Source organism: Rhineura floridana, chromosome 3 (assembly GCF_030035675.1).
Source record: "Rhineura floridana isolate rRhiFlo1 chromosome 3, rRhiFlo1.hap2, whole genome shotgun sequence".
In the NCBI taxonomy this organism is placed as follows: Eukaryota; Metazoa; Chordata; class Lepidosauria; order Squamata; family Rhineuridae; genus Rhineura; species Rhineura floridana.
The window spans coordinates 199,607,880-199,674,708 of record NC_084482.1 but is presented as its reverse complement, the minus strand read 5'-3'; the positions used below and the strand labels follow the sequence as shown (position 1 = coordinate 199,674,708).

The 66,829-nt window shown below is 43.6% G+C and overlaps 1 protein-coding gene and 1 pseudogene across 4 annotated transcripts; one reads left to right on the top strand and one right to left on the bottom strand.

The window, feature by feature from the left end:
* Window positions 1-7,630: 7,630 nt before the first annotated feature.
* On the bottom strand, window positions 7,631-41,691 carry LOC133381057 (E3 ubiquitin-protein ligase TRIM15-like). Of its 4 annotated transcripts, none has more exons than XM_061619506.1 (10): window positions 41,632-41,691; window positions 40,072-40,125; window positions 35,882-35,914; window positions 35,105-35,176; window positions 25,135-25,230; window positions 21,569-21,799; window positions 17,201-17,229; window positions 15,909-16,027; window positions 11,790-11,822; window positions 7,631-9,454 (listed from the first exon to the last, which is right to left on the bottom strand). In XM_061619506.1, the coding sequence occupies exons 3-10, from the start codon at window positions 35,882-35,884 to the stop codon at window positions 8,937-8,939; spliced, it is 1,101 nt and encodes a 366-aa protein (XP_061475490.1). In that variant the 5' UTR covers window positions 35,885-35,914; window positions 40,072-40,125; window positions 41,632-41,691; the 3' UTR covers window positions 7,631-8,936. The 4 variants fall into 4 exon arrangements, with proteins under 4 accessions (XP_061475490.1, XP_061475489.1, XP_061475486.1 ...); XM_061619505.1 differs by having other exon boundaries at window positions 40,082-40,125; XM_061619502.1 differs by lacking the exons at window positions 35,882-35,914; window positions 40,072-40,125; window positions 41,632-41,691 and having other exon boundaries at window positions 35,105-35,844.
* Window positions 41,692-51,819: 10,128 nt separating this feature from the next.
* LOC133381055 (E3 ubiquitin-protein ligase TRIM7-like) overlaps window positions 51,820-66,829 on the top strand; it is a 16,858-nt pseudogene continuing 1,848 nt past the window's right edge.

The following is a 66,829-nucleotide window of genomic DNA, read 5'->3' as shown; positions in this document are numbered from 1 at the left end:
CTTTTCACACACCACATTCACACACATACACACACCATTCACCTCAATTACTTTCAAAACCTCCACACATAAAACATAAACCAGCAAACATCCATGAAGAACACCCATAGACACATTCACTCTTCATTCCCTCTGAATTCACATTCATGCCCTGGCTTCAATCCACAAACTGACAGGTTTTCTGTCACACATCACATTCATTCTGCATCCTGACTCAAGGCAACCTCTGAATGTGCATAAGTACACCATCGCCTCAATTCATCATCTACTCCATTAATTTACATTCATGCCCCACTTAAGTCCAACAGACATCCATGAAGAACACCAGTGGTCACTTTCGCTCGTCATTCACTCTCCATTCGTTTGCATTCATAGCCCAGTCCAACAGACATCAATGAAGAGTGCCAATGGACACATTCACTCATAATTCCCTTTCAATTCATCCACATTTGTGGCCAAGCTTTAGTCCAACAGATATCCATGAAGAACTCCACTGAACACATTCACTCGCCATTAACTCTATTCATTCATGTTCACGGCCAAGCTACAGTCCGACAGACATCCATGAAGAATGCCAGTGGACACATTCACTTGTCATTCACTCTCTGTTCATTCACATTCATGGCCTGGCTTCAGTCCAACAGGCATCCATGAAGAACGCCATTGCACACATTCACTCTTCATTCCCTCTTAATTCATTCACATTTGTGGTCTGGCTTCAGTCCAACAGGCATCCATGAAGAACGCCATTGCACACATTCACTCTTCACACTCTCTTTATTCATTCACATTCATGGCTTGGCTTTAGTCCAACAGGCATCCATGAAGAACGCCATTGCACCATTCACTCTTCATTCTCTCTTTTCATTCATTCACATTTGTGGTCTGGCTTTAGTCAACAAGCATCCATGAAGAATGCCATTGCACACATTCACTCTTCATTCACTTTCCATTCATTCACATTCCTGCCCTTGCTTAAATCCACAAATATCCAACAGCTTCTGTCGACCGGCTTCTGAAGGAGAACTTCAACCAGTATACATCCGCAAACATCAGCCTGTTTCAGCCTTACGACACACACTGGCTTCCAAATGCGAACTCTACCGGCTTCCACCAACCAACATCTGCCAGCTTCCACTAGGTCCATTGCCAGGCATCAGCCCGCTTCCGGCCATGGGTGTCAGCCGCCTTCAAGCAATAAAACACACCACCCACTCAGCAAGCAAACTTGCCTTCTCATCTGCTCCACACTGTGTCCCGATGCTAAATGGTTGCTTTACTCCAACCGCTAAGTCACCTCTTCCACATGGAAGATGACCCGCCAACACTGAATGGCACAGCCATTGCCCACTGCATTCTGTTGGAGAAGAGAAAGTCTTTCCCCCTTGGTCCACTGGCTTTCCCCACTTTTATAGCCAGTCATCTGCCATGTCCTTTTGTGACATCATAGTCAGTCCACAGCCAATGGCAAGAAATGGGGAGATGCTGCCATAACATTCCCAGACCTCACAATTCTGGCTGCACCTCAGTAGTGATTTCTTTGTTTGCTTTGTTATTATTAATAACAAGAATAAACCATCATTGACCACCAGGGTGCAGCACACCAACTGGGCTGTTTTATAAAGCTAACTGACACTTGCTACTGTAGCAATACGGGGGATTTTCCCACATACTTAAAAATATTTATTTTCTTTTTTTCCCTTTTCTGTGTTTGTTTATTTATTTAGAAGTTTTGAAAAATATATATATTCATCAACAATCTAAACAATACTACTTTACCCCATCCCCCCTCCTTAAATCTTCCCTCTTCCCACCTACTTAAAAATAGTTCTATGCCATTTTTCAGGTGAAAATCACAAGGCAGTGAATGTAAACATATTAAAGCAACAGGCATCAATTAACCCTATAGACTAGAAAAGGCGAGTAAGAGGCGACATGACAGAAGTGTATAATTATGCATGGCATGGAGAAAGTGGGTAGAGAAAAGTTTTTCTCCCCCTCTCATAACACCAGAACTGATGGACATCCAATGAAGCCAAATGTTGGAAGATTCAGGGCAGATAAAAGAAAGTACTTCTATGGAATTCGCTCTCACAGGAGGCAATGATGGCCACCATCTTGGATGGCTTCAAAAGAGGATTAAACAAATGCATGGAGGATAAGGCTATCAATGGCTACTAGCCATGATGGCTAAGTTCTGCCTCCAGGGTTGGAGGCAGTATGCTTCTGAATAACAATTGCTGCTGGAAACCACAGGAGGAGAGAGTGCTGTTGTGCTCAGATCCTGCTTGCAGGGGCTTCCCATAGATATCTGGTTGGCCACTGTGAGAACGGCATGACGGACTAGATGGCTCACTGGCCTGATGCAGCTGGCTCTTCTTATGTTCTATATAATAATCAGGGGTGTAGTCATGCAGAGTCTCGCAGGGTCTTAAACCCTTTATGTTTTGGGGAGCAGAGTCCCAGCAGGGTCCCTACATCTCAAGCATCCTACAAGCCAATCAGCATGAAAGGGGAGTGTGTTAGTCGCTAAGAACAGTCTTCTAATATGCTTCCTTGTCCTTTCCTACAAATTGGAGCCAATCAGAGTAAAAGGAGGTGAGTCAAACACCGAGAAGACTCTTCTCAGTAGCTAACACTCCTATTTCATGCTTATTGGTTCCTAGGCATTACCAAGGGTCTCATACTCAACCTCACAGTGACAAAAACAGGGAGGGGTCATGGCTGTGATTAACATGAAGGGACCCTGCACTTCTGAATTTGCCACTACACTACTGAGAATAATACAGCCAAGGAAAGTACAAGGTGGGGAAACTTTTTGAAAACAAGATCTGTCCACCCTTTGGGATAAGATGGTGCTCAGGTAGCCCTGTGGTGGTGCTGGGCAGGAGGAAGGGACCACCTCAACACGCACACTTACGGAATTCCCTTGTTGGTGCTGTGCGCCTGCCCCCCTCATTATTAATCTCTCAGCAGAATTTTAAAACGTTCCTGTTCACCCAGGTATTTTAAAATTGAAATATATTGTTTCTGGGAACTTTTTACTTTATGTATTTGCCTTCAGTTTTTTGTTGTTTTAATAACATACATCATTCTATCACAAAGAAATAAAATTATTAATCATATATTTTCTTGGTTTACCAAAAGCATGATCCTTGGCTGGGGCTTTCACAGACCAGAAGGGTGGGCAGGGTATTTACCAAGGTGGAGAAACAGTATCAAATGGTGGCAGTGGTGAAGAGATAGTGTAACATCATCAAGTATCCAGAGCAACCCAGGGCTGTATGCTTTATAGACACAAAGATACAGGGGGGTTGTGGCCTGCAAGTGCACCCAGACACAAAGTAACAATAAGCCAGAAGGAGACTAAGGCAAAGTCTCAAGGCAATATTGTGAAATAGGAAGTGGCTGGTGGTGCTGCCTAGCAGTGGGATCTTGCGAGATCTGTGCTAGAGCTGGTGAGAAAACAAATAAAAACCAGGATCCTGACTGGTGGTGACCAGAGCTGGGGCACACAAGGTGGGACCTGACAGGTGGTGGCAGCAGGGAGGGTCCTGACAGGGCTACGAATGTGAATGAATGGAGAGGGAATGAAGAGTGAGTGCATCCACTGCGTTCTTCGTGGATGTCTTTCGGAGGGGCTACGAATGTGAATGAATGGAGATGGAATGAGGAGTGAATGTGTCCACTGTGTTCCTCATGGATATCCTTTGGACTGAAGAGGGACTACAAATGTGAATGAATGGAGATGGAATGAGGAGTGAATGCGTCCACTGCATTCTTCATGGATGTCTTTTGGACTGAAGAGGAGCTACGAATGTGAATGAATGGAGAGGGAATGACAAGTGGATGTGTCTAGTGGCATTCTTTATGGATGTTTGTTGGACTGGAGCTGGGCCACAAATATGAATGAATGGAGTGGATGATGAACCGAGGCGTATCTTGTACTTATGCACATTCAGAGGCTGGCCTGAGTCAGGATGCAAAATAAATGTGATGTGGGATGGAGAACCTGTCACTGTTGAATGTGTATGGAGAGTGAATGATGACTGAATGTGTCTGCTGGCATTCTTCATGGATGTCAACTGGCATATGTTTATGGGCATGAATGGGATATTTTGGTTGAGGCAAATGATAATGTGTATGTGCACGAATGTGATGTGTGAAAGGAAATGGTGGATGTTCATGGATAAATGAAGTTGGCAGGCTGAATCCAGTGGAGGTGCCCCGGTGATGCTGTTGGATGGCAGCCATCCCACTCACTGTCCCTGTGTTTTTTCTCCTGCTAGGGATGTCTGAAGCCGATGAGGTTTTCTCAAGACCACCCCTTCAACGCAATGAAGAGAACGGCAGGCCTTAAGGAAGCCAATTTATATTGCTAAATAAATGTCTTTCTAAATACATCTCACTTTAGTGTCCATTCAATCTTTTTTTCAAAGAGAGGTACTTGAGTATTATGGTGTCCCTCCCCATCAGTATACATGATGGGTGGGCTTTTTTTTTATAAAAAAACCTGTTGAGGTGCCCCCACAATTGTTAGTCCTGAGGGAGGTTGTACTGATGCCTCCCAGCTGTTGCCATTGGATACAGGCTGCCTGTGATGTCACAAAAGGATATGGTGGCTGAGGGAAAAGACACAGTAGTTATTGGGTAGTGGGTGGTAAAACCAGCTAAGCCCTGAAACCAGTAAGACCAATAACACAAGAAGATGATCAGAAGTGAATTACATGCCTCCACTTTGTTAGAATACTGTCATGTTCAACGTATATCCAGGGGTTTCAGAATTTTAAAAACACCTAATATGTTTCAAGACAATGAAGAATTCATGAGCAAATGGTGTGCCATTCTTAACAAATGCTCACAGGACCGTATGGTTTTAGTAGTAGACACCTCCCCTAAAATCATCTCTCAGCTTGTTGAGAAAATCCAAGTCATAATTATGCTTAGAATATAATTATACTTAAAATTAGAGCTTGGAAAAGTTACTTTTTTGAACTACAACTCCCATCAGCCCAATCCAGTGGCCATGCTGGCTGGGGCTGATGGGAGTTGTAGTTCAAAAAAGTAACTTTTCCAAGCTCTGCAATATGTATTGATATGTAATGCTGAACCAAAGTATAGCTATGTTAGAGGTCTCAAGGCCTTACAAAATCTTGGAATGATATATGCTGACAAACTGGCAAAGAAAAACAGAAGGTTAGCTTAGATACATGTATCTTGTTAGGAGAACAATGTTAGCCTGAAAATATGTATCTTATCTTCTTGAGGTAGTTGTCATACTTATTTTGTTATTGACATAGTTATCATAGTATTTTGTTATCTTATTGACTGGATGGTAGATGTTATTGACGTAGATATTAGATGTTATTGACAAAGATATTATTGATATAGATGAGAATGACATACAGCCAAAAAGTAATAGCCTTTTCTAAGTTTCATTTTGTTGCATCTTCAAAAATGCATAGTGTGCAAAAACATAGTAAAATAATATATAAAAGCAGACCTGTGCCAGTGATGGACAACTTACTTTGATGCATAAGCATAGTAACGTGTCTCTATTCTAGAGAATAAAACTTAGTTGAACCCTCAACTGACTAACTTCTCGTTCTTGGTTGGTTATCAGAGACAGCCTACCAGGGAAAACGAACAGCATTTTTGCAACAAGCTGATACAATCTTTTAATGAACAAATAGAGAAATATAAGAAAAAGAATGACCAAGGAATCGAACAGAAATTGTCTTCTCTACATCAAGAACTCAAAGGCTTCTACAATGAATTAAAGGCATTTAAGTATAAAAACATTTTAAGGGATGAGGGTGACTATAAAACAAATAGAGTGTATCCTTGGCTGTATAAAAAACCTAAGAGTGACATTTTCTATGCAAGAAAGCTCCATTGAATCACATACAGACTGGGATTCCACCACTGCCGAGAGTAGCAATGCAGACAGTTCCAATTTTAACTCTTCAATTTTTTTAGAAGACAGAAGCAAACACAAGAGAACTACTTACAACAGGAACCAGAAGAGATCCAAGAGGAACAGGTCTCCTCCGTATCCACGCAGGAGAGTTTAGTTGTTAATCTCTCCAAAAGGACTTTTAAGTTGTTTAGAAAGACGTGTACTTGATAAACGACTTTCTTTTGTTCCTAGTCCCCAGCATGACCCTGTCCAAATTGGACTAGATTTGTTTCGGTTTTTAGGAATATAAAATTATGCCAATATTTTGGAGCAACTGTCTCCAAGTTCACAGATTCAAAAAGCAGCTTTAGAACTCTCTCTATTTTTATGCCCCCTGGGACAGCAGATGCTTCCATACAAACTATCGAGAGATTAGTGTCTCAGGATTTAGAAAGGATAGAAACAACATCTCAATGTTTATGGCAAAATCTGAATAGTAAAGAACAGCATGTTCTAAGGGAATTGTGTGATTGCTTCATTGTAATCAAACAAGCTGATAATGGTGGGTCTATAGTTATTCAGGATGTCCATGAATATAAAAAGATTTTATCCCAATTATCAGAGCAGCATATACAGCATGTCCTAGTAATCCCACTGTAAATATTGCACAGGAAATAAAAACCATCCTTGAGGAAGGCCTTAAGTTGGGTTATATCTCCAATGAGGACTATAGGTTTTTGTTTAACAAAAATCCTAGGGTTCCAGTTTTTTATACCCTGCCTAAGATTCATAAAGGAAGAATACCTCCCCCCGGTTGTCCTATTGTTTCTGGCTGTAATTCCATTCTAGAGCCTCTTTCCTTGTTTGTTGGTTATTTTTTGAAACCTTTTATACCTGCTATTCCATCTTTTATACAGACTCTACAGATTTCATGAATAAAGTACAGTCCACTTCCATTGAACCCCAGGATATCTTGGTAATTATGGATGTGAGATCACTTTACACTAATATACCTCAGGAACAGGCTATAGACATCATTCATCATACATTAGACAAGAGAACAGAAAGACATCCCCCCTCACGCACATTTCCTCTGTACATTAGCAGAAATAGCCATGTGTAAGAACTACTTTAAATTTGATAATTCATGTTATTGGCAAATTAAAGGGGTAGCCATGGGATGCTCCCTGGCCCCTGAAATAGCCAATCTGTACATGGAACCTTTCGAAAAACTTATTACTGCAGCTTCCAGTCCTTTTGTGGAACAGGTTGTATGTTGGTGGAGGTTTATAGACAATGTGTTCCTACTTTGGAGGGTATCAGGTAAACATCTATGTAATTTCATTGAATGGGTGAACTGCAGGAGTGTTAATATCCAATTTGATTTCCATCATAGTCTAGAAGAAATTAATTTTCTAGATTTACTAATTAAGAAACAAGGCAATCATTTGTGCACTTCTATATATAGAAAACCCACAGATAGAAACACTTAGCTAAGATTTGATAGCTTCCACCCTAGACCACTTAGACAGAATTTACTGTATAGCCAATTTTTAAGAATTAAACGCAATTGTTCCTCTGAAAGGGATTTTATATAGCAATCCAACGTTCTGAAAAAAACATTTATTTAAGGGGTTAGCCGAAGAATTTTGTAGAGGAGAACTTCAGGAACGCTTCCCTAACATAACACACGGACCTTTTGCAACAAATGATTAAAACAGCTTCTAATAGTTTGAATTGCAATTTGACTTTTAATCATGTCGCTAATAGACTACAAAGTAGCATTAAAAGGCATTGGCATATTATATGTCATATTCCTGGATGTCATGAGAAACATGTTTTCTTTGAAGAGAACCAGGAACATGAGGGATATTTTGATTAGAACTGAACTTAGGAACAATCATCACACCAGGCACAAATGTACTTATGGGTCATCATTCGTGTGGGCCTATTGCAGATTCACATGTAAGATGACAGAGTTTGTTAACCCTGTCAATCACAAAAATACATTTTGAATGAATTTTCTACATGCAACACTGCCAATGTAATTTTTGTGATTCAGTGCAGTTGCCAAAAACTTTATACAGGCCAAACATCAAGGAATGTCGAAAGCCGTATAGGGGAACGCCTCAGCAATATTAAAAACAAGACAGCTGGGGGCCCCTTGGTGGAGATCATCACTCTTTTGCCGATTTTAAGTTCTGGGTTTTAGAAAAAATAAGCGTGGGGAAAAGTGATGTTTTATTAAGGAGAGAAATAGCATGGATTTTGGTACTAAAAACGCTGACCCCTGGTGGTCTTAATGAGGGGTTGGAATTTCTTCCGCTCCTATGAAAATGGACTGCCTTCAAGTCGATTCTGACCTATGGGTGACCCTGTGATTTTCATGGTCAGCGGTATTCAGAGGGGGTTTACCATTGCCTTCCTCTGAGGCTCAGAGGCAGTGACTGGCCCAAAGTCACCCAGTGAGCTTCATGGCTGTGGGGATTTGAACCCTGGTTAACCACTACACCACACTGGATGATCCCTCTCACATTCTTTTTCCCTCACTTGCACATTATTCCCCTGTTTAATTAGTCATCCCAGAATTAAAGAGACTTAGCAATGTATATAAATGAGTTTTCTCATGTGAATTCTTATTTTTGGTCATCTATCATTTCAAGCAATCTTGCTAGAAAAGAATATTGCAGACCAGTCCATATAAGTGCAACGATATTTTTCTGTACAGATTAGTTTATGTATAATATGATTATTATTCTTTTAATGTACTTTATTATGTGTAATAATGTAGTGTGTCCTTGTAATTTTATTTACAGCCCCTGACAAAGGCCAGACAATAGTGCCCAAAACACGTTGACCTTTTTTGAAAATAAACACCACATTTTGCAGCATCTTGGTCCCCCCCCCCTATTTTTACTCTTGGCCTTTGCAAAGCTGTCAAAAGTGTTCTCTTGAAAAATAAATGTTTGATTTTTAAATCAATCAACCCAGGCTGGAGGGGAATACCATCTAGGCCTGTGAGATAGATTTGGTCTCCTTAAGCAATTCTGAGGTGGGTTTTTCCTTCCCACAGGTGAAAGAAGGGGAGGAGGGTCTCTCCGGAGAATGAGGCTCCCGTGAATGTGTAGATTGGGGTTCCTGTATCAGCATCTAAAAAAGATACCTGCCCACTACCATAGTTCAGAGTCACTTGCAACCTTTTAGGGTCCTCACTCAAGAACAGGGGAGGGTAATCAGGGGGACTGTATGCGATGTACCCAAGTTGAGATTTTCCTATAGCCCAGACCCCTTCCTCAGGACTGAAAGCAAAGTAGCCCTTTCTCCTCAAAGACTTTCTGGCGACTCCCATAGCCCACGTTCCCTCATTTCCCACGACGACTTCCCAGAAATGCTTTCCTGCTGTAAATCCTTCATGTCCCAACACAGAAAATTGTTCATCAAATCTCTTAGGATTGCTGGGCAAGTCATGAGGTTGGCCTTCCCATCTCACGCTTTTACGATCCTTGGACAGGAGGAGCAGGGGATGGGCTGTGTCTGGATCCAGAGTGACATTGGCTGTCGAGGCAAGATGAGGAAAAAAGAAGAGGGAGAATCAGCTGAGAGACAGATGGGCATCCTGATCCAAGAAACAGCCCAGGAACTATGTTCCCTCTCAAATCTCACATTGCATTCAGAACTGGGACACTCGTCTCCTCTTCTTCCTGCCTTTCCCTACAATAAATACCCTCTTTGCAACTGTAAATCAGTTTTTTGCTGTTTCTCCTTGAAATATCTATATCATCCTCTGCCTATCAATCAAGGCATCTCACAAGAAGAAAAATCACACAGAAAACATTTGCTCAACTCTTCTGTGTGAGTGAAGGGGGCGGGGCAGGGGAAAGTGATTTATGCTTCCCTCTTCTATAGCAAGGCATAGTCCTACCACCCATCAGCTGATGGGCAGTGGGAGCATGCCTTGCTCCAGCAGAAGAACAGTCAGGAGCTCACTTTGAGCTCCCGATCGTTCCTTTGAAGCTCCACTCTTACCTGTCCTACACCTGAGTCTAACATCAGGTGTAGAGCAGATGGGCATGGCTAAAATAGCCTGGTGGGCCAAACTGGAGAGGCCTGGCAGGCCAAGTCTGGCCCACAGGCTGGAGGTTCCCAGTGCCTGATCTTTTTAAAAATAGAAGGGAGTAGAAAAAGAGGAAGGCCAAACAACAGATGGATTGATTCCGTACAGGAAGCCACAGACCTGAACTTACAAGAGCTGAACAGGGTGGTTCACAACAGATGTTCTTGGAAGTCACTGATTCATAGGGGCGCCATAAGTCATAATCGACTTGAAAGGCACGTAACAAGAAAAGAGGAAAACAAAAACCACTCAGTGGTGGAGGCTGGTACTGCACTCACTGTAAGAAACCCAAGATGATACATTACTGTGAAGGAATCATATTTGCATGTTGGGTGGAGTTTCAATATATTCTTAATTGAGCATAAAAATATAACAGCCCTGCTGGATCAGGCCAAAGACCCATCTCGTCCAGCATCCTGTTCCCATAGTGGCCGACCAGATGCCTGTGGGAAACTCCCAAGCAGGACCTGAGTGCAACAGCCACTCTTTTTATGACTTGCAATTCCCAGCAACTGGTATTTAGAGATATTAGAGGTAGAGCATAGCTCGTAGCCACGGATAGCCTTAATCCTCTTTTAAAGCTATCCAAGTTGGTGGCCATCACTAACATCTTGTGGATGCCAATTCCACAATTGGCTACTTAGGAAAGTCAATACTAGACTAGATGGACTTTTGGTCTGATTCAGCATGGCTTTTTCTGAAGAGCTTTGTTTTTGTGAAGTCACATGGAACACCAAATAATACCATTGTAGGATTGGAGGGTATGTTTTGATACTTGTATTTGGGTACTCTCCAAACCTGTTGTTTTATATCTGTAGGAAAGGATTCCATAGCAGAAGGAACTACTCAAGTGGTCTTTGTTAAGTCAATGGCCCTAAAGACTTTTTACATGACCAAAAGTTGGCCAACTAAAGGTGTGTTGCCATAGAAACAACTAGCTAGTGTGAAGGAGGGGGCAGGCCTTCATGCCCTTACCTGGCTGCGGTCTACTGTCATTCTAGGGGTAGCAGAACAATAGGCCAGGGGCTAGTCTGGTCTAGAGTTGGGAAGATAACAGAGTCTTGATTCATTCTCTGTGCTGAAACCTATGATTTTGTGGGTCCCCCCAGAATTATAGTAAGGGAAGAAAGATCCACTGGACTGTTAATGCTGTCGGCCTGTTCATTTTATGCTCAGCCTGTATACTGTATATGCGTAAATAAAACCATCTATCCCAAAGATACCACAGTGTCTTGTGACCTTCATTCCAAGGAAACACCTTATGGTATGCAGTGGCAACCCTGCAATCTCTCACTGCTTAGAGACTAGAACATGGTTAACAATGTATGGAATTCTTCCCTCAGTACTGTAGTCCTATAGTTTGTCAGGTTCTTTGGAGGGGCAAGCTGTCTCTCTCCACCTCCTGCCCGTCTGCATCTTCAAAAAAAGAATAAGAAGCCTGGAATAGGCTTTTGTGTGACAAGTGCAGATGGCTGAACAAGGACACAATCTTGGGAACTGCTTTTTCAGGGTTCCCGACTGAATGGAGTGTAGTTACTTCTATACAAAGGTGTATTTTGCAGGTGTGCATTTGAACAGTTAGAAATTGAGGTGATGGAGCCTACCCACCTGTTGTGCATTCCTTGTACATGTGAAGAACTCCAAGTCACTACAGGGCTATTCACTAGAGTTTTTGATGCTATTGATGGTTCCAACGTTTGCAGGACCACACTTTAACCCAAATGAAATACCAGTCCCCATCCCTCCCATGAATTTGGTCCTCTATCGGAAATTTACCTCTCTGAAAGTGTTGTTTGAATAACAGAGTGTCTGAGGAAGCAAAAAGACAGAATGTTTAAACGTGGCATTGTTGAATCTAAAACAAATCTTGCTATAAAATAGCACTTCATAACATACTGTAGCATCGATTGTTTTCTAATTTCAAATAAAAGATTGAGCAGGACAATTAATTAAAAACTGGAAAATCATATGAAGAACAGATGATAATAAAAATATGAAATAAAAATGGTAAATCATAGAATCATAGAACAGTAGAGTTGGAAGGGGCCTATAAGACCATTGAGTCCAACCCCCTGCTCAGTGCAGGAAACCAACTTAAAGCATACCAGACAGGTAGCTGTCCAGCTGCCTCCTGAATGCCTCCAGTATCAGAGAGCCCACTACCTCTCTAGGTAATTGGTTCCATTGTCGTATGGCTCTAACAGTTAGGAAGTTTTTCCTGATGTTGTTGAAATCTGGCTTCCTGTAACTTGAGCCCATTATTCCGTGTCCTGCCCTCTGGAATGGTCAAGAAGAGATCCTGGCCCTCCCTCTGTGTGTAGAAAAGAAAAGAAGGTGGAAGGCATACAATGACGTGTAGAAAAAAGGAGGGGTGCAAACCCTGAATGCCAAAGGAGGGAGTATCAATATATTTATTGTATATTTTCTTAGAAGTAGCAGCTTATAATATAAAATGCCCAACGCGTTTCAGCCCATCAAGGGCTTTCATCAGGGGCTACAATCCAACAGAAAAACATAATCAGGACAGACATATATAACATTCATTATAACTGTTGAAATCCTTTACGTTATATTATTAAAACTCATATTTTTTACAAAAATTATTTACAAGAACTTTTTTCTTTTTGGGAAATACCCATTCAGCTCACCCACATTTACAAAGAAATGAAAATGTAAATGTATAAAAATAATGCATGTAATTCTTTAAAAATCATCTCAAATATTGCAAAATAGCAGAGTTTACTCACACAATAGTTGCTAAAAGCTCTGTATACAGGTGCAAAATTCCTATACTGGAGCAATCAAGTAAATTCTCTAATGGTTCTTACAGGCAAGAGGGAACATATATATGGCCTTGTACTTGACTATTTCCACCAATCACAACAAACAAGAAGTTGATTTGACCTTTAAATGTAAAATTAAGTGCACCTGGAAGAGACTTTTATATAAGGGTAAAGAAAATATATATTTACAAAAAACTATAATATAAGCCAGAAAAAACTGTTTATAAAAGAGGAAGGAACGAATAATCTTCATTCAGTCCACTGGGTGTCACTGTCTTGAGCCTTAAAAAACCAACAGATAGAAATACTTATCTCAGTTTTGATAGTTGCCATCCCGTACCACTCAGATGTAACTTACCTCATGGACAATTCCTGAGGATTAAAAGGAACTGCACCCTGGAAAAAGATTCTTTTACATTCAGAGATTCTGAAACAGCAACTCATCCACAGAGGGTACCCCTCCCCAGTAATACAATATAATTTTCAGAAGGCTTTATATAGAGAACGGTCAGATTTGTTACAGAAAACCACAAGAACATCATCTCCTAGAATACATTGTAATTTAACCTACAACCATGTGTCCAATAAATTACAGAATAGTATTAAGAGAAATTGGCACATAGTACAACATATTTCAGGTTGTCAGCATTTGCCACTTTTTCATACAAAAGAACTAGGAACTTGAAGGATATTCTAGTTAAAAGTGATTTCAAAGGACATATATCTTCTCCTATTCACATTTTTCCAGGTACACACCCACCAGTGGGTCATTATCCTTGTGGACATTGTACATTCTGTAAATACACCTTGAAGATCCAGGACTTCATTAATCCAACTGACCAAAAAAAGTATACGTTGCATCATTTTTCCAATTGCAACGCTGCTCAAGTGATTTATGTAGTGCAGTGCGGTTGTTTGAAATTATATGTAGGTCAGACATCTAGGAAGGTAAAGGTGCGCATAGGAGAACATTTGAGCAATATCAGAAATAACAGGAGCACCTTTAGTGTCACACTGTCTCCAGTGTTCCCAATATGCTAGTATGGGGCTGAAATTCTGGGTTCTGCAGAAGATAGAAGGATTAGGTTCTAATGCTCTTCTCAATAAAAAAGAAATAGGTTGGATTTTAAGGCTCAAGACAGTGACACCCAGTGGACTGAATGAAGATTATTCGTTCCTTTCTCTTTTATAAACAGTTTTTTCTGGCTTATAGTTTTTTGTAAATATATATTTTCTTTACCCTTATATAAAAGTCTCTTCCAGGTGCACTTAATTTTACATTTAAAGGTCAAATCAATTAACTTCTTGTTTGTTGTGATTGGTGGAAATAGTCAAGTAGAAGGCCATATATATGTTCCCTCTTGTCTGTAAGAACCATTAGAGAATTTACTTGATTGCTCCAGTATAGGAATTTTGCACCTGTATACAGAGCTTTTAGCAACTATTGTGTGAGTAAACTCTGCTATTTTGCAATATTTGAGATGATTTTTAAAGAATTACATGCATCATTTTTATACATTTACATTTTCATTTCTTTGTAAATGTGGGTGAGCTGAATGGGTATTTCCCAAAAAGAAAAAAGTTCTTGTAAAGAATTTTTGTAAAAAATATGAGTTTTAATAATATAACGTAAAGGATTTCAACAGTTATAATGAATGTTATATATGTCTGTCCTGATTATGTTTTTCTGTTGGATTGTAGCCCCTGATGAAAGCCCTTGATGGGCTGAAACGCGTTGGGCATTTTATATTATAAGCTGCTACTTCTAAGAAAATATACAATAAATATATTAATACTCCCTCCTTTGGCATTCAAGGTTTGCACCCCTCCTTTTTTCTACACCTCCCTCTGTGTGACAACCTTTCAAAGACTTGATGAGTGCTATCATATTTCCCCTCAGTCTTCTCTTCTCAAGGCTACGCATGCCCAGTTCTTTCGGTCTCTCCTCATAGGGCTTTGTTCCCAGTCCCCTCATTATCCTTGTTGCCCTCCTCTGAACCTGTTCCTTCTTAAAAGATACTTTAAAACAGCCCAATAAAAGCATTCAGCATAAAATCTGATCGTCTATGAACCTTGCCAAAGAAACTGAGGTCTACAAGTGGAGGACTGGAAGGGAAAGCAGTGCAATACCAATCTTATCATAAGATGCAAAGGGAAGCTGGGTGTAGCTTCACATCTGTCCCAAACTAGTGGGGGGGGGCAGGAAATGACTAAAGCTGGAATTCACAAACATAATGGCAAAGATAAGTTGTAGAGGAAGAATCGGCGGAGCTCTCATGCAAAGGGAAGTTCTGCCTCACTAACTTTTAAAAATTCTTTCAGAATCTTAACAAATATTTAGGTAGAAGCTGTCAGGCGTCATGCCCTTACCTCCCTTATGGGGGATCTCATAAACTGGAACTTTGGGGAGATTGTGATGGGTGCAGCACTAGATACGACAGATCTGGGTGGGACCCTGAGGAGGAGACAGCTCAGGCCTTTGCTCTGCTGCTTCAAGATGAGCAGGAGGCAGAGGAAGTGGGTGCTTGTTAAAGTCCTTTTAAAGCTTTTCAGGATGGTGGAACCCAAGCTGAGTTTAACAGCCTCCAAAAGGGTCACTCCAGAATGTGTAGATGAGCAAGAAAATGCAAAGGATTTTCCATATGTATAAAACTGGTACACATTGGAGCAAAATAATAATCATAATCATAATCCTGCCTTTATCTGTGGCAGCCACCATTTTTTCCCTTCTTTATCCCCCCTCCAGTGCCCCAGAGTGACAATGTGTATATGGGGCATTCTGAGGTTAAGAAAATGGCAGCTGCACAACCAAGACAGAAGCTCTGCTGGTGCTGCCGATGTTTGTAGCAAGAAAAACTAAAATGCAGTAAGAGCCTGGCATGTTCACTTTTGGACATGACTCAACTCAGGTCTTTTAGAAAAGCTCGGCAGAAGTGTGCTGACCCAGACCTACATGATCCAGGATAAATGAGACATCTTCTGCCTATGATCATGAGCCCTCAATTTCCCCCTGTGGCACCTTTTCTTTTCCTGCTGGAGGAAACACTCCTTCACTCACTAGTTTACAGTCATTAATGCCTGCTGTAAAATCCCTGCTGCCATTCATCATTACCTTCAAATTTCTTCATGACACTCTCCAGAAGGGGATTTATATCACATAAATCCCAAATCCTTCTTTTCAGCCCTGGAGGAAAAGCCACTGGATCCTCAAATGTCTCAATTTTCTCGCTCCTGGTAGAGAAAAACAATGCGGATCCATTCAAATCCAGAAGAAAACTTTAGAAAGCCTAGAGAGAGGTACAGAGGGTTGGAAGGGCAGAGGGGTGGGGGAGATTCTTCCTCACTAGGGATTCCAAAGCCAGGCATCTGGGGGTCAAAACAGTCTCTCATGTACATCTACTCCAAGAAGAAACATCATCAAGTGATCCCACCATGCTCAGAGTTTCTCTGCTCTAACTTCACTTCATTGCCTACATTCATTCAAGGGTCATGAATTCTCTAAATGTGACGACAGCACATCATACTTTCTATTTCTCTCTAGATGTCACCAGAGAGCTGTGGAGAAGACAAAGATGGTTGCTTATACCCTCTATATTGAACCTGAATGACTCCTTGAAGTTATGTATTGCAGCAGGAAGAGGACCAGGTACTTAGCAATGGCACTCCAGTCCCTTATGACAAGCCCCAGTTTAATTCACAAAGTGAAATGATTTGTTTTCACAAACACAGAAGAATGTTGGATCATAAAACCCTAAGGTTAAAGTTTTATCTGAAGTTTGGGGAACGCTCAAACCATCATTTAAGGTCAAAAGATACTTTAAAAATTGTTTATCAATTAATGGCAGTTTGGGTTAAGGGCTCGTTTGCCTTTTATGACGCTCATGTCCCTTCCCCTTGAAGTCACGCTTCAACTCTGAAATCCAACAGCCCCTATGAATATGGGGGATTCCCTCCTGCTGACAGCCTTGCTGGCTGTCCTGGGCACCGTTCCACAAGGTCTGTTTGCTCGGGATCCTGTGATAACACCTGAAAAGGTATATTGTAGGATCCACCTTGTGTTTTGTGATCTTGTGCTTTTAGTTGTTTTTAATGTTGCATTTTAAGTTGTTGTAACTTGTCCTGGGTCCTCGGGGTGAAGGCCAGGTGGTGGTGGTGGTAATCATCATCATCATCATCACTGCCCTGAGCTCAGAGTGGGCCTGTATGAGCACTCATGCTCCCCATGCCACATTTGGACCTAGGCCTTGAGCAAACTGGAGCAGCTGAGAAAGAGATGTTGCTTCAGACACCTCTGCATGTGAGTGTGTGTGAGTCTCCCCTCCTAGCAATTGGGAGGGATGGGGAGCAGTGGGGCAGGGGTGATTGGGGGTAGTGGGATACCTACTGTGAGTGGGATCCACTTACCTCTGCATAAGCAAAGTGTTTCTCACATCCTAGAGGGGAAAAGAAAGAGAAAGAAGGGAATTCAGCACCTGCCTCAGGCCATACTGTGAAGATGTCTCAGACCCTGGATGGGATGCCCTCTGGCATTGTTCTGCCTAGCAGACACCACTCAAGGACTGGAGATGTAATTCTCTGAAGTGAGGGCAGCCTGTTTTGCTGGTTTCCCATGGAGAAAATCTTTATGAGATAACTAAGTCAACAGGCAAAGTGATGCCATTCTAATGCACTGGAATGTGATCCACTTAAAGGCAATAGAGAAAACAGATCAGCAATATCACACCCAGTTTAAAAATGTGCACAGAAAGATCTTGAATATGGCCTTAAATCTCCTGTCCAGAGGAGCTGAAAACAGTCCTCTTTCTCCTCACGTGGTTCTCAAACTGATATTTGCTGAACCAGCTCCATCACACCCGAGATTCAAGCCTCACATCTATGTTCTTCGTCTGAGATCTTGCACTGCAGTCTATTCTGCTGCCTAACTAACTGCAGGACCGGAGAACTTGAATGGAGGCGCTATTGCTCTTCACACTCAAGAGGAGGAGAAGGATGGGGGTTAAAGTGGCCTTTGCCTGTATTTGAGGCTTTCACAAGAGAAGGCAGATAAAGAAGCATAACAAGGGAAGGAATCTCTGGGGACAGGAGACTATGCTGGGACAGGCCTGTAGCCAGGAGGGGGCAAATGGGAGTGCTGCACCCCAGAGCTGTGCTTCACCCTCCCTGGGTTTTTTTTTTGGGGGGGGGAATTGGCTTTTTCACTTGTGATATGACAATGACAACTTTCATTTAAAGAATGATAGCTTGTTTTAAGAACAGGAGGGATTTTAAGAATTGTTGTTGTTGTGATTGACTTGAAGGCACATAACAACTTATGGCGACCCTATGAATTTGCAACCCCCAAGAGCATCTGTCATGAACCACCCTGTTCAGATCTTGTAAGTTCAGGTCTGGGGCTTCCTTTATGGAATCAATGCATCTCTTGTTTGGCCTTCCTCTTTTTCTACTCCCTGCTGTTTTTCCCAGCATGATTGTCTTTTCTAGTGAATCATGTCTTCTCATGATGTCTCCAAAGTATGATAATCTCAGTTTCATCATTTTAGCTTCTAATGATAGTTCTGCTTTAATTTGTTCTAACATCCAATTATTGGTCTTTTTCACAGTCCATGGTACGCGCAAAGCTCTCCTCCAACACCACATTTCAAATGAGTTGATTTTTCTCTTATCTGCTTTTTTCACTGTCCAACTTTCACATCCATCCATAGAGATCGGGTATACCATGGTCTGAATGATCCAGACCTTCGTGTGCAGTGATACATCTTTGCATTTGAGGACCTTTTCTAGTTCCCTCATAGCTGCCCTCCTCAGTCCTAGCCTTCTTCTGATAATCCTTGACAAGCTTAATGTCCTCATTGTCAACTTTAAAGTTACATAAATCTTCTGTTGTCATTACTTTAGTCTTTTTGATGTTGAGCTGTAGTCTTGCTTTTGTGCTTTCCTCTTTAACTTTCATCAGCATTCGTTTCAAATCATTGATTTTAAGAATAGGACTCTGAAAAACTTAGCAAATAAGGCATGATGAGGACACAACAAAAGTCTCATCTGGAAAAGCCTCCAAAAGTCTGCTCACTCAAGGCTTTCCCTAAGGGTGGATTTTTCATGATCACAATCACTCTATAATTACTTAAGTGATCCTGAAAAAAACAACCTGTATGACCCGTGGGTAATGGGCCAGCCCAGATATTGGCTTACAATACGCACAAAAAGTGCTGAAAACATTTACATTTATTTATATTTACTTATATAGCTTAGCTTATAGCTTTTTAATGCATAAGTGGTATAGAAGAAAAATGTTCTTTTAAAAATGGGCTTCGCACTCGGTTCTGAACAAAGCAATGTTTTACTATGAGGCACAGTACAAAGAGATAAGGAAATCTAGGCAGACATTGGCAAATGTCAACAGAAAAGTAAGAGGAAGTTCCTTATATGATGAAGTTAAGCTAACTAGTTGTAGAGAGAAGTTCCATGGGGGGGAGGCGGTTAATGACCTGAAGAGCATAAAGTTTGCTTAAAGAGAGGCAGCAGCAGGCAGTAGTAGATAAGGCCATGGGAACATGCCTTCTCTTTGACAAGTGTATAAAGGCCAGATTTTATAGCACTCATGACCCCTCAGCTCTGCTGGAGTTGGGGGTTGAAGAAGGCAAGAGAGAACCATCCATCTATTCCATCCATGACATCTGATGAGTGATGTATCTTGACATATATTTTCATATATTTTGTAACTTTGGCTCTCTCTTAGAGTTTAACTCAGTCCTTCATCTATTGTAATTATTTTAACCAAGATGTGCCTTCGAAGTCTTATACTTTGATGTTAAATGGATACCCAGCAACTTCTTTCATGCTGATATGTATTCCTATTTTTCTGTTTCTGCAATGATGACTAAGGCCACCTAGAATATATTTTATTAGTTGTCTTTAAAAGTTGTGCAGGGGGAAGGGAGGATTCCACCTTGTGGTTTTTCCCATTACAGCTTTGCAAGAACACCTGCGCTTGGCTGACTTTCTCTTCTCCTAAAGATACAGGATCAGTCTCAGGCCCTGAACCTGGCAACCCTATCTGACATATAACTACTCTATGTAGATATGGAGGAAGGGAGAAAGCAAGAACCCTCAACTCTGTGCATTAATGAGAATGGGGCTGGCCTTGCTGGTATCACATGAAAAGTTAAATATTAGAATTTTGCATTATGGCCTCGAGTTAGACTCTACCCCTTGGACTTTCCTTTGCTCTGCTTTTTAGTTTCAGTTTCAGTTTTGTTCTCTATCAAGTCAGCAATAAAGAAGCGTGTTGCTTGTCTACAGTAAAAAATACATTTGTTAATTCTGCAATTATTATAATGAGTAGAACAGGATTAGATGCTCATTCCTAAAGGGTGAAATACAGAAATAACAAGTGATCTGAAAAAAATGGCTACTCTAAGTTACTCTATTCTTTTAAAGCACTCACTGTCTCACAATCATAGTGGCTCCTTTTTCTTCTTTTTCTTGAATACGTGATGGCAAAGGATAAGAATAGCCTTAGAGGAATAGAAATATTGCTGTATACACTACAGTTAGCTAACTAGCTAGCTGGCTGGCCACTTAGACTGTAACTCAGGCCTAATTTCTGATTTATCCAATATGTGGAGCTCACTGTGAGGCCTTTTCAGGTTTCTCTACAGAAAAATCAACCCAGCAACAAGTAAAAAAAAAAAATCCAATCACTTTCCACAATTACTTTCCAATTGCTTAGTTAGCCATTTATACAATTCCACAATTAGTTTCCAGTAAAATCTAAAGGTCAGGAACAAAACTAGGAGGGACTCTCAAGGAGGAGTTAACAAATACCCCTAAAGCATTTGTTTTCTTTCTGCCCTTCCCTAAACTTGTATTGTGGACAAGCCTTTGTTTTTCAGGTGGAATTTAAAACTGAGATAACTAATGCAGCATCAGAGTCAAGCTCAGGAGTTCACTGTCATTACCAAAGAAGTTCAGTTCATGAAGAATCAGAACACAGGGACAGACCACAGGTGAAAAAAGACTGTCGCTATAGGCAAAGTCAAGCTTTTGAGTCTGGTATTCCTGGCAATCTCTCAAAAAAGGGTGAGACAGTTCAACAGATTAAATTTCATGTAAGTTAACACACTCTGGATGGGGGAGGAGTGAGGGGGAAGGTTTTTCCCTTTCTCTGGCTTGGTCCTGACGTCCCCTCCACCAGTTGAGGGGGATTGGGTGGTGCTATGCACCTCTCCCCCGCAAATGCCCCACCTTGAAACGTGGCTGCCCCACCTAACAAGGAAGGCTGGCTACAGGGCTGCACAGGGGGCTTGGATCAGAAGCAAAAGAGTGTCAGATTTAGCTCCCCAGTCGTTGCCTATTTTTAGCCTACACCAGATGTTTTGGACATCCCTGATCATTGGCCACGCTGAGTGGGAATGATGGGTGTTGTTGTCCAAAATATCTGAAGAACTATTGCTGCCTCAGACCAATTTTTTAGGTTTCTTTTTCTCTATTAAACTCTTATTTTGCTTTCTTGTATGGCAAGGGAGTTGTATAACCTCAGAATATAAAGTAACATCTTAAACTATATCCCCATCCTGACAATATACAGTAAATAGGAATCTCCTGCACTGTCTTGGATGCTCTGCCTCCTAATGCACAAGAGACCTGGCTATCAGCTCCAAAAACTAGGCCCTTTTCACTTCTTTTCTAGGTGAACGAAGCACTCAAAGGTTTGGAGTCAGCCTTCTTGTCTTGGAGAAGAGGAGCCTTGGGCTGTTTCTGCCACAGTCTTACCTGCAGGAGTTCACTGGCTGGCTGCTGATGCTTCTCCTTCATCTCCCAAATGATCTTTTCAAGAGCAGACAGTTCCTCGGAGAGTCTGGCCAGGCGATCATCCCTTTTCTTGGCAATCTCTTTCTCCAGCTCCCCCATCTGGGCCAGAAGAAGCTGTTCTTGCTCTTCCAGAAACTGGTGCAGTTGTCTGAACTTATCCACTATCTTCTGTCTTTCAGTCTCTGTTAATCTCTGAAAGAAACATTTGGAAAGAGGAGAAAAGCAGACCATTGCCTGGAATATGGTCAGTCTTTATAACTTCGAGAGATAATTTATGAAAACTCCACAGGAAGGGCACTTCTCATTTTTCATAGACACAAAACCAACATCCAGCCCTCTTCAGGATATCAGTAAACATCTGGGGAAGAAGCAGGGACAAGCATGCTAGGTCTGCCCCCCTCCCCAACCTGGTCCCCATTTCTCTCACCTTCCAACTCATGGAAGGTAACATTCTGAAGCAAGATTATCCATGGAAGCTTCCCTCATGTTTTAATCTTGCTTCAGGCCTGGATACAGCACCGAAACTGCCTTGCCACCTTGGTTAGTCGCCCCTGTTGAGAGAAGGCTAGGGGGAGCACAACTCTGTTGATTCTCCGTGAGCTCTCAGCAGCTTTTGATACCATTGACAGTGATATCCTCTTAGAGTGGCTCTATGGCTTAGGAGCAGAGGGCACTGTGTTAGAGTGGCTCCGCTCCTATCTTCAGAACCTCTTTCAGAAAGTAGCATTGGGGGTCTAAAGCTCAGTGCCATGGGAGTTGGCCTGTGATGTCCCCCATGCTCTTTAACATCTCTATGAATCTGTTGGGAGACGTCATCAGGGGATTCAGAGTGAAGCATCATCGTTGTGCTGAAGGCATCCAGCTTCATCTCTCAATGCCCTCTGAATCAGGAGTGGCGGTTACTGGATCTTGGCCTGGAGGTGGGAATGGGCTGGACATGGGCCACTGAACAGAATACTGTATGTACCCTGCCCTGAGGCCATATGGTGAAGGGAGCGGGTTATAAGTATTCATAATAAATAAAATAAATACTAAATCAAATGGTGCATAATTTAAAGTTCTTCATAATTTCTCTCCTCCTTTCCATTCCTTTTTCCTCGTGTTGTCATGTCTTTTCAGATTGGGGCAGAGAGTAAGCGCCATAAATAAATACATAAACATGTACAGGAAGCCACCACAGATACAAAAGTCTCCTTGTTTTAAAAATGTTGCCTTCCGTGACGGCTGGGGTTGTGTATGCGGCAGAGCCAGTGTCCTTCTCCCACTCACATGTTTACTTTTAGCGCCTAAAGAGGGTTAGAGTTTCCTAAAGATTTCCAAGACTCCGCTCTTTGAAAGGCCTGTCATTAAGAATTTTTGTAGGAGACTTCCGGGAAGGGTGACTTAGCCTGTGCCTGCTTTTGAGACGGGCTCCTGCCTCAAAAGAAGCTTATTCAGATATATCAGTCAGTTTTTTCTTTTTTTTTTGACTGATTAAACTTCTCCCGGGTAGGGAGAAACGAAGAGATTAACCTCAAAGCCTATTTTTGTTGGGACGACCAGATCTCATTAATTTATGGGACGAGGTCCAGCCGACGGAGGTGGGACGGATTTTTAACAGCAAGCTCTATCTGATAAAGCGAACGTTCACCTTATCTTCTAAGAGAGAACGCATTAACAGGCAAGCACCCTTCTTTCTATATTTTTCTTTTATTTGACTTAAATTGTTGCTGTTTAAAAGAGATTTGCCAGATTGATCAGTTTTTGACATCTCACTGGGGAGCCATAACTTCTCTCTGCTACGCACTAATTAATAGCTTATCTCTGTTTTTGTTGCAAAAAGCTGTCCTGGATTTGCATTCTAAAGATATACACAGAAGAGGGATTTCTATTCCAGATTTTTATTTTGAAAAATATTATACTGTTTTGAGACTACTCTCTTTTTGGTCTATTTTATTTTGACGAATCTGTTTCTTGACGATTGCCATTAATTGTTTCGATCCTGGGAACTGCATTTTGTTTACTTAACTATTGGAGAGATAAGGCTGTCTGCTCTGTTTATACTGTGATGTCACCAAGTTTGGAGTATTAACCCAATTGTTGCTGAAATAAGAAGTGGTTTTCCTATATTTTTCTTTTAAAATGGCAATTAAGAAAGTGGCTGAAAATCTGGAAATAACTATGTTTCAGAAAATAATGGATGAGATTGAGATAATGAAAATTGAATTGAGTAAAATGAAGCAGGAGATTAAAGATATAAGGGTCCCTGTGAGAGAGGTGACCCTGGAAGGGGTCCCTGTGAGAGAGGAGACCCCGGAGATTGGAACAGGGGTCCCTGTGAGAGAGGCGACCCTGGAGACTGGAATAGGGGTCCCTGTGAGAGAGGAGATCCCGGAGATTGGAACCAACGTGGAACAGGAACAAGATTTGGAGTCTATGGACTTTAGAAATAAAATCTATTGTTTGGAACTCAATGTTATCTCTGAAGAAATGAATGAAGATTCTAGAGATAAAGTTATCAATGGCATGGATAATCTTCTGGACTGGAATGATGTGATGGAGCCCAATATAGAGAAAATCTATGGAATTATCTGCAGCCATGTGACAATGGAAAAACTTTTAAGAGATGACCCAGTGTATTTTGAAAAAAAGAACAGAGATATGATTTTACAGCAGTATTTCAGCAACCTATTCAGAATGGATGGCAAGAAAATATTTGGGATAGAGGTAATCCCCATCAGACTCTTACTATATGACTATGGCTTTGACAGCAAGATTATTATGGAATACTGATAATGGAAGATTGGATATTGAAATTACTGGACTTAACAAGACTACTGAAGATGGAAGATGGAAAATGGAACTAATAGAGATAATAGAACAATGGCTACTGAAATTATTGAACCTAACAGATTCTGATGTGATGGATTAATTGAAATGTTTATTTTGACTATGGTTATGACAATAAGATTATCATAATTAGTAATGAGATGGATTAATCGATATGCTTATCTGGAAAAAAAAATTGATAGATATATTTCTTAAAGAATTGAAACCTCTCTTTGACTTTTTGTGGAAAGAATAAAGTAATGTTTATGAGATTTGATGATTAAGTAAGATAACTACTGGAGGAAAGTGATTTTATAATATGACTTAAGAGACAGGATTGTTATATATTATAGACTTATAACTGATTTGATCTTTGACAAATGGGAAGTCAATATTTTACTCTTTATTTTTTATTTTTGTTTTTTTTTTTCTCTTTTTTTCTTTTTGTTTAACTATTTTTGATTTTGTTTTTTGTCTTTGAATGTTTTATGATTTTGTCTTGTATGTTTTATGAAAATCTGAATAAAAATTATTGAAAAAAAAAAAAAAAAAAAAAAAGAATTTTTGTAGGAGATCTGGCCATTCCATGTAATAGATGCTCTGCAGAGCAGGACAGAAGAAAGTTTGGTTGTTCTGCAATTGATAGTAGTATTTTCCCATTTATTGGTTCAAGTCCTTGTTCCCTCCCAAGAAATAGTTAAAAGCGAGGCGACACTTACAAGCAGGTCTTGGCTTTCCTTTTCAACATCTGACTTATATGCCAGAATTTTCCCCCTCTCTTTCCTTAGAATCTCCCGGTGACCACAGATCAGACCCTGCAGAAAGAAAGTGCAGGGGGGAGGAGAGAGAGAGAGTGCCATGCATTCCAGTGTCTTGAGATGTGGCCAGCCCTACAGTTATGCAGAATGCTGAATGTCCTCCTCTGTCCCCTAAGCTAGCCTGCTGCTCTCCAGGTGCGCCAGTGCTTAAACAGGATTCAGCTTTCACTCCAACTAATTTCTGTAGCCATCTGAATGGGCCCACCACTCTTGCAGGAGGAAATTGCCACTACAGACCCAAACGTCACCAGATTATTTATTTATTTATTTATTATCTTTATTTATACCCCGCCCTTTTTCCAAGTGGCACTCAGGGCGGCTTACAGCAAACATAAATACATATAATTAAAACATTCAAAATTCTACATTAAAATAAGATTATTAGCAAGATTAAAACATTTAGCATCCACTTAAAATAAACAAAACAAATTTAAAAAGTGCAATTAATCAATAAACAATGCAGCAGCCTCTCAACAAACTGTCCTAACCACCTTTTATTCTAAAAGCCTGTTGGGATAAAAAAGTCTTTGCCTGCCGGCAGGAGGACGACAAGGAGGAGGCCATCCTTGCCTCCTTAGGAATGGAGTTCCAAAGCCTAGGGGCAGCCACCGAAAAGGCCCAACCATGACAAGGGAGTGCTCTGCATCCCCCCTACCTTCAGTCCATCCCTCATATAACTCAGGATAAAGACTAATCACGGGTGTGTGCTACCCTATGTGTTAGACTGATGATTATTTGAGAAATCCCCTTGGCTGCCATGGAGGCCATGAAATCCCAACCCAACCCAATGGCAGCCTCTGTATGGATACTGAAGTAGCCCCAGTCCGTTGTACTGGGGCCCTCCAACTCCATCCTAGAGACCACCTTGGTCAGGGATGCCACTGGGCAAAAGGATGATTGACAGAGGAGCAGCATTCCCAATCTGGCTCTCTGGCCCAACACGAAGTGCAAACCTTCTAAGCCCATCCCAAGATCAAGAGGTTTCTGATAAAGGAGATTGTTCTTCTATGGACAATGCCAACACCCTCTCCTCAACCTCTACAGTCTAGCTGGGTGCTGTATTGATTACCCAGATGGGTACAGTTGAGTTAGGTCAGGCCCACCCAGCTCATCTATCCAAGGCTCAGTAATACATCCCAGGTCAGTCCCTTCATCCAGAACAAAGTCATGGATGAGCAGGGTCTTATTATGGACTGACCTGGCATTCAAGAACAGTATCACTGGAGGAGAGGACTCAACGGATAAGCCACCAGTAACCTCTGGAGGAGTGGGAGGGCTGCAACGGGGGACAGGGAGCAAATATCTAGGCTTCTGCTCCAGATGGTGTTCGGCCCCTCCACTTAAACGATTCCTTCTCATGCCCACTACCACTGAAACTGAAGCAGCATTTAATACTTCTTGTAAGACTAGAGTAACACACACATAGGGATGGGAGAGAAGTTTGATTCACATTTAAAGCCGAATTTATCAAATTTGCACTTATCTGAATTTTGCGATGCAGGTCTCCACCCAGACAGTGTTTACAAAAATGTATTTATTAGGGGAAAGTGAGCATAAAAACAAATATATTAGTAAAAAATAACATACAAAATACATTATATTAGGAGAAATTGTGTGCATTAGTCAAAATTACATACACACATGTGTTTATTAGGAAACATTCACACTAAAATGCTGGAGAATTTCCATGAGGATTTTTTAAAAGAAAAAATAAATCAGAAATTGCTGTGGAAACATGGAGAATTAAATTTAAGATTGGGAAAATGAGAAACTAAGAGAAATTAAATGGATAGATCCTTCCATCACTACACATACACATATTCACATACATGCATTTATATACTGTAGATAATATATCATTTTCTGATCAATCAAGGGGACTCAAGTTTATTTGGACAGGGAATGATAAGACTGGCAGCATATCGTAGCTAAAAGCATATAGCAAGTTACAACATAAGCAGAATATAAGTATAGCATGACTGGCCAAGAGTTTTAATGAGAAACTCAAAGAATACAAGGGGACAGTTGTATTCACCTAGGTCCTACTCAGAGTAGAGCCACTGAAAATGAACCTAACATAGACCTGTCTATTAACTTCAGTTGGTATACTCTGTGTCAGACTAGCAGTGGATACAACCCAAGGTTTTTGGGCGAGAGGCCACAAAGATCTGGAGAGCCGATCAGAAACAGACATCCCGAGTTGGATGGAGATAGGAAAAGTGAATAAAAGGCTATGTTTGGATAGATACAAGTATTAGGCAGAGGGATAAGATCTGGAATGAAGGAACTAATTAAGTAAGTAGTGGAGAGGAAACAAGAAGGACTTGGTCTTAAGACTAGGAATGGAAGAATTTTTCCAATCTTAAATTCATTTCTTCACATTTCTGCAGCAATTTGCGTTAAAAAAAACCTTCATGAAAATTCTTCAACATTTTAGTGTGAATTTCTCCCACTGAACACATTTCTTTATGCAGTTTTGACTAATGTACATATTTGATATAACGTACATAAATTTCTCCTTAATATAATGCATTTTGCATATTATTTTCCCTAGTATAAATATATATTTTATGCACATTTCTAATATATACATTTATATAAACGTTGGTAGGACAACTGAATCGCAAAATTCGGCTCACTGTGAATTTTGAAGAATCGCTGTTTCCATTCTCATGTTGTTCCAGAAAGTGCAAATTTGATAAGATTCAGCTTCAAATGTGGCCAGAATCAAATTTCTCCCCCTTCCCTACTTAGACACATGAGAACTTTGTATGTTATTTTATTTTATTTTAGTTATTTCTTACTCTATCAATTCTGTTATAGCTGTAGCTTAAAAAAACTTTTCAATAATGTGAACTTCACTGATCACTGACGACGCTAAAGTTGGTTCATAGTTCCCAGTTCCTTATTTGCTTGAAAGTTCAAAACACTAAAAAAGAAGAAAAGTTGACAGCTACAGCAACTTCAAGCCAAATTTAACATGTCTCTGAACTCCAAAATATATGTTGGGGTACCCTGTATGATATATCACTGTGATCGGGGGACTCTCCCCATCAAGAATAACAATACATTTATGCAATCAAAATAATCAGGCTTCTGATATTATCATAAATACATAATAATGTCATAAAATCATAAAAAATAAGTAACTGCGGGTGCCCCCCCAAAGTCTGCTGTGGGCCAGGACAAATCATATACCCCAGGAAAGGGGAGGGTGTCCTCTACGAGATGCCGGTGCATCATGCCTGGCCCAGAGCTTCTGCTGGGCACAGGGCACGGAGGAGAAAATCTATACAAAATCAAAGCAGACAAACATACAGGAAAAAATAAGTAACTAGGGGTGCCCACCCCAAAATCTGCTCTGAGCTGGGACAAATCATATACCCCAGGAAAGGGGAGGGAGACCTCTATGAGATGCCAGTGCCCTCCTCCGTGCCCTGAACCCAGTAGAAGCTCTGGGCCAGGCGGGGCACACTAGCATCTCGTAGAGGACACCCTCCCCTTTCCTGGGGTATATGATCTGTCCTGGCCCAGAGCAGATTTTGGGGTGGGCACCCCCAGTTAATTATATTTTTCCTGTATGTTTTTGTCTGCTTTGATTTTGCATAATGCCCTGCTCCCAGCAGAAGCTCTGGGCCAGGTGGGACGCAGTGGCATCTCGTAGAGAACACCCTCCCCTTTCCTGGGGTATATGATTTGTCCTGGCCTAGAGCAGACTTTGGGGGGGCACCTGCAGTTACTTATTTTTTTGGTCAACATCTCTGCTCTCTCCTTCTTGGGCTCCTGCTCTGCACGTGGGCACCTCGCAGGACCAGGCTCCAGGTACTCAGCCAGCTGTGCCTGATACTGTTCCACCTGTCCCTTCTCTGGAAGGGATATATAAGCCGGCTGGCTGAGGGGGCTTGGGAGATCCAGTGCCTGCAAGGGAAGAGGACCATCACCGCCCAGGGAGGGAGAGCCATCTGCCTGCTTTGCTGCTGCTGCTTGGTCAACATCTCTGCTCTCTCCTTCTTGGGCTCCTGCTCTGCACGTGGGCACCTTGCAGGACCAGGCTCCAGGTACTCAGCCAGCTGTGCCTGATACTGTTCCACCTGTCCCTTCTCTGGAAGGGATATATAAGCCAGCTGGCTGAGGGGGCTTGGGAGATCCAGTGCCTGCAACGGAAGAGGACCATCACCGCCCAGGGAGGGAGAGCCATCTGCCTGCTTTGCTGCTGCTGCTTGGTCAACATCTCTGCTCTCTCCTTCTTGGGCTCCTGCTCTGCACGTGGGCACCTTGCAGGACCAGGCCCCAGGTGGCGCTTTTCCCGGGAAGAACGGTTTGAGAGCTGCGTTGGTGCGCATGGAGCACGGGACTGTGGTTGTTGTGTAGACCTGAATGGAATGAGTGGATGTTTGTATGACTGTATGTTGTGAGTGTGTGTGTATTTTTATTTTATTTTTATTTTATTTTATTATGTGCCTGGGCGGGAGGATAGAGTATTGGGAGGGGGGACCAGAGGGGGCCCCTGTTAGCGTAGTGACGGGTAATGGGAGGTATGGCGTTGTGAGGAGGACATGCCGGTTGAGGGGAACTCGGCCCAGACAATTGGTGGCTGTACCGTGTTCCGGTCCTCCCCACATCCACAGGATTGCTGGTAGTTCTATCAGCCAACTCTCGGATCTCCAGTTGCTGCTTCTTAATGCCAGATCGGTAAATAATAAAGCTTCCCTCATCCATGATTTAATTGTGGATGAGGCGGCCGATCTGGCGTTTATTACTGAGACATGGGTGAGTGATCTGGGAGGCATTAATCTCTCCCAGCTGTGCCCACCTGGGTACTCGGTTCAGCATCTGGGTAGATCCGAGGGTCGGGGAGGGGCAATCGCTGTGGTCTATAGAAGTTCCATCCCTCTCATTAGGCACCCTATCCAGGTAGCTAATGGTCTGGAGTGTCTCCATATTACGTTGGGTCAGCGAGACAGACTGGGAATACTGTTGGTGTACCGTCCACCCTGCTGCCCAACAGCCTCCCTAACTGAGCTGACGGAGGTGGTCTCGGGTTTGGTGTTGCAATCCCCCAAATTTATGGTATTGGGGGATCTCAACATTCATGCCGAGACCGCTTTGTCTGGGGCGGCTCAGGACTTCATGGCCTCCATGACAGCCATGGGGCTGTCTCAATTTGTTACTGGCCCTACGCATATTTCGGGGCACACTCTAGACTTAATTTTTGCTACTGGAGCAGGGGATGGTGATCTGGGAGTGAGGGATTTTACATCTATTCCTCTGTCATGGACAGATCATCGCCTATTGAGGTGTAGGCTCACAATGTTTTCTCCCCTCTGCAAGGGTGGAGGACCAATTAAGATGGTCTGCCCCCGGAGACTAATGAATCCTGAAGGTTTTCAGAAGGCTCTGGGGAGTTTTCCGGCTGATAAAACTGACGCTCCTGTCGAAACCCTGGTCAATCTGTGGAATACGGAAATGACCCGGGCAGTTGACACGATCGCCCCGGTGCGCCCTCTCCTCTGCAGAGCTCAATTGGCTCCGTGGTTTACCCCGGAGCTAAGAGTGATGAAGCAAGAAAGGAGACGGCTTGAGTGCAAATGGAGACGAACTCCCGACGGCTGTGGTCTTGCACTTGTGAAGATCTCTACCAAGCTCTATGTGAAGGCGGTGAGGGCAGCGAAGAAGCAGTACTTTGCTGCCTCCATTCAGTCATCTTCTAACCGCCCAGCGGAACTTTATAAGGTTGTTCGGGGACTTTTACACTCTGGTCCTCAGAACGCAATAATACCATCAATAGCCCGCTGTAATGAGTTTGCGAGACACTTCCAAGATAAGATCACAAACATCCGCCGGGACCTTGACTCCAATATTGTAGCAGTTGAGCCTAATGAGGTGTCCGGAGCACAGTCCTGTCCTGTTTTATTGGATGAATTTCAGTTGGTTCAGCTCGAGGACGTGGACAAGGTGCTTGGACAGGTGCGGGCGACCACTTCTGCTCTGGATCCTTGCCCCTCATGGCTAATAAAAGCTAGCAGGAACGGAACAGCCGGATGGGCCAAGGAGGTGATCAATGCCTCTTTACGAGAGGGAGTGGTACCACCCTGCCTGAAACAGGCGGTGGTGAGACCGCTCCTAAAGAAACCCTCCTTGGACCCTGAAAATCTTGACAACTATAGACCGGTAACAAATGTTCCGTTCCTGGGCAAGGTTTTAGAGCGTGTGGTCGCTCACCAGCTCCAGGCTCTCTTGGATGAAACTGATTATCTGGATCCATGTCAATCGGGCTTTCGGCCGGGGTTTGGTACAGAAACAGCCTTGGTCGCCCTGTATGATGACCTCTGTCGGGAGAAAGACAGAGGGAGTATAACTCTGTTGGTTCTCCTTGATCTCTCAGCGGCTTTTGATACCATCGACCATGGTATCCTTCTGGGGCGACTTGCGGACTTGGGAGTTGGAGGCACTGCTTGGCAGTGGCTGTGCTCCTACCTCGAGAATCGTCTCCAGAAGGTGGTGCTTGGGGAGCATTACTCGAGTCCCTGGGTACTCCAATATGGGGTCCCACAGGGTTCAGTTCTGTCCCCCATGCTCTTTAATATCTATATGAAGCCGCTGGGCGAGGTCATTAGGAGATTTGGAGTGCGTTTCCAGCAATATGCTGATGATACGCAGCTCTACTTCTCCTTTTCATCTTCTTCAGGTGAGGCTGTTAATGTACTAAACCACTGCCTGGCCATGATAATGGACTGGATGAGAGCTAATAAACTGAGACTCAATCCTGACAAGACTGAGATGCTGTTGGTGGGGGGGCTCTCTGCCCGGATGGTTGATGTCCGACCTGCCCTAGATGGGGTTACACTCCCCCTAAAGGAGCAGGTCCGTAGTTTGGGGGTCTTATTAGATCCGCTCCTGTCACTGGAGGCTCAAGTAGCCTCGGTGGCACAGAATGCGTTCTACCAGCTTCGGCTGGTAGCCCAACTACGACCCTATCTGGATAAGGAGAACCTTGCCACAGTTATCCATGCTCTGGTAACCTCTAGATTGGACTACTGTAATGCACTCTACGTAGGGTTACCTCTGAAGACGGTTCGGAAACTTCAGCTGGTGCAGAATGCTGCGGCCAGAGTTCTTACTGGGACAAAAAAATTTGATCATATAACACCTGTCCTGGCCCAGCTGCACTGGCTACCAATATGTTTCCGGGCCAGATTCAAAGTGTTGGTTCTTACCTATAAAGCCCTTAACGGCATCGGACCGCAATACCTGGCGGAACGCCTCTCCCGCTATGTACCTACCCGGTCGCTGCGCTCGACGTCAAAGGCCCTTCTCCGTGTCCCAACGCATAGGGAGGCACGGAGAACGATAACTAGAGCTAGGGCCTTCTCAGTGGTGGCCCCCGAACTATGGAATGCCCTCCCTGATGAGATACGCCTGGCGCCTTCTTTGTTATCTTTTCGGCGCCAGGTAAAGACCTACCTCTTCACCCAGGCATTTTAAAAATTTAAAAATTTGAATTTAAAATTGAAAATTTTTAATTATGTTTTATTGTGTATTGTATTTACATCCACTTGTATTTTAACCTGTTTTATTATGCTGTACACCGCCCTGGGAGCTTATTGCTATAGGGCGGTCTAAAAATGTAATAAAATAAATAAATAAATAAAAATTTCCTTTAAGTTTTTCTCTGCTTGGGTTTCGCGTAGATGCCCTCTTCCGTGCCCTGCACCCAGCAGAGACTCTGGACTAGGCGGGACGCAGTGGCATCTCGTAGAGGACACCGTCCACCTTTCCTGGGGTATATGATTTGTCTTGGCCCAGAGCACCCCAAGTTACTTATTTTCCTGTATGTTTTTGTCCGCTTTCGTATTGGATTGATGCCCTCATCTGTTCCCTGCACCTAGCAGAAGCTCTGGGCCAGGCAGGAGCCACTGGCATGTCATAGAGGACATCCTCCCCTTTCCTGGGCTGTATGATTTGTCCTGGCCCACACCAGAGTTTGGGGTGGGCACCCCCAGCTACGTATTTTTTCCTATAAGTTTTTCTCTGCTTGGGTTTTGCATAGATGCCCTCCTCCGTACCCGGCACACAGCAGAAGCTCTGGGCCAGGCAGGATGCAGTGGCATCTTGTAGAGGACACCCTCCCCTTTCCTGGGCTGTATGATTAGTCCTGGCCCAGAGCAGATTTTGGGGTGGGCACCCGCAGTTACTTATTTTTTCCTGTATGTTTTTGTCTGCTTTGATTTTGCATAGATGCCTTCCCCGTGCCCTGCGCCCAGCAGAAGCTCTAGGCCAGGTGGGATGCCCAGAGCAGATTTTGGGGTGGGCACCCCCAGTTACTTATTTTTTCCTGTATGTTTTTGTCTGCTTTCATTTTGCATAGATGTCTTCCCAGTGCCCTGCGCCCAGCAGAAGCTCTAGGCCAGGCGGGATGCCCAGAGCAGATTTTGGGGTGGGCACCCGCAGTTACTTATTTTTTCATGTATGTTTTTGTCTGCTGTGATTTTGCATAGATGCCTTCCCCGTGCCCTGCGCCCAGCAGAAGCTCTAGGCCAGGCGGGATGCCCAGAGCAGATTTTGGGGTGGGCACCTGCAGTTACTTATTTTTTCCTGTATGTTTTTGTCTGCTTTGATTTTGCATAGATGCCTTCCCCGTGCCCTGCGCCCAGCAGAAGCTCTAGGCCAGGCGGGATGCCCAGAGCAGATTTTGGGGTGGGCACCCCCAGTTACTTATTTTTTCCTGTATGTTTTTGTCTGCTTTCATTTTGCATAGATGCCTACCCCGTGCCCTGCGCCCAGCAGAAGCTCTAGGTCAGGCGGGATGCCCAGAGCAGATTTTGGGGTGGGCACCCGCAGTTACTTATTTTTTTCTGCATGTTTTTGTCTATTTTGATGTTGCATGGATGCTCTCCTTGGTGCCCTGCGCCCAGTAGAAGCTCTGGGCCAGGCAGGAAGCACTGGCATCTTGTAGAGGACACCCTCCCCTTTCCTGGGGTATATGATTTGTCCCGGCTCAGAGCAGATTTTGGGGTGGGCACCCCCAGTTACTTATTTTTTCTTGTATGTTTGTCTGCTTTGATTTTGTATAGATTTTCTCCTCCATGCCCTGCGCCCAGTAGAAGCTCTGGGCCAGGCGGGAAGCACTGGCATCTTGTAGAGGACACCCTCCCCTTTCCTGGGGTATATGATTTGTCCCAGCTCAGAGCAGATTTTGGGGTGGGCACCCCCAGTTACTTATTTTTTCCTGTATGTTTGTCTGCTTTGATTTTGTATAGATTTTCTCCTCCATGCCCTGCGCCCAGTAGAAGCTCTGGGCCAGGCGGGAAGCACTAGCATCTTGTAGAGGACACCCTCCCCTTTCCTGGGGTATATGATTTGTCCTGGCCCACAGCAGACTTTGGGGGGGCACCCGCAGTTACTTATTTTTTATGATTTTATGACATTATTATGTATTTATGATAATATCAGAAGCCTGATAATTTTGATTGAATAAATGTATTGTTATTCTTGATGGGGAGAGTCCCCCGATCACAGTGATATATCATACAGGGTACCCCAACATATAGGGTACCCCAACATATATTTTGGAGTTCAGAGACATGTTAAATTTGGCTTGAAGTTGCTGTAGCTGTCAACTTTTCTTCTTTTTTAGTGTTTTGAACTTTCAAGCAAATAAGGAACTGGGAACTAGGAACCAACTTCAGCGTTGTCTATCACTGCTTGGTTCCGAGGGTGAGAAGGTTCCAATGAACTCCAGGTTTGCTTTAAGCAAGGTTAGTAGGGATTCCTTTTGGAGAGTGTTAGAGCTCACATCTCATAGATATCAAAATAACATTCCTGCACTCTGCTTCCCCCACCCCCGCCAGGGTCCCAAGAAAAATCTTACCTTGTACTCTTGGAAAGCCTCTTCCAAAGGAATCTCCTTGTGATTTTCATGTTCCTTGGATTTGTCACACACCTGAGAGATGGGGGTTTCATCATCCTTATGGAAGAGTTTCTGGTGCTCCTGGGGTTTCTCACAGACTCTCCCCTTTCCTTCCATCTCTTTTTTTACCACCTGAAAACTGAGCTTCCTGGCTATTTCTGCAACATTTGCTAGCTGCCAATTGAGCCTAATGCTTCCTTGCTGCACCATTAATCTGCACTGAGGACAGGCAGCCTCCATCTCCGCCTCCCCCCAGCTCTGGCTCAGGCAGGTTTTACAGAAGTTGTGCCCGCACACTGGATCCTGGAAATACTCCAGGCAGATGGGGCAAGTGGCTTCCTCACAGAGATCCTGCACGGGACCCCCAGTAGCAGCCATGGCTGTAAGTACTAAACATACAAGGCAATGAAGTTAAGTTTCACTTTCCAGCCAGTGACTAGATGTTTCCCTTCCTATAAATGACTCAGGGCCTCTGTTGCCATGACAACATGAGCACTGTAAAGGAATAGCCTCTTGTTCAAGAAAATGCATTTTTAAAAGATAGGCATGAATTTAGAAAAACACATTTAGAAAAATACGTGTATACTCTACATATAAACAACTTTTTATAAAAGCCAATGGCTGACCTGGAGCACCTGGTTTCAAAAAAGCCCTTTCCACTCAGATATTCTATGCACATTGTCTTAATATCCCATGCAAGTAAAGTAATGCTCAAGATTCTACAACAAAGGCTCTTACCATATATGAAGCGAGAAATGCCAGATGTCCAAGCTGGATTCAGAAAGGGAAGAGGCACCAGAGATCATATTGCAAACATACATTGGATAATGGAACAGACCAAAGAATTTCAGAAATAAATCACCCTGTGCTTTATAGATTACAGCAAAGCCTTTGAATGTGTAGATCATGAAAAACTAAGGAATGCATTAAAAGAAATGGGGGTGCCACAGCATCTGATTGTCCTGATGCGCAACCTATACTCTGGACAAGAGGCTACTGTAAGGACAGAATATGGAGAAACTGATTGGTTCCCCATCGGAAAGGGTGTGAGACAGGGGTGTATTTTATCACCCTATCTGTTTAATCTGTACGCAGAACATATACGGAAAGCAGGGTTGGATCACAATGAAGGACGTGTGAAAATTGGAGGGAGCAATATCAATAATTTAAGATATGCAGACGATACCATACTACTAGCAGAAACCAGTGATGATTTGAAATGAATGCTTATGAAAGTTAAAGAGGAAAGCACAAAAGCAGGGTTAAATTTTTTATTTTATTTTATTTTGGCATCAACATACCTCCAAATTAACCATGAGCTCTGAGAGGTTCACAAATTAACTTCAATAAAATACTAATACAATCCACTTAAAATAATCAGTACAAGAGCTGCATCGGCACAAAACTCAGCTTAAAGCTTGCCGAGGGGGGTTGACCAAGTGGATCCAGGGTGTGGTTAATACATCATTGCAGGAGGGAGTGGTTCCAGCCGCCCTGAAAGAGGCAGTGATCCAACCGCTCCTGAAAAAGCCCACCCTGTGGACCCATTGGTCTGCGACAATTACTGACCAGTTGCAAATGCCCCCTTCTTAGGGAAGGTGATTGAGAGGGTTGTGGCACAGCAATTGTAAGTACTCTTGGATGAAACAGATTATTTTGACCCATCCCAGTCTGGGTTCAGGCCTGGTTATGGGACTGAATCGGCCTTGGTTGCCCTGATGGATGACCTTTATCAGGAGGACGGGGGGGTGCGACCCTGTTACTCTTACTTGATCTCTCAGTGGCTTTTGATACCATTGACCATGGTATCCTTCTGGGCCGACTTGGTGAGATGGGTATTGGAGGCACTGTTTTACAGTAGTTCCAGTCCTATCTCCAAGGTCGTTTTCAGAGAATAGCATTGGGTGATTGTCTTTTGACCCCCTGGCAGTTGTGCTGTGGGGTGCCACAGGGTACAATCTTGTCCCCCATGCTGTTTAACATCTATATGAAGCCCTTGGGAGCAGTCATCAGGAGATTTGGGGCAAGGTGTCAGTAGTACACTGATAATACCCAGCTCTATTTCTCTGTAACCTCTGAATCAGGAGAGGCCGCGCAAGCCCTGGAGTCGGTGGTGGGCTGGATGAGGGCCAATAAACTGAGTCTGAATCCTAGCAAGATGGAGGCGCTGTGGGTTGGTGGTTCCTAAGTTCAGATAATTGGTCAGTTGCCTGCTTTGGATGGGGTCGTACTCCCTCTGAAAGAGCAGGCCCGTAGTCTGGGGGTGCTCCCGGATCCATCTTTGTCACTAGAGGCCCAGGTGACCTCAGTGGCTAGGAGTGCCTTTTACCAGCTTTGGCTGGTAAGACAGCTGCGGCCGTTTCTGGACCGGGATAGTCTGGCAACTGTTGTCCACGTACTGGTAACATCCAGGCTGGATTATTGTAAAGTGCTCTATGTGGGGCTGCCCTTGAGGTTGGTCCGGAAGCTGCAGCTGGTGTAAAATGTGGTGGCAAGATTGCTCACTGGGGCAGGGTATCACCAACATGTCACCCTGCTGCTGAAAGAACTACACTGGCTGCCCATTCGCTACTGGGCCAAGTTCAAGGTTCTAGTTTTGGTGTACAAAGCCCTATACACAGTGGTGTGCTGGTAAATGTTTAACAACCGGCTCTCCAGGAAAAAAAAATCCAAGCTGGATTTAGAAAGGGAAGAGGCACCAGAGATCATATTGCAAGCGTACGCTGGATAATGGAACGGACCAAGGTATTTCAGAAGAAAATCACCCTGTGCTTTATAGATTACAGCAAAGTCTTTGATTGTGTAGATCACAAAATACTATGGAACGGTTTTAAAAGAAATGGGGGTACCACAGTATCTGATTGTTCTGATGCACAACCTAGACTATGGACAAGAGGCTAGTGTAAGGACAGAATATGGAGAAACGAATTGGTTCCCCACTGGAAAGGGTGTGAGACAGGGGTGTATTTTATCATCCTATCTGTTTAATCCATATGCAGAACACATCATATGGAAAGTGGGATTGGCCCAAGATGAAGGAGGTGTGAAAATTGAGGGAGAAATATCAGTAATTTAAGATATGTAGATGATACCATACTCTTAGCAGAAACCAGTAATGTTCTGAAATGAATGCTGATGAAAGTTAAAGAGGAAAGCACAAAAGCAGGACTACAGCTGAACGTCAAGAAGACTAAAGTAATAACAGAAGATTTATGTAACTTTAAAGTTGACAACGAAGACATTGAACTTGCCAAGGGTTATCAATACAATCATTAACAAAAATAGAGACAATAGTCAAGAAATCAGAAGAAGGCTAGGACTGGGGAGGGCAGTTATGAGAGAACTAGAAATGGTCCTCAAATGCAAAGATGTATCACTGAACAGTAAAGTCAGGATCATTCAGACCATGGTATTCCCGATCTCTATGTATGGATGTGAAAGTTGGACAGTGAAAAAAGCGGATAAGAGAAAAATTAACTCATTTGAAATGTGGTGTTGGAGGAGTGCTTTGTGCATACCATGGACTGCAAAAAAGACAAATAATAATAATAATAAAATAATAATAAAATTTTATTTATGAGTCGCCTATCTGGCTGAATTAACGGCCACTCTAGGCGACGTACATTAATACAATAAAATACAATATACAATCAATAAGACCATCATTCATCTAAGCACCACTCTACCAATTAATAACAACATTAATAACTAACCCGCCCCAGAGATCCCATAGGCCTGCCTGAATAGCCAGGTCTTCAAGGCCCGGCGGAAACCTATTAAGGAGGGGGCATGGTGAAGATCGAAAGGAAGGGAATTCCCAAGGGTGGGAGCCACAATCGAAAATGCCCTCTCTCTGGTCCGCACCAGCCTAGCTGTTTTAACTGGTGGAACCGAGAGAAGGTCTTGTGTGGCTGATCTCGTCAGGTGGCATAATTGGTGATGCTGGAGGCGCTCCTTCAGATAAACTGGGCCGAAACCATATAGGGCTTTCAAGGTCAACACCAACACCTTGAATTGGGCCAGGTAAATAACCGGTAGCCAGTGTAGATCTACTAACACCGGAGTAATATGATCACGGTGACGGCTATTCATGAGCAACCGAGCCGCCGCATTCTGTATCAGTTGTAATTTCCGGACCGTTTTCAAGGGTAGCCCCACGTAGAGCGCACTGCAGTAGTCTAAGCGAGAGGAGACCAGAGCATGTATCACCCGTGGAAGCAGATGGGCTGGAAGGTAGGGTTGCAGCCTTCATATCAGATGTAATTGATACCAAGCTGCCCGGCTCACAGCCAAAATCTGAGCCTCCATAGACAGCTGGGAGTCAAGAATGACCCCAAGGCTACGGACCTGGTCTTTCAGGGGCAAGCTTACCCCATTGAACACCAGGTCTATATCTCCCAATCTTCCCTTGTCGCCCACTAGCAACACTTTGGTCTTGTCGGGGTTTAGCTTCAGCCTATTCCTTCCCATCCATTCACTTACGGAGTCCAGGCACTTGGATATGGTATCCACAGCCAAATCTGGTGAGGATTTAAACGAGAGATAGAGCTGAGTGTCATCCGCATATTGGTGGCACTGCAGCCCAAATCTCCTGATGGCCCCCAGCGGCTTTACATAGATGTTGAATAGCATGGGGGAGAGGATAGAACCCTGTGGCACTCCACAAGTGAGAGGCCAAGGGTCTGAAACCTCATCCCCCAATGCCACCCGCTGGCGCCTGTCTGAGAGATAATTGGGTGTTAGAACAAATTAAACCAGAACTGTCACTAGAAGCTAAAATGATGAAATTGAGGTTGTCATACTTTGGATGCATAACGAGAAGACATGATTCACTAGAAAAGACCATAATACTGGGAAAAACAGAAGGGAGTAGAAAAAGAGAAAGACCAAACAAGAGATGGATTGATTCCATCAAGGAAGCCACAGACCTGAACTTACAAGATCTGAACAGGGTGGTTTATAACAGATGCTGTTGGAGGTTGCTGATTCATAGGGTCGCCATAAGTTGAAATAACAGAACACAAAGAGAAATTTGTTAGTCTCAAAAATTAATTGAGGTATGCTTAACATATATGACCTGCAGACTTCATTTTTAAAAAAAGGAATAATAATTCTGCCACTAGCATAAGATATTGACATTACTTCTTGTACTTCCCTTTCTCTAGCAACTCAGTCCAATAAGAGGAAATGCACATGCAAATACATGCTACATGCACGTTTTCCATCAATCATAAAGTCCAATAATGAAACAGTCAGGCTATGCTTGGTACCACTTATCATCTATTGGGGGGGGGAAGGGAAAGACTAAATCTAAACTTCCACTGATGATCAACACTATTTAACATAATAGCTTGTATCCAGTGTATTGAGTAATGGTTCCATCAGAGCAAAGATTTTTGCTTGAGCGATAGGATAGGACATCCCCCCTCTCCTTCCCCCATGCACCCTCTAAATTTGTTGTAGAGGTTTTCCTAACCCTCCAGAACAGATTTGAGAATGGGGGATATGCAAAGGGTTGAGGTGGGAGTCTTGTGCGAATGGAAATCCTTGCATTAACAAGATGTGTTAACTGAATACCATCCAAGATGATGGCTTCTGAAATGGGCTTCTAAACCAAGGGAAACACACCCATTTCATCCTATTAGTACTGGAATTATTTTTCTTGTACTGTTTCTAGGGAAGGGGTAGCCAATATAGTGCCCCCCAGGTGGTGTAGACTAGATCTCCCATAATCCCTGACAATTGGCTGTGCTGGCTGGGGCTCATACGAGTTTTAGTCCAAAACAATGAAAAGGCACCGTGTTGGCTAGCCCTGTTGACAGACCCTAGGCTGCGGGGACTGTCAAAATTACTGTTTTCAAACAATTGCCACTGTCAACTAAGTGGTTAGAAACCAGAACCATTAGTTCTAGAAACCTGCCCTTTAAAAAAAAAATACTCTCAGATTATCAAGATTATTTTAACAGCAGCTAGATTTTGTTCTCTAGTTCTGGCAATATTCCACAATCCCAGCACAATTGCAAACCATGCACATTTCCATTGCATGATTGGCCCAGAAGATTGGTTAAAAAAAAGAGTCCTGTATAGCACAACATGACAAAGTACATGAAAAGAATTGCTGCCATCTCAAAATGAGTAATGCTAATCAGTATAATTATATTTCTTAAAACTACACTGAGCTGTGTCATTTGTAGCCCTACCGCAAAAAAGGCAGAAAACAAACTTGCCCAAGAACCTTAGTAAAATGCTGAGGTGGGACATAAGAGCCCCAAAATATAAAGCCACTCCTTTAAATCCACACTCTTCTGTTCCAACATAACATCAATTTTACACAAGGCAAAGCGTTTCCCCAAATCACCTCTAGATAAAATTACACCACCCAGACCCACAGGCCCACCCTTCCCCTCCCACACAGGCCCTGGGTCCTCCATTTTCTCTTTCTCCCCTGGCCCAGGTCAAACATTTTTTTCTTCCCCCACAGTAACTACCTTTCCCTCTTCCACAGAGCCACACGTGCAACTGCTCCCTTGCTATCTACTCCTTTTCTCTCCAGTTAGAGAAATGCACATGCAAAACTGCATTCCAGTTAGAACTATTCTCTCTCTTCTCTCTGCTGTTCCTGCCCAATCAGAACTGTTGTCTCAGTTCTAATCAGTGTTCTCATTGGAGAAAAAAGGGAACAGTTTTAACTGGTCTCTTCTCTCCGCTGGTTGTGTCTATTTTTGATTCTGTGGCCAATTATAATGGTAGAAGGCCTAAGAAAATGGTGTCGGTGAGAGTTAAGAAAAGTTGATGGCTGTTATAAAGAGGTGATGTTTTGACCGCTCCTGAAAAAGTCCACCCTGGCAGAGCTTGGAAAAGTTTTTTTTGAACTACAACTCCCATCAGCCCCAGCCAGCACATGCTGGCTGGGGCTGATGGGAGTTGTAGTTCAAAAAAGTAACTTTTCCAAGCTCTGCCCTGGACCCACCGGTTTTTGACAACTACCGGAAGATGGTGCAGCGAGCAGCTGTGGTTGTTTGAGAGCTGCGACTTGTCTCAATTTTTATCACTTATTTTGATTACTTTTATCTATTTTTATTAAGAATTTTCTGGTTTTAGTCCTATAGTTTGTTAGTTTTTAGTCCTTTACCCTGTTTTTAGGAAATTAATTTTAGGAAGTCTCATACCTCTGAGCATTCCATCTGTCTGCCCACTGGCTTTTGTTTTGTTTTGTTTATATTACACTGCCGAAGAAGCTGGGAAAAGGAAAGCATTTTATCAAGGACACTACTTGCCGCTCCATTATTTACAAGAAAGACATTGAACGGAGTCGACACAACGCTGATATCTTAGACGTCTTCTCGACATGGGGGGCAGGGGTTGCGTTTACTCAGAACAGCAGCGGCAGATTAATTACTGTCAAGTGAAAGAAAACTGATTTACAGAGGTACGGTCAGACTTGAGCTGCTCCCCCCTGCAAAGTAAAGTAAGTAGCACAGATAAATCCATACTTGGACTTGCATAAAAACTAGAGAAAAAGAAGTGGTGCTTACTCAAGAGGAAAGGGGTGTCATGAAATTGTGAATTTCTGTGCATTTGTTAACCTGGTTTGTGTATCATGGCTCAGTTACAAGGAACTATGGGAGTTACATCCTGGCAGGAGACAGGCCTCTGTGAGAGGAAAATGTTAAGCTTCATTTCCAGCTGCAAGCAGTTGGGGAGGCCTGAACAGAAACATCTGGTTATCTCTGCTAATCGCTGGGAGCTTGGTACTCAAGGTCGTGCAGGCCTGAGAAGGTTGAGATCAGAGAGGGGAGGGGGGTCTGCAAGGCGCAAAAAAGTGAAGAAGCTTCGGGAAGAGGATTACATCAGAAAGCCCCTGATTGGTTAATTCATCCTGGACCATTAGGTTTCTTTTTCCTTAAGTATAGGGCTTGAGATTCATAGCCTTTGTTCCCCTGGATGTTCCTTGGGAATGTTGCCCCTGAATGTTCCATTGAATGTTCCCCTGGGTTTCCATCTTGATGGGTGGTTACCTATGTGGAGTTCCACTGCTTCTTACCTGATGCTATTCTCTCTGAGGAGAGATGAGACTTACCAATAACTACCTCTTAAGTAAGTAGATAGACTAGATAGTTTGTTATTTTCTGTTGTGTGTTGAACTCTCTTATGTTATACCTGAACCTCTGGTTGGGTGTGTGGTTTTGAGGAATTGTATTGCTGCTATATATTAATGTGCACTTATATTTTTAATAAAGCTATTTCTTATTAATTAACCTGGTGTGTTCATTGAGGGGGAAGTTGGTTCTGAATCCAGCACCTTGACCATTTGACCACAAAACTACCAAGAGTAAAAAAGTAAAGCCTGAGTGTACTTTGGTTTAACCAGAGGTTTCTGGACAAGGAGTGTCTGTTTGGCTCTTGTCTATTTGAACCTTGGTTTACCTATTTTCTGGGCTCTGAGTTTCCCTAGCTCAGAGTTGAACCAGTGAAGGGGTGGTGGCAGCCTATCTTCTACCTTGCAGGGTTGGTGTTGGTTTGCACAGCCTTGGCAAGGGGAATTTGGTGATTGGGTTCCAGATCAATTGCCCAAAGGGTGGGAATTGGGTCTGAAGCATGCAAATCGTGGCTCTTGGGAGCTAGATTTCATGACAACGGGAGTTTCCCTTATAGGGATTTATTTCCATCTCAAGTTTACACTCTGATGCACTATGGACTCTGAGGAACGAACTGCTCATTTAAGGCAGTGAGTAACTGGATTTTAGATTGGAATTGATAATCGTTTTTCTTCCTTAGACAATTTGTTCCTTGGACAGCTTCAGAAAGGTAATTTTTTAAAGAGGGACCAGATTCGTAGGAGAGATGCAGACTGGTATCTGAACGGGCCGTTTATAAAAGAAATTGATGCCAAAAACACTGGGATGTGTTAGAGACACTTGAGAACAACATTTAGGAACAAAAACCATTCCGATAGGATTTTATTAACCCTTTAACAACCAAAATGCCCTCCGGAACGGAATGAAACAGCCCGGAACGGCGACTTCGCAGCAAGCCACACCTTCCAAATTCACCAGTCCCACATGACTACATGGGATGCATGCAATAAGACACAAAACGTCCACGAAAACCACGTTCCGATACCCGTTCAGGGCTATAATATGCTTTTATGTAAAACAGCCCGGAACGGTGACTTACCAGCAAGCCAGACACACCAAATTCACCAGTCCAACATGACTACATGGGATGCATGCAATAAGACACAAAACTTCCATGCAAACCACGTTCCGATACCCATTCCGGCTATAATACGCTTTTACATAAAACAGCCCGGAACGGTGACTTCCTAGTGAGCCAGACCCACCAAATTCACCAGTGCAACATGACTACATGGGGTGCATGCAATAAGACACAAAACTTCCATGAAAACCACATTCCGATACCTGTTCTGGGCTGTAATATGCTTTTACGTAAAACAGCCCGGAACGGCAACTTCCCAGCAAGCCAGACCTCCCAAATTCACCAACCACACATGTTGCTGCCTCTCCTTTTGTTGGGAAATGGGAGATAACACAGGATGACCCAGGAACCTCTGGGGTGATCAGCAATACCCTTTCTTGCTGTTTGTAGGTCCTCTAAGCAGCACTATGGTGCTGCTACCAGGTTGCGAATGGCTGGTGAATTGCAGAGAGAGAGAGAAAGAGAGATTGGAGGGGCAAGTCGGCTGGCTTTTACTCATGGCTTTTCTGCTGTAAGTAATGAGAGAAGACACTACTTGCTGCCACTGAGCCACCTCCACAGTATAAATATAGCATACCTGGGCTGCTGCCTTCTTGGTCTGAAAAAAAAGGGATCATCCTGTCTCTGCAGAGACCAGCAAATCTTATAGTGCCCCTAGTGGGAAGAAGGGTAAACTGCAGCTATTCTCTAGCACCAAAAGCTATCTGTAGTTGCATTCAATACTAGTACAGTAGGGCCCAGTGTTTTTGACATCAATGTCTTTTATAAAGGGCCTGTTCTGTTCTGTTCCGGCTTTTACACCATCCCGTTTGGATGCTTCATATGTACAATGAACACTTAGGGGCTGGCTGCAAAGAGGCTCCTGTAGCTTTCTGGTCTCTGCAGCTTCAGCTATTGGGAAGTTCAAGCTGCTAGTGTGGCTCTGCAGTTCTAGTTGTGATTTCAGTAAGGACTAGGATGGGCCCACTTCTTAGTGATTTCAGCCAATAGGAATTGCCGGAAAGTGGGGCACTACTGTACAGGACATTTGAACATACCCATTGTGCACAAAGACCTGGTTATCCTATTGCTAGCGGCAGCCCGCATGGAAATCTCACTTCAATGGAAATTAGCAGACAACTTTTCAACTGAACGATAGATGGGCAGAGTATGGGAAATAGCACTTTCCGAAAAACTAATGCAACATGATAGAAAAGTTTGCAGCATAGCAAAAACAGACAAATTTGACAAGGTGTGGTACCCATTCATAGTTTATATTAACAAAACTCTACCACTTTTCTCTCCCCCGTTATCCCAGGTCTCGCTATGGAGAGGGTCTACCTTTCACACTAACACAGAGAAGCTTATAGAAGGGCACAGAGATTAAAGTCATTGGGTGAAAAGTAATTATAAAACGCCATTTTGTTTTTATTAAGGTTTGGATACAAGATTGGATTGTCAACATCATTTGTATATACAATGTACTTATATGCTTACTTTGTTTCTTTTCTAGAGACAGGGGAGGGACCCTGGCCATTATTTGCAATTGGCTCTGGGTTTAAAATTGCAGATTGGCTGATTTGAGAAGATTGATAGAAACAAGCTGGGGAGCCAAGTCTGTGCTCTCTGTGTCTATGATAGAGGCATGGAAGCGTTGATGAGGACATCCAGAATTCTAATAGAGTAGTGCCCCAGGTGCCCCAAGTGAGAAACCTCCACTGAATACAAGTCATATCATAGCAGGCATTAACATGGGCCTCTGCCTTGTATGAAAAGTAACAAAAAGGCAGTCTAAATGGAACTTTACCAGGGCTGTAAGTGCCTCCTTCCAAGGTGCTGATGCAAAATTGTCTGATGTGTCTGCATCTGCACTGATACTCTCCCCAACTCTAACTATAGTGAGGCATTCCAGCTGATGAGCGGAGATTTCAATCCTGCTTGGTGCTGTTTCACTGGTTATTATCTTCCCCCAACTTAATGCTGTGGGGAAGGTGTTTGCACTGTGTATGGGTGAGGGTGCATGTGCAGGCTGAGACCTTTGCCCAGTGTGAATGTGGTCTGAGGCTGTATGTCACTATAGCAAAAAATGAAAAATATTCCAGCCATGACAATTAAATTAGATTCAAAATATGTTTTAACTATCACCATACACAAATTAAAGTCAGCTACATGATCTTCTTGCCTTCTTTTTGTCATTTGACCAAACTCTATTGCTGAATTTTTTTTTTTTTTTAAGCAGGTGACCTTTGAAAACTTCTGTTGCTTAGAGCTATGACTAATACTGTCATTGCTTTTAGTGATGTTTACTTCTTTGGTGTGTGACTTTTACTATGTATTTTAATATGTTTTAGCCTCTAGGTTGATGGATTTTCCTTTTCCTTTTAGCCACCTTCAGCTGTTGGAAAGGTGGAGTATAAAAATTCTTCATAATAAATAAACTTTTTGAGTGCAGTGCACTCATTTCCAGTTGCTTCTTGTGCATCTGCTTCTTTTGGTCTTTCACTCTTTATATACTCATGAGAGTTCATCACATGACCAAGAAGAATGGACCAAGTCGTTCACGTGACTTCTGGCCTGGAGTTCTATGTTGGCTCTCTGAGGCAATAAGATGTTTCTTTTAATGCAGCCACCAGGTGGCTAAACTTACACAAGTTACATGCAAGTTATCCTGAAGATCCAGCACAACACTATATGCGACTTGTGATCACGGAAAGGAAGTGTTCAGAGAATTAAGGGTAAGGGATGGGAAGTGAATGCTCATTAGTGCAGGTTAACAGTACGGTGTTGTGGAAAGAGCCAAATACAGTCCAGGTGCTCTTACAAGGTAAAGAGAAAACAACCAGGGGTGTAGTTGGCCAGGGTCCTTGGGGGGGGGAGTCTTTGACCCTTTACTTTTTTGGGAGCAGGATCCCAGCAGGGTTCGTATGTCTCCAGCATCCTATGAGCCAATCAGCATGAAAGGAGAATGTGTTAGCCACTGAGAAGAGTCTTCTAGCATGCTTCTTAGCCCCTGATTATAGTCAATCAGAGTGAAAGGAGGTGAGTCAGTCACTGAGAAGACTCTTCTCAGTAGTTAAGACATTCCCCTTTAATACTGTTGAGCCCCAGCTACCCCAAGTGGATCAGGGAGAGAAGCCAGAGGAGGATGAGGCTTTTGAGGGCGTCGAGAGAGGGGGGAGTGCTAGCAGCCCACAAGTTCCCACAGACAGTCCTGGCGACATGTAAGCAGTTCCCGCTCCACCTGAAGGCGCTCCGCCACTTGCAAGCTCTCTGTCAGAGCCATTGGGGAGCGATCTCTCTTGCGCATGAACCAACTCCACCCCCCAAGGACTACCCACCTGGCCCTTCAAATGTTTCCCCGCCAACTTGCTCCCCACCTCCTGAAGCCGAGCCGGCACCTAGCAAGCCTTCACTGTCCGACAAGCAGCTGGAGGGTCATCCCCCCTCACCCTGCATGAGACGGCATGAGAAGCGGGATGGTCAGAGGGTAGAACTTTGGAGGAGTACAAGATTACAGGCAAAGACCTTCCCTACTTAAGGCAGTGCCCCCTTGATTGGGATGCTGAGTCAACGTACTCCACACGCTACAGAGAATGCTTAGCACAATTAGAGTCCGTAGTGAGTGAGCATAGACAGGTCTATGAAGCGCACTGTGTTTGATGTAACTGTTACTCTAATAAAGGACGAATGAATTCCAGTCTCGTCTCCGTCTCCTGTTTTGGACTCTGGGAGGGACACATACTGATTGACTCCTAGGGACGTCTGTTGTTGTGAGAGAAGGTATTAACAAGGGCAGAGAAGCAGAAAGCAGTATTCAAGCCTGGCCAGGTTATTCTATAATATCAGGTTGTATAATCTTAGAAGGGATGTGGCTATGAGGGGGTGTGGTTGTGACTATCATGAAGGCACCCTGCACTTTTGAGTTTGCCACTACACTACTGAAAACAAGAAGTTTGGTTCAGAATCAAGGCCAAGGTTCAGGTGTCCAGTGTCAGTAACAAAAGGTTTCAGGGCTGCATGGGAACTATGAAGTTGTTTCCAATTAGTTTCCCTGACTGTACTCACCAAGATTTTAAGCAGAGATGGAGAATCCCCAGCAGCTCATGAGAATCCCTGCCTCTGTAGGAATTCCTGACCTGAAGGCAAGCTCTCTGCCTAGGGAGATGAGCAGGCCTCTTCTTACGTCCTTAAGAGGCAGGGGTCTTAATGAAAGCCCAAGTCATCTCAAGCACTCAATGCAGCTGCAGGAGTAGGTATAGAAATCATACAGAGGAACACATGAGAGGAAGGTGGAAGTTCACTTACAGTCAGTCCATGGCAGATACCTTTGCCTCTCAGCCAAGGTAAGTACATTTCTGAATTAAGTTGCAGGAACAGGAACTGATCAACTCTGTACCAAAAGTAAAAAGCCTTTTCTGCACGTTTCCAGCACAAAATGGCTGAGGTGAAAATTCAGACAAAAATCACACAGCGTCAAGCTGTACACCCTTGCATTGCTGAATTATTTATCATCACCGAGAGAGGGGGGCTTTCACTCAGAAAATACTGGCTTTGTTTTGTAAAAACTTAAAAGATGTGCCAGATTTGACCAGATAAGATTTGCAAGGGTGCTTTCTTTTCTTTTTATACTCAGGCTAAAGACATTTTTGTATGCAGTTTTGAGTGTCTGTCTGGCCTGCCTCACAGGGTTGCAGTGAGGCTAAAATGACATATGTGCAAGAAAGGATGTAGATGAAATAAAGGATGTAGATGCAGAACTACATAGGGAATCACTTAATCCCTACTGTGCGAAAATGAACTCAGAGGTGAAGCAGACACACTGCATATGCTCAGAGGAGTTTTCCAGGTTGCTCTGACACGACCTGACTCAAGTGACAGTCTACTGGGAGAAGTGAGTTGATGCAGGCCTGAGCAGAATGAAATGATCAGGGTAACAGAGGAATCCTCTCTTTGGCCTTTCCTTTCCTGCTGGAAGATGCGCTCTTTCATGCACAATTTTACACCAAGGGAGGGAAATCCACATGTCTTAACTAGCCAATTGGTGTTCATCCTTCCAAGAACAAATTTAATGTTTCCTCGGTGGACCACTAGATGTCAGAGTTTCACCATAAACAAGTGTAGCCTAAACCAGATACAATACCTGAAGAGAGTGCAGATGTCACTCAGTTATTCTAGGAGTAAAAGAAATTCGTGCATTACCAGAAAATGTCACATGTTGCTGTTCCTATATCTTTTAACACTATAGGGGTCTTCAACTCCTGGGTCAGTCACAGCAAAGCGTGTTCCTGCTGCCACCACCCAAATCCTTCAGCCAAGCCTGTAGGATGCAGCCTTCTATTACTCCCTTCCCTCCCCCCCCCGCAATAAAGTTTCCTCCCCATTTTGGTCCAGCCTGGCCTTGCCCCCTCCCTCTCGGTGGGAACAGATGGCCTGGACCTAGCTTGAGAGGGTCTGGACCTGCTGCCCACCTGATTTCTGCAGCCTCATTGACTCTCTGCTAAGCCATGGGGTGTCTTTTATTAATGGGTTTGAAGAATTTGCTGCTGCTGCTGCTGCTGCTGCTGGAGTGGACATCTGCTGAGGGCAAGGAGCGAAATCAGAGGCCTCCAATTATAGACTGCGAGGCTCACGACAGGAGAACTGACTCGCCACCAGTAAGTCACCACATTGCAAGCTTTGCAAGGGATGGGAAAGAAAGAAGGGATGGAAAACCTTTGAACTTCAATGGGTGGACTTGCCTCAACTGTCTGGTTGTGAAGCCTGTCACGGGTTCAGTCCCCGTCAAATTCATGGCAGTTCAATCAAATTCATGGCATTACCAGAAAAGGTGACACGCTGTTGCTCTTATGTCTTAACACTCCAGATTGCAGCACAGGTCTTCAGCCCCAGGGTTACTACCACCCCCTAAATCCTTGAGCTGAGCCTGGAGAATGCAGCCTTAATTTATTCACTTTCCCCTGTGCACTAAAGTTTTCTCCCCACTTTGGCCCAGCCTTGCCTTGCCCCCTCCTTCTCGGTGGAAACAGGTGGCCTGAGCCTGGCTTGGGAGGGGCTGGACCTGCTGCCCATCTGGTTTCTGCAGCCTCATTGCCTCTCTGCTAACACTACAATGAATAAAAATGATACAATAAACAGTATAAAAGGTGCACTGGTGGACCTTAAGCATGTATACAATGAATTGTGAAACTTGGAACAGGGTAAGTACAGTAAGTGTGGTCATAATATATAAGAGAACTAATCACAGTCTTACCTCTCTTGCAGCTCTCTTGGGGCATATTGATTTAGCGCTTTGTTTTGGCTTTTTTATGTTAACAAAAGAAATACATTCTTGCCATGTTGCAAAACAAAAAGTGTTGGGATTATCTGTCCTCTTAAAGTTTTAATTGGTGCATTCATTTTTCCATTAGCATTATTATCCAAACTTTGTTATACCATTTTGCAGTACTAAGGCTGCTGGCTTCCTTCCAATGCTGGGCCATTGTTAGCCTAGCTGCCATCATCACAAGTCGCACCATGTCTCTAGAAGATAATACATCAAAAATTTTCCCCAAGAAGATGGACAGCAAACACAGCTTGGGATCTTTAACGATATGGAGGCTCGCTATTTTATTAATTTCTGCTTTGACATCCTCCCAAATATTTCTACAATTGGTCATTGTCACCAAAGGTGCCAGTATGTGCCCTTGAAACCACAATTGCTCCCCTCCCCCCACTAGCCTGGCAATGCACACTGGTGTGTAATGCCAGATCTGTATCCGTTGAAGGGAGCCTTCCTGTAGGTTTGCAGATACAGACTTAAAGGGCTTTTTAAATCCATAAGGTGGCCCATCATGGCATTCCATGGTTTCTCCCAGATCTTTTTCCTGTAGGGTTTTGAGGCCTTCTAGTGTGTCTGTTTTATGATCTAATAAAATATTTGTCTGTTTGCTTGTTTGTTTATACCACGTGATTGTAGAAAAACTCTAAGCAGTTTACAAAATGAATTAAAATTGTCAATAAAAACAGTTAAAAGCAAGTAATTAAAACATTTTCAAAAACAAAACAGCAGAGCAGTAGATTAAAAGATGAGAACACGTCAACATCTATGCATCTGGATAGGCTTTGCACAAACAAAAATGCTTTAAGCTGACTCTGAAAATAATACATTGGAGGTGCCTGCCTGATGTCAATAGGCAGCGAGTTCCAAAATGTAGGTGCTGCTACTATATCCACCTCACCATGCCTTTGTAGTTAAGTTCAGCATCCAAGATCAATGTCTCAAAGGGCTTTAGATGCCTGTTTGCTAGTGCCTGTATGATGTGGTTCGTGATAATAAAAGAAACTTTTTAATGCCCCCCCAATTCATGTCCATTTTTTAAAAGTGATTTTTCTGTAAGAAGAGCCTTTTCCTCCACAATGCTGCTGATTTCATGCCAGCAGGCTCATGTTACAGGAAGGGAAACTTCCAGTCATTGGCTGGCTGAAAAGTGAAACTTTATTGTTGCTCTGTAGTATTCACAAGCATGGCGGAGGCTGCTGCTCAGGGCTCCATCCAGGATCTCTGTGATGAAGCCACTTGTTCCATCTGTCTGGAGTACTTCCAGGATCCAGTGATCATCCCGGAGTGCGGACACAACTTCTGCCGAGCCTGCCTGAGCCGGTGCTTGGAGAAATCCGAGGCAGAGGCTTCCTGCCCTCAGTGCAGGGAAAGGGTTCAGCGAAGCAGCATTAGGCCGAACCGGCAGCTGGCAAACATTGCAGAAATCGCCAGGAAGCTCAGCCTGCAGCGGGGAAAGGGGGCGGAAGGAAAGGGGAGAGTCTGCAAGAAGCACCAAGAGCCCCTGAAACTCTTCTGCAAGGACGATGAAGCCCCCATCTGCCTGGTGTGTGACAAATCCAAGGAACATGAAAATCACAAGGTGATTCCTCTGGAAGAGGCTTCCCAGGAGTACAAGGTAGGAATTTCCTTTCAGTCTTGACGTGGGGGTGGGGGGTTAGCTGTGGATTCTTCTTCATGCTTGTTGTTTTCACTGAGTAAATAGTAGCTGAGAGCCAGTGTGGTGTAGTTAAGGTGTTGGACTACGACCTGGGAGACCAGGGTCAAAATAGTAGCTACAGAGAAGCCTGACAACCCCCTGTGTGGGATGTGTGTGAGAGAGTTGAATTCTTTCAATTCCTGGGGCAGGCCCAGTTGAGGCCTGGCTGCCAAAGGAAGCTTCCCTTGAATTGTAACTTGAGAGACTGGGTTTTTGTTGGGGTCATGGCAGGGAGAGGAAGCAGAAGTATAAGAAAACAAACTTTCGTAAGCATGTTAGAGGAGCTTTTCAACCCAGGAAGTTCCAAAAGCTAAACACATGCATTGGAGAGGACCCTCTAACAACCAGGCTTCACATGCTTTCACATCGCATGTGGACTGCCATTGAAAATAATGGGTTCTGGCCGCCCCACACTTCCCCAGAATAATGGCTATTAAATGATCTTCTGCCCCATCCCTTCATATGAAAATATCATGCCACCCTTGTTGCCCTTGTTCCCAGGCCCACTGCCAGCGTAACAGTTCTGTAAGGACACACACACACACACAAAGGGGATGGGGAATTCTATAATAATTTTTGTAAAAATGTTAGGGGCCCCAGAAAAAAATTAGGGGGTCACTTCCCCTACCCTCCCCCCCCCCCAGCCAAAGGCCTGCTTGCTCCACATCACAGCAGCAACAAGGGAACATGGGGTGTGATGTGGTGTAATATCACTCCGAGATGCACCTGGCATGAATGTTGAAGACGCACCTCTTTACCCTGGCCTTTGACACCTGGCATATATTTTTAGGACCGACTCTATTTCATGATTTTTAGTTGCTTTTTAAAGTTGTTGTAACCTGCCCTCGGACCTCTGGGTGAAGGGTAGGCAATAAATGCTAATGTTAATAATAATAATAATAATAATAATAATATATTGCCCCTCTCTGTTCTCACAACTGCTACATGCTGCCTTGCAAGAGATGATCTCTCACCTGCCACTTCCTCCCTCCCATTCAGGACTGCAGTCCTTCAGGAAAAAGTTTGTGCTCATTTGTGTTCAAGCTCTTGTCCTGTGCTGTGACTGTACCAACAACAAAAATTGTAGGATTTAATTTTGTTTAAAATTAATTGATTGCAAATTGTCAGTTGGACACAAGAGTGCTTAATTCTCTGGGACTTGAACACCAGGTATTTTTGTTAAAGGATGAGCTGAGGGAGACTCAGCCATCAGAATGTGAGGCTCTCCGCTTATTATCTCCCCACCCTGTCAAGGCCACTGGCTCCCAAACTCCTGGGAACTAGCTCTTATACAGTAGTTGACAACTTACCATGGTATAAAACCAACCCTACAAGGTTGTATGCTGCCACAAGGGATGGGAGCCGTTTGCTGGTGCCAGTTTGAAAGCATTCCATTGACCTAACAGGCTGGCATAAGTCCAAGTTTGTTCTGTATCTGCTAGCTGCTGCTTTTACCAATCTGTGTTTTGTTCACTTGGAGAAAATACTGATACCAATATTGATATTTTAAAAGGAAATACCAATATTTTGAAGGAAATATTGATAAATTATTCTTACAAATGATGTTTTAGAGGCGGGTTTTTCTTTTTAAAAAAGTCCATTTTCAAAAAAAGCCACAGAAATTTGCTACATTAAAATCCAATCCTCAGCAACTGAGAATAAGTGAATTCATGGAAAATTCAGTACTAAATCCGAATTGGGTGGAATTCTAGCACATAGCTTGCTGCCACCACTCCTTATCTCCTCCAGTCTGGGCCAGGAGACTCCCAAGCCTTAAAATCCAGGCGTCCCTGGGATCCCAAACTCCCTGCTTCCTGGAGCCCCAAGCAAACAGGTTACTCAGTAAGATTTAACCAAGATAGTACTGGATTTAATACCAAGGCTTAACATAAAAGAACATACACCATAAATATGAAGTAGCTTTATTAAAATAAAACTAAGAATAGCAACATAAAAGAGAACCAGAGCACCAGTAAGAAATACAGTTAGAAACTACCATTAAGAGTACATTTGGGAATGATAAAACAGAATGAAAACAAATAAGCTAACTGTCCTAGTTCTAATACATATGAACAGAGCATAGAAGCATTGACCCCACCAGGAACAAAGGAACACCATACACAAGGTGTTGCAATGGATGTCAGGAAGGGTGTGGGATACCAGGGCAAAGGATGAGGCTAGCTTTATAGCAATACCTTGGCACAGTCGTTAACCAAAATGGAGACAATAGTCAAGAAATCAGAAGAAGGCTAGGACTGGGGAAGGCAGCTGTCAGAGAACTAGGAAAGGTCCTCAAATGCAAAGATGTATCACTGAACACTAAAGTCAGGATCACTCAGACCATGGTATTCCCAATCTCTATGTATGGATGTGAAAGTTGGACAGTGAAAAAAGCAGGTAAGAGAAAAATCAACTCATTTGAAATGTGGTGTTGGAGGAGAGCTTTGCGCATACCATGGACTGCGAACAAGACAAATAATTGCGTGTTAGAACAAATTAAACCAGAACTATCACTAGGAGCTAAAATGATGACACTGAGGTTATCATACATTGGACACATAATGAGAAGACATGGTTCACTAGAAAAGATAATAATGCTGGGAAAAACAGAAGGGAGTAGAAAAAGAGGAAGGCCAAACAAGAGATGGATTGATTCCGTACAGGAATCCCCAGACCTGAACTTACAAGATCTGAACAGGGTGGTTCATGACAGATGCTCTTGGAGGTCACTGATTCATAGGGTCGCCATAAGTCGTAGTCGACTTGGAGGCACATAACAACAACAACAGCAATTAAGATGAGTCCTAGGAGCCAATCAGAAGGCTTCTAAGATGGCACTTTCTAATGACATGGCATATGTGTGCCCCCACAGCTAACGAACTGTTCCAGTTAGTGGGCCTCAGCTCTGACCTTGGAGCACCGCTCTCTTCAGATAACACAGGAGTCTGCAGCATGCCTCCTTTTTAAAGAGAACAGACTTCTTTCCAGCCACAAGATCTTACCCATACGTCTTCAGTAAGGAACCATTTTCTCAGGCCAAGAAACCATTTTCTTGAAACTTTTCATTTTCTTTTAAAAAATAATATCTTTATTGACTTTTCAAGACATAAACAGAAATATTGGCCTCCCCACTACCCAAACAGTAAACAAACCTGGTCTCCTGTTACAAACAGAATTAGAAGGACAAGAGCTACAGCAGATAATGAAATGACTAGCAAGACAGACAGGGATCCAGAATACCTCCATTAAATAAGAAATCCCTTCCAAAACTGAGTCTCTGATAGCCCTCTCCCCTCTGCTGACTGATTAATAAATGAGAAAAAAGGGAACCAAACATCCTCAAGGGAATTGGAATTAGAAGTAATGTGACCCCTGTCTCTTTGCACTGAGGCCATCAGTTTCACTGAGATGCTAGAGTCCAAACATGAGAGTAGCACAAAGTCCCAGGATGTCTTCCCGCCCCCCCAATAGTAAGATGTGCTGCCAGAAGCAGAAAAATTAAGTCCATGTTGCAGTAACTTAGGCGCCAATTGAGAAAGACAGCAGTGCAAGTGTTGGGGATTTGGGCACTGTTTGGTGAGTGATCCTAGCTGGGTGATCAAAGACAGCATCCTAAAAGGTGCTCTCTGATTGGCAGTTCCACCACACGTGCATAAGACACCCTCTAACCTCGCTCCCCCTCCGATAATACAGAGACATGTTTACATTCATATCGCTCAAATCTTCCATTTTCTTGACACCTTCCCAGATATCCTGCATAATTTTATTTATTTGTTTGACAAGATTTATATACAGCTTACTCAGAGCTTGGAAAAGTTACTTTTTTGAACTACAACTCCCATCAGCCCAATCCAGTGGCCATGCTGGCTGGGGCTGATGAGAGTTGTAGTTTAAAAAAGTAACTTTTCCAAGCTCCGAGCTTACTAAAAAAAACCTCCAAGTAGTTTACATAAAACAGTCTAAAATATTCAATAAAATACTGATAACATGAAATGCTAAAAAAACAAATCACTTTCCCAATCCATCTAGACATAAAAGGATGCCCTGCCCTTGGGAAGCATGATGTAGGAATTAGGTATCTTTTACAGAGCTGCTTTGCCATCATTTCCCACCATTTTTTCAGTGCATTGAAAGCCCTATCTTGGCCCACTTCTGAAATGGCCACAGGTGTTTGGTGTCCCTATCAGGACTCTCTCCAAAAGTGGCTAATTTGAAGCAGGATTTGGATTTGTGGTGGTTGTGTAGCATCTCCACTCACCCATCTCAGTGAGTGCTAAACACAGACTCCAACTGGTTGTAGTAGCCTATTTACACAGGCATTCAAGAGCTTCCTTCTGACCCACCCCTGCAAGCATGACCAGCTGGAGACATTTTGTTGGCTGAAGCAAACTGCAAAATGGCCTCCCCCACATTCCACATGCAGAGGTTGGTCAGACTGAGAGTTGCATCTTATGTAAACCGTGGCAACTTAGATTATCCTCCACCAGTCCTGAAAGGCAGCAAGCTAGTTTAGTGAGCAGAAGGATGGCTGTGAAGGACCTTCAGTTCTGTCTTCCAGTGCCTCATGGTCACTCTTCACTCACCAGCGTCTGGTTCCTGAGGCTCATACCTCATTCTGCCGAACTCTAGGGCTGCCCTTATCCCCAGACGCTGGAATGCATGGCAGAAGAAGCAAGTACATTTTTCACCTCCCTCTCTTTCTCACAAAGACCCCTGAGCTTTTATTTTCTCCTCAGGATCTGATCTGTACTCACCTGGAAGTTCTGAAGAAGGAAAGAGAGAAAATTCTGACCAATAAAGCAGACACGGAAATGGAAAGCCAAAAGCTGCTTGTAAGTCTGACTATTACTGCAAAAAGAACAAGGACCAGTATATAGAAAAATAGTATCATAAGCATCCAGCATCCTGTTCTCACACTGGGCCTACCAGAGTCCAATGGGAAGTCCACAAGCAGGACCTGAGTGCAACGGCACTCTCCCTATAAAATGCAGAAGAACCAAACATTCTTCCGCCCTGTTCTGCAGAACATCTATTATTTGGAATGGCCCGATCTCTTGAAAATAAATAAACAAATAAATAAAGGAGTGCGCTTTTAAATCTTTAGGAAATTCTAAGCCCCTTCAGGCATTGAAGTAAATATGTGAGGGAGAGAAGGGGCAAGCACCCTGGTTCTCAGCCCCCTTCTCCATCATCATGGAAGGCAGCCCTATGAAGCAAGCAGCCTTTTGTATCTGTGGAGGCTTCCTGTACATTTTAAATTCTGCACAGTTTGACTGATTATTTTTAAAATTTATTATGAATGCTTATAACCTGCCCTTCTCCATACTGTCCCAGGGCAGGATACCACATATAACAGAAAACCTCAGTTACAACTGTGCTTTAAAACCTTTAGTGTAACTAACAATTAAAATGGCAACAATAGTACAGCAGGGGGAACAATAATTTCATTTGAAACCTTTACTGTCTTGACCTGTAGCTGGAAAATATACAGTGATGGGGCAAGATGCACTTCAGAAGGGAGAGCATTCCACAACCTGGGGGCCATCACAGAGAAGACACTGTCATGTGTCACTGCTCCTTGAGTTTTATAGGTCAGTGGTATCGCCAACAGGGCCTTCCCCTGCCAATCGTAGCATCCAGGCAGGTCTATATGGGAGGAGGTGGTCCTTCAGACATTTGGGGCACAAGTCATTTAGGGGTTTATACATCAGTGTAAGTACCTTGAATTGGGCTCAGAAGCAAATTTGCAATCAGTACAGATTTTCAAGACAGTTGTGGGGAACCCAGATGTTGCTGAACTACAACTTCTATCCGCCCCAGCAAGCATGGCCAATGGCAAGGGATAATGGGAGTTGTAGTTCAGCAACATTGGGAGGATCACTTGTTCCTCACACCTGCTTTAAGGAGTGGTATAACCAGAGTCTGCCAGTAGTGCCCATCAGGACTTGCACCAGTTGCAGCTTCTACACTGTTTGTAAGGGCAGGGTATCTCTATTTGGGAAGGGCTGTAGCTGGTGCATCAGCCAGAGGAGAAAATAGGCACTCCTAGCCAATTGGGCCTCAGGTGGCAATTGCTACTCTCTGGAAGCACCCCTGAAGATGGGAGCAAGACCACTCTTAACATGCTGCTCCCCCCACTCCTAATCAAAAGAGCTGCTCCAGGAGGACGTAATGGTCAAAGGTATCAAAACTTCCCAAGAAGTGCAAAAGACTCCTTGTTTCAGAATGTTGCCTTCCATGAGTTGGAAAGTGAGAGAAATGGGAACCAGTTTGGGAGGGGGGCAGACCAGTGGCGTCACTAGGGTTGGTGTCACCCGGTGCGGTAACTCATAGTGTCACCCCCATGGACCTCCTCCCGTACCAGACCATACAGAATCCTTAGTAGTGTTTTTTGTACTAATGTTACTCGTAAATCGTAATTTCCATATATCACTGAATGTAATGGCAATAGTAGTGACATAAACAACTAGCAAAATTAAAATTACACCTTTAAATTACAATATCATACGCACAGCTCAAATTCTTGCTCTTTTCACTAATGGGAGTTAATTATCTTGCATATGCCCATAGTAAATTTTCAGATACTTTCAGACCCTCAGCAATTTTCAAGTGGTCTATGTAGAAGAAAGATTTGGGAACCCCTGGTATAAGATATCTGCTTATGTCCCTATACTGCTCTCACACCTCATTTAGGTGCCTGGGATGCATGCGTGTGGACATACCTCCTTACAATTATGGAAAGTGATTCTTAATAATAAGTCTCCAGACACAAAGTTACATAGGTATTTATCAGTAGTTTAGCAGAAAAGTTGGATACACACCTGAACCAAGACCCAGACAAAAGGGCACTCAAAACAAAAAGGTAATTACAGTGGCTGAGTAGATCTTATACAGTGGTTATGCTGACTGGGCAGCCACTGTCCTTCATATTTTACTAAATACTTTTTCCTATACAAAGATTAAATTTCTGTGTATGAAAAAGTAATATATGAAGTGGTCTCAATAATGAGAAAAGTAAACAAGTGAATGGTGATCCAAATGTTTTTCATTCTCACGTTATGAAGCTAGCTGCCAGATGATGTATCACCTTCCCTACGCATGCAGCGTAGACTGAAAAAACAGCACCCAAGCCACCATTCAATACGTGCACGTGCTGTTTCCAACATGAATCTACAAGTCTCAAAAAGTAATGTGTGGCAAAGTCCTCAAACACCTTATAACATGCCTCAAACATGGTCTCTTGTTCCACCAGCATGCCTTCACACCATCACTTCGCCAAAACATAAGGATAGGTAAATTGCTTTTAGGGAGGTTCACAATTATGATTTCCTATTTATTTAATCTAAAAATATTTAAAATACATAAAAACAGCCAGGGGAAGATATTGGAGAAATATAAAATAAATACAAATAAAAAAAGGGAGGGAGGTGAAGAGACCTTAAATGTGCTACTCACCATCTCTCAGCCTATCCTCCCCTCAGGATGAAAACAATGGAGAACCATGACCACCCCCAGGAAGAAGGGCACACTTAAAATGTAGAGGAAAAAATCATCTACAACCATAGTGTGAAATCAAATACTTATTGGGACACAGTATGAAGAAATATTTATATAAACATGACTCTCAAATATGTTTATGAATTACACAATCTGTAAAGATATTTATAGTGCAATCCGATGTTTGTTTACTCAGAAGCAAGTCCCAATGTATTCAATGGGGCTTACTCAAACTTGGAAGTGTGCAGAGAACTACAGGAAAGAAATATAATGACAGAGTCAAGGGGAGGAATAAACACCTTTTCCCCCACCCCCACCTGCCCTCTAGACATCAAAGCAACCAGGGCTGAGGATAAAGAAGCACAGGTTCCTCTCGATGCCCCGGTACCTTCTCGACTCAATGCCCCCCCCGCTTGCCCACGACGCAGACTTTCAAGGGTGATGACGCCAGAGCCATTGGAACGCGGGCAATAGACGCGGCTGTCTGGAACTCCAAAAGAAAAGCAGTTCAACGTAACAGCGCCCCGAGACCCTCCAATGGCCGTGGCAAATGATCCTCTCTCGCCCAACAGGCTGCAACGCCGCTGGAGTCAAGGCCCCGTCACATGGGAGATCCACCCAGCGCCCTTCCCTCACGCCTCCCTCACGTGCCTCAGCCTGGTAACAGCCACTGCAACGACGCCCAGCACCCTTCCCTCACAGCGCTCACGCTCAAACCTCCCTGACGTGCTAGCGCGCTGTGCGCACACAGCACAAACAGGGCAGCTCTCCTCTGTCCGCCTGCCCCGCTTCCTGGTGCCTAGGGGCGGGGGGCAGCTCTGGGTGACACCCCCTCTCATGATGTCACCCTGGTGCGGTCCGCACTCCCCGCACCCAGGTAGTTACGCCCCTGGGGCAGATCTAGCATGCTTGTCCTTCCTTCTCCCCCACGTTTATTGAAGTGCCTGAAGAGGGCTGGATGTTGATTTTATATCTGTAAAAAATTCTGTGGAATTCTCATAATCTATATCTTGATGTTATAAATACTGACCAAATTCCAGGCAATTATCTGCTTTTCTCTTTCCAAATGCTTCTTTCAGAGGTTAACAGTAACTGAAAGACAGAAGATGGTAGATAACTTCAGACAACTGCACCAGTTTCTGGAAGGACAAGAACAGCTTCTTCTGGCCCAGATGTAGGAGGTGGAAAAGGAAACTGCTGAGAAAAGGGCCAAGCACTTGGCCAGACTCTCTGAGGAACTGTCCTCTCTTGAAAAGATCATTCAGGAGATGGAGGAGAAGCGTCAGCAGCCAGCCAGTGAACTCCTGCAGGTAAGATTGTAGCAAAAATAGCCAAAGGCTCCTCTCCAGGACAACAAAGCTGACTCCAAACCTTTGAGTGCTTCATTCATCTAAAAAAAGAAGTGGAAAGGGCCTAGTTTATGGAGCTGATAGCCAGGTGTCTTACGTACAGGAGAATCCAGAAGGACCAGGACAGTGTGTTTACTTTAATGCAAAATAGAGATTTCTATTTCATGTTGATAGAATCTGATGTTGTTTTGAGGTCTGTGCTAATGATTTGTCTCATAATGGCTTCCAAATTGGCAGTGCTGCCTTTCTGCCAAGCTCATGGGCTTCCCAGAGGCAGTTGTTGCCTAACCGGAAGCTTGACTAGGTAGACCCCTGGTGTGAACTATCAGTGCTGCTCCTATATATGTTTTCAGGGCTCTCGGGGGCTTCTGATTCAGGCCCCCAACATAGTCTCTTGTCCCCAGTGATCCCCTCTCTGCTCCTCCTCCTCAGTATGAACAACAATAAAGTGCTAATCCACATGGGAGCATTACATCGTATTAAAGACTGTTTTTAACTCCATTTTCTATTTGCACTGTCCACAGTAAGGGCTCAATGCCAGCTGCAAACACAGTGTTTTCTATTCGCACTGAGGGGAAGGATCAATCGCACCGTTTCCTAATGACCATGCCCTCTAACATTTCCACTCCCTCTGGTTACTTGGCAACCAAGCATGCTCAGTTTGTTCTCCCAGTAAGTTTCATTTAAAACAACAACAACAACCCAGAAGTGTGATTATTTGTATTTTCACTGGTACAATGAAATACAATCTTTGAGCAGTGTTAAGCTTTTGTGCACTAGTTAGGGGGAAAAGAAAAATAAGGCACAGTTTGCAGCAACATAAAAAAGGCTTGCAGAATGGGGGAGAGCAGCCAGAAGTTGTTTGTCAGCCCACAGGAAATGAAATGAAAGGAGGGAGGAGGAGGGAGGGGGCGTGGAGAGGGGAATGATTAACACACCTACCTAAAAGCATAGAAGCAAAGCGTCTGCAAGCACTGGAGATACAGTGTGAAGACTTTTTTCCTTCCCTTTTCATATTATCAAAGGATTGGGTTAATAAGGAGGAAGGAGGGAGGAAACTGCATGATAGCTTCTGTTTGCCAGTAACATCATGTGAACCATGCAAATTAAAAGGGGATGTGAGTTGCACCAAACACACACTAAACCACCATGTAGATGAGCCCAACGTCACTGTTCAAGTTCTCCCCTCCTGCAGTTTGTTAGGCAGAATAGACTGCAGTGCAGGACGTCAGACAGAGAACATAGACGGGGGGCTTGAATCTCTGAAGTGTGCTTGAGCTGGTTCAGCAAATACCAATGGGAGAACCACAGGTGAGGAAAAAGCGGCCTGTTTTCAGCCCTTTTGGACAGGAGAGTGAAGGCCAAGATCTTTCAGTGCACATTTTAAAAGTGGGAATGATATTGTACATTTGCTGATCTGTTTTCTCTATTGCGCTTATGGATCAGCTTCCAATGAGTTAAAATGGCACTACTTTGCCTGTTGGCTTCATTATCTCATGAAGATTTTCTCCATGAGAAACCGACAGAACAGGTTGCCCTCACTTCAGAGAATTACATCCCCAATCCTTGTGTGGTCAGGAGGGCATCCCATGCAGGGTCTGAGGCATCTTCATAGTGTGGCCTGAAGCAGGCACTGAATTCCCTTCTTCTTTCTCTCTGTTTTTCCCTCTAGGATGTGAGAAGCACTTTGCAGAGGTAAGTGGATCCCACTTGTGGCTGGCATCCTGCCACCACCCATCACCCCCACCCTGCTGCTCCCCCTCCCCATTGCTACTATCTCAGGGCTCACCCTCAGTACCAGACATGCTAGCACTATTCCCCAGACCCTTTCCCCCTGCCCTCTGCTCCCAAATTGGTATGAGGGGAGATCCCAAACACACACAGGTATCTAAGGCAACATTTCCTCCTCAGCTGCCTCAACTGGCCCAAGATCCAGGTCCAAAGGAGACATCGGGGGGAGCATGAGTGCCAGTCTGGACAAACAGACCTCTGGAATGGACCTCAGATCACTCAGCAAGGCTGCCAGCAGGAGGGTAGCCACGATGTTGACAAAGGATGCTGTGCCTGAGAGGGGAAGGGGCATGAATATTATGGACAGCACATGGGCTCCATGCCCGGGGAAGGTGCCAGTCACATCCACTTGAGCTCCCCTGAAGCACAGGGAGGAGCCAAGGAAGCCACATAGAGAGGTCACCCACCTGAGGGGCTTGAGACGAACATCAGGGAGGGGATTTATTTATTGAATTTCTAGCCTGCCCTTCCTCCCAGAAGGAGCCCAGGGCACCAGAACCCCTAAAAGCCCTCTAAAGCATCTTAAAAACAAAAGACTTTAAAACACCTTTAAGAACATATTAAAACAAAACATCTTTAAAAAAATCTTTAAATGCAATTCCAGTGCAGATGCAGACTAGGATAAGGTCTGTACTTAAAAGGCTCGCTGAAAGAGGAAGGATGTGCGCCTGGCTAGGCAGTCAGCCTCTGCAGCCACAGCTGCAACATCCTCTGCTGGAAAAAGCATCTCCATTCTCTGTGGGAATGCCCAGAACCTCAGACACAGGAAGGTCACCAATATTGCTATGGCTACAACTGATCTACGTGGTTGTGCACCTGCAAATTAAAACACACATGTCGGGGATACAGCAAGACACCAGAACTCAAGAAGTCCTTGTTGCTCAAAGAAGGGCTAACTGAAAGAGGAAGCTCTCTTAGAGTCCTTCCTGCCCAGGAGGTTCCAGTGGCAACCCTCGGTGAGCAGAGTTAGCCCAGGGCCTGAGAATCCTGAGCTACCTAGGCAATCTGCATTCAGTGGCTCACCACACGGGGCAGTTGCACATAGGCCCAAAGGTTCACAGTGGGAGCCCCGACAGCCCCCTAAGCTAGCCAGCCCCATTCAGGTGGGGAGGAAGATACTGCCCTGTCACAAGAGTCAAAGTATGATCCAAACAGAGATTGGAAAAGTTACTTTTTTGAACTACAACTCCCATCAGCCCCAGCCAGCATGGCGCTGGCTGGGGCTGATGGGAGTTGTAGTTCAAAAAAGTAACTTTTCCAAGCTCTGGATCCAAATGCCATTCTGGTCGGCTTTTGTAGGTGGAATTGGATGTCTGTGTGCATTTAGCCCTTTGCAAAATATCTTTGGCTGGCCCTAAAGAGGGCAGATGTATTGTGGTCCGCCAAGAGAGGAAACTCAGTGAAGAAAAACACAGAAGGAAGAAAGAGTGTTGAAATAATTTTATTGTTTTTAGAACTTGTGTTTTATTCTGTTATTATCTTGTGCACTGCTTTAGGGTGTTTATATTATGAAGTAGTTAATAAAAATGAAATAAATAAAATAAACACGATGATGGCCACCCCGCCCAGTCCCATGGAGCACTTGTGGGTCTGGTCATACAGCACCAGCTGTTGGGGGGCTGATTCCAATATATAACTTTAAGGTGTTGCTCAGATTCAGAATGGAGGTTATAAAGAACATTTTGCTTTTGCCAACGACAGCAACCATCTGTCCCTCTTCACATCTCTCTGGTGACAACTAGAGAAATACAATGTGTGATGTGGTGTCGTCCACCTGCAGTGAAGTCATGCCCCTTGCTTGCACTAGGCAATGCAATGAAGTTGGAGCAGAGAAACTCTGAGCATGAGGGGATCACATGATGTTTTCTCTTTGAGTAGAAGAAGAAACTCAGAGACATGAGGTTGCTCTTTTGGCCTCCAGATGTCTGGCTTTGGACTCTGTAGTGAGGAAAGTTCTCCCCACCCCTCTGAGCCTCAATTCCTCTCTTGATGTGCTTAGGAATTCTGGATTTGAATGGGTTAACACTGTTTTTCTCCACCAGGAGTGAGAAAAATGAGTCCGTTGAGAATCCAGTGGATTTCCTTCCAGAGCTGAAGCAGAGGATCCAAGATTTATGTGATACAACTCACTCTTGGGAGGGTATCATGAAGCAATTCAAAGGTAATGAAGAATAGCTGCTTTTATGCTGGGTGTTATATTAATCCCAAAATGAACACAACATCTTGTTGTACTATATATATTATTTTTCTCTTGCCAGATATAGTGGTAGCACCACCAGGACTTGCTTCTTGGGGGCTCAGGCACCTTTTTTCCACCTCCAGAATGTCCATTGCCTAATATATATTGTCACTCTGGGGCAGCCTGCACCAGTCATGTAGGAAAGTAAGGCTTTTCCCCCCCTGCAATGTGGATCAGTTTTGCAATTATACAGAAACTCATTTGATTTTGATGCCCATATACACAATCTGGAGTTGTCCTTTTAGAGGCTCTAATCTCTGCTTGGTGTTTTCATTATCCTAAAGGGCGTTTACCAGCACCCAGCTCCTCCTCCCCCTCCTTCTCAGCCTAGTTTCCCAGCACTGAAGCAAAGGCCTGAGCTGTCTCCTCCTCAGACTCCCACCTGCACCTGCCATATCTGGTGCTGCCACCATCACAATATCCCGAGAGAACCTTCACACTTCTTCTGAGTTTGGCCCAACATGAGAGGAAAGGGGCTGATCCCAAACAGTCCTACCTAATCTTTGTTAAGACTTTGAGAGAATTTCAAGTTTGGTGAAGCAGGACTTCCCTTTGTATGAGAACTCCACCAGTTCTTCTTCTGGAAATTTTGTTTGTCATTATGTTTAGCAATTCTAGCCTTAATAATTTTACTACCAGTTTACTTGGGGCAGATGTGAAGCTATGGCTAGCTCCCCTCTGCATCTTTGAAAAAGATGGCTATTGCACTGCCTGCCTCCTCCCCCAGTCCTCTGCTATAGACCCTATAAATTCCTTTTACAAGGTTCATAGATGAACAGACTTTATGTTGAATGTGTTCATTGTGCTTTTTAAAAATGGTTTACCATTTCTGTGTTTCACATTTTTATTTATTTTAATCTGTTCATATGATTTTCTTGTTTTTAGTTATTTGCTTTACTTAATCTTTTACTTGAAATAAGGGAAAAAAGATGCTATGCTATGAAGTGATATTTTTGTAAAAAGAATTATTTTTAGGAACAAACAGTGTAGTGCTTAAACTTTATATTGTCCTTCTTCCTCAGATGATCTGTCACTTGGAGACCTTCAGAAAGGTAAATTTTTGAAGAGGGACCAGATTTACAGGAGGAATGTGGACTGGCGTCTCTCATTGGAGTTAAATGAGAAGTTCAAGCTGCTAGTGTGGCTCTCCAGTTCTAGTCATCATTTCAGTCAGGAAGGATGAGCCTACTTCATAATCATTTCAGCCGATAGGAATTGCAGCACACAAACTTTAACAAAATATGCCGCTTCACTGGTTACTATCTTCCCCCATCACCATGGGTCAACTTTGATAGGTGGGTGAGACTGTCCACCTATCACTTAACTGATGTCATTATGATGTCAGATGATTGACAGGTTGTTCACCCTGCCTTCCTGTCAAAGCTGGCCTGTGGGATGGGGGAGAGATAAATATCTGACCCACTGGGCCAAAAAGGTTCCCAAACCCTGCATTAAACCCTTCACGGCTGCTCTTTGCTTGGGGAAACCTCATCTGCCCTCTGGAAAAGCAATTCATGGCAAATTTATACAGAGAGTGTCAAATGAGAGTGAATTTTCTTCTCTGCCCCTTTCACGCATGCAGAAGAGCTGAGAAAAC

What these genes read in the sequence shown, in the direction of transcription:
- LOC133381057 (XM_061619502.1), bottom strand. Translation starts at nt 35,521, where the DNA reads ATGGCTGCTACTGGGGGTCCCGTGCAGGATCTCTGTGAGGAAGCCACT. An exon ending in AGGAAAGCCAAGACCTGCTT is followed by an intron (nt 21,800 to 25,134) that starts GTAAGTGTCGCC and finishes TGTTTCTTTCAG; the next exon opens with AGATTAACAGAGACTGAAAG. An exon ending in AACACTTTGCTTATGCAGAG is followed by an intron (nt 16,028 to 17,200) that starts GTAAGTGGATCC and finishes TTTCTCTACCAG; the next exon opens with GAGCGAGAAAATTGAGACAT.